Raw genomic sequence first — 72,089 nt, forward strand, 5'->3', positions numbered from 1 at the left:
CCTAAGGTTCAGTTTGTTGAGGTGAGGGAAATTCTGATGGCCTAGGAATAGGGAGAGTCGGGTCTCAGATACCCTGAGAGGGACTTCTCCGACACATTTTCCTTTGACGTTGCCCGGATTAGGTTCCCTGGGGACCCGGGGATTTTGCCCTAACTAGCCGATGGGTAGGCCGGACAGAGATGCCACCTCGGCTTTGCCACCAAGTTCAGGATCCATAGATTTAGATCCGGTCAAAGTTCAATAGGTAACAATTAATAAAAGTTGCCCATATTTAAACCCAAATACTTGTGTGTGGTCTCGTGATTTCAGGGGTTAGCAGGCAAAAGGTGTTAGCGTGCTGGTTGATATCCAAACAGGGGATGGGCTAGAGATGTAACTGCCTAGGTCCTTTCACCATTGGTTACTTCCTGGTGAATGTCAAGTGGTGCAACACCAGCTAGACAATGTAATTTTTCCAGTGGTATAGGATGCAGACAGCCTATGATAATGTGGCATGTCTCATTAAGAGCCACATCCACTGTTTTAGTATGGTGGATTTATTCCACACTGGGCATGCATACTCAGCAGCAGAGTAGCAAAGCACAAGGGCAGATGTCTTCACTGTGTCTGTTTGTGATCCCCAGGTTGTGTCAGTCAGCTTTCGTATATGTCAGAGAATGCATGTGCTGCAATGCTCTAGTGGGATTCCTTGCCAGGAAATCCTCAGAGTTCGAGATGCTTGTCTTTTGTTAAAATGAAAAGCAGCAATAATGATGATGATAATAATAATTGTTCTGTTGTGCGCTGGGCCTGTAACAGCTGTACTTTTCTATAGGATGTATACTTTAAGCCCAGCAGGAAGCCAGGGGGCCTCAAAGAGAGGTTCTCAGGGATTTTTTCTGAAGTGATGGTCTTTAGAGTCTTTAATGATACAACAAATCTTCAATGGGTCAAACAACACTTCAAGGCTTTCTTAGTCTAGTCCTCAATGGACTGGTACCTGACTTTGATTAACTGTACTTTATTTGTAAGAAAAACCCTTTTTAACCTCTCCTAGGCTGCTTGCTATCCAGACCTCGCTGATGTGGGACCCACTACTGACCCCAAATGCATCTGGGCATCGAGTAGACCTACCAGCCAAGGTCTGCAGATATTTCAGCTGGAGTTCCATGGATCTGTAATGCTGTTCTCCCTTCGAGAATTCTTAGAAGCTGCAGGGCTGTTTTCCCTCTGATGCTGTGAGGCTGAGAGGCTGTGAGCTCTCAGCCAGAGCCTTGGGACCTTTCCCCTGGAATTTCTGTTTCTGTAGCCCAAGATGTTAATTGAGATTTCCTGGACTTCAGTTTCCCTGGATGGTCTTGAGAAAGGAAGCTTTTCTACGGGATGAGCTGGTGGAGGAAACTTTCCATGTGTGGTTGCACAAACCATATGGGTAAATTGGTGCTTTTGTTGCTGCAGTAGGTTTGAGGTTAAGCTCTTTTCTGAACAAGATTGTTTCTGTCTATTGGATAAAATACTCCCAGTTCTCTTCAATATAGAGTTCCAGAGTACTGGTCTTTCCATCTGTCAATCTATCAATCTATCAATCTATATCTATCTATCTATGTATCTATCTATCTATCTATCTATCTATCTATCTATCATCTATCTATCTATCATCTATCTATCTATGTGCTTGTACAAAAAGTAAGACTCAACAATTATTCCTCTCTCCTTTCCACTTCCATGCATAGGCAATTGTATTGGAATTCTTCACGTATACAGTGGCCTTACAATTTTTAATACATTGGAAACCAATTTCCACAACTCCTGTCTTTGAACAAAATAATGTCTATGTCACCTTCCAGATTTCGGTTATATGATGCAATATTTTGTACAAAGAGTCATTTTGTTGTAAACATTTGCCAGGTTTTATCATTCTGTAAATAGCGGTTTACCAAAGTATCTGTTTCAAAAGGGCACTTTGTGTCCTTCAAGTTTATCTGCTTCTTTTTTAAGTGAATTATACTTGAGAGTTTTGTTCTATTTGTGTCTACTCTTCCTTAAGCTGTTTATGCTATGTGCTGAGGGTCATCAGGAGCAGTATTGTGTGTTTGCTGGATATTTAACAAAGCAATATTAATTTGTAGTTGTCAATCAGAGGCACCAGATGTGCTTAGATTCTTAAATTTATTGACAAGTGAAAGTAACTGACATTTAAATTGCTGGTGCTCTCAGATACAAAAAGTCAAAGCAAAAGCTAAAATGTGACATTTACTTCTAATCTCAAGCAAATGTGTACATGAAAAGGAGGGGATGATAATTTACTGCTGTCAAAAATGTATTAAATACTTTCACATGGTTGTTATTATATTCAAACAAATGTTAAAAGGCAGGTTAGATTTTCAGTAGATCACTTTAGAAAATATGTGTTTTCATGCACACAATTTGTGAGGTTTAATATATTATTAACTTTATCATGTATATGGAGCCTTCTGAGTGTGGTGTTTTCATAACATCATTTTCCTTCCACAAATAACCTCCTTTATGTAGGTCATGGCTATTTCTCTCAAAAAGTTGCATGCCTTGGGTTGAAGTCTGTTCTTTTTGAGTCAAGTCCAAACTGTATGTAATTTTCAAAGCCATGTATATCAGCATTTGAATTGCTATTTTTGTATAGAAAGCTTTCTTCCATAACTATGATTAAGGGAGAGAGGTGAAGGCTGTTAGAAAAGAGACGATTAACCCTTTACCTTTCTGTTCTATATTCCAAATAGCATCTGCAAGAGACTTTCTCTCCTTTTTTTTGGTTTGATGTTATTTCTCCCATTAAATACTTCATGGGAGACACGGAAGCCAATCAAGGAGAAATTTGGAATATAGGAATGGAAGGCAAGAAAATGGGTTAGGTTTGTGTTCTCCCTTCCAGATTTGTTCCCAAATAAAATATTATTATTAAATGTATTATTATTTGATAGGTAGGGACTACTGCATCCAATGGAAGATGCTAAGGGGTAATAGCTATCTGTCAGTCACATCTCCCCTGGTGGCACAATGGGTTAAACCCTTGTGCTGGTAGGACTGCTGACTGAAAGGTTGGCAGTTCAAACCCAGGAAGTGGGGTGAGCTCATATTTGTCATCTCCAGCTTCTCAGCCTCTCACTGGATAGTAAAGCATTAGGGTATTCCCTGGGCAATATCCTTGCAGACGGTAAATTCACACCAAAAACAGCTTGAAGTTTCTCACATTTATTTATTTGTTTGTTTTTTTATTTACAGTATTTATAGTCCACCCTTCTCACCCCACAGGGGACTCAGGATGGATTGCAATGTACACATATATGGCAAACATTCAATGCCATAGACACACGACACATATAGACAGACAGTCAGAGGATACTTAACATTCTAACTTTCCTGGCCACCGGGGGAGCTGTCGCTTCACTGTCCATCTGTGACACTGATGAAGTACTTTCCGCACTCTCCATGAACTTTTGCTGGAGATTTTTTTATGGCCTCATAAATTTGTTAAATTAGCCTCCCCACACATAGTTGGTACCTAAATTTCCTACTTGTCAGATGCAAGTGTCTTTTGGGTTGCAAAGGTAGACAGCAACCTACACAAAATTGGTCAGAAGCTTACTCCGACCCAGGCTGGCTTCAAACTCATGATCTTTCAGTCAGTAGTGATCTTAAGGCAGCTGACACCCAGCCAGCTGCGCCAAAGTCCCGTTGCTCCTGACACGAAAAAAGCCACTTCTCATGCACCCTTTGTTCGTCCTCTTGTGTATTACAAAGATATGCAGGACGGAAGGCTGTCCTTTACCCCTTAGCATGATCCTTTCAGATCCAATGGAAGACAACTTTTGCAAGGATTAATAAAAGTCTAGGTCAATTTGATACATCATATAGCTGTGCATCAGTTTTTTCCATCTCCGCTTAAGGCAGCAAAGTGCCTTGGACAGACACAACATACTTTCATATATTACTATTCTCTTTTAAAAGGGTCAGAAGGCAAGTAAAGCCCTAATTAATACATGACATGGAGTGGTCAGAGCAGTATATGGCAACCAAGAGATGTAGAGCTGATATAACAGAAATGTTTAAAAACCTATTTATACTAGTGAGATAAATTATTGTCTAGAGTGTGTTGATAAATTGTGGCCAATGGATTTCATATAGCTGAGTATTGTGGACTCTCCAGTTATTTCCCTATTACATCACTCAACTTCCAATTTTTAATTTCTCTCTTTAAAAAAACATATCGGTGCATATAAATATATATATATAAATGCCCCCCAACATTTAAGAGAATCCACAAGCATATAAAAATATATGAAAAAAAATCCCAATGTATCCCTACAAGCACCCCAGAACCCCATATCACCAAGTACTTCTTATTTTCTTCTTGAGTCCCTCTCAAAATGAGAACATCACTTACTATAAACATTTTGAGAGATATTATATAGGAAATAGAGGGCTTGATTTGTGGGATACAATTCAGTGGAAGTGTTGGGGTTCAGCCTGTGTGTGAACTTGAACCTGACTGATTGTATTTCCTGATGCCCATGTAGATGTCAATGTGAATTCTGGGGCCAATTTAGATGATGATGGTTTGAGTAGTGAAAATCCTACAGCCTTGGAAAGCAAAATTCAAGATTCCCATGAGAACATAAATTCTGAGCCGAGCGGAGATGGTTCACTCCCTCTTCTTCCCAGTCTTAGCTCTCCAGAGAATCAGACACCTGGCCTGCCTAATGAGGATAGGCTGGGGCAGATTTGGCAGAGTCGGGAAGAAGCACAATGTTTACGCAGGTCAGCCAGATTGAAAGAAATCCAAACAAAATCTTCAGGCATGTCTCGCAATAGATTTCTTGGCCTTAAATATGCCTGGTCTGAATACAGTTTCAGACCAGGTATCATTCCAGATTCATGTGTCAGCGTTTGCAGGTCTCCTGATTCAAGTGGCCTTGTTCCTCTGAGGTTTTGTAGTTGTGCTAAGTACGGTTAGTGGATTGCTAACAGGTTCCAAGGTTTAGCAGTTTTGCTGTGGGTTTCATGATCTTGTTTATGGACATTTCTTGTTGCTGATTTTTACTGTGACTAGTTACTTTTCCATTTTCCCTCTATTTTGTATTCATCTTTCATCAATATCAAATCAAATCAAAATATTTATTTGAAATAGTGTCACATTTCCGTACAAACCTGGCATGTTTGGTACATTAAAAATATAATTATAACTACTAAAAACACAATATGGGTGAGGGAGCAGAAGGGGAAACAGGGTAAAAACATACAATGCCCAGATCCAGATAAATAAAAAGGATTGTTTTTCCTGAAGCCAAGTGTGGTGGATTGTTGTCTGGGGGTCCAGTTTCCTGCTCTGGGTTGCAACAGGAAGACAGGGGGAATTGGTTCCTGGCTACTTCATAGTTGCCCACTACTGATCGGACTGGAGTTAGAAATTCAAAAGAATTAATGTTTCTCTATACCAAACAAAAACAAATAACCCAGTTTATATTTGCAATTTCCAAGATCCACACATTTCTTTATACATGCTATACAAAGAAGTTTAGATTAAAACAAAGAAACAAAGCAATTTCAAAAACTGATAAACTTGTTTGTTCCTAATGTGTAATCTGGTACTCCTTCTCCATTGTGATGGTATAGCAGCCTATAAATAAGATGGCATATGCACCACAGACTTTGAATATAAGACCAGATCATGATAGTCAATACTCCAGAACTCCTGGAAAAATGTAAGAAGTTTAAATATATGACATTTTTATCTAAAACTGTAGCAGTAACTCCTGTCCTTGAACTGTGCTTTTTCCAGTGAAGCATCCTTAGGAGCTCAAACACATCTCTCTGTGCATAATAATAAGATGTAAAAAAAATTCTGTTGCCATTCTGGTGTCAGATGAGGAGGAAAAAAACAAGAAAGTGAGGAGAGAACCATGATGATTTGTAATGAGCTGTCCATACAAGAAATTGAGTCTTTTTTCAGACATACCTCATTATAAGACGTAACCTTTGGTGGAAGACATGCCACTTATTTCATCTAATTTACAAAAATATAGACAATATTAGATTTCTCTGCTTCTAAGAGAAGAACATGTAAATTTATTTTCTGTTTTTCAAGCCAATATTTCAATTATGTCTGCTTACTAAAAGGACAAATAATCAAAAGTAAGGGAAGGAGGTCATCTTCATCAATACTATTTTGACAACAAGTCAAAACATAAAAAAGAACAACAAACTACATTGCTAAGTTCTGGCAACACAGGAAAAATCACTCTAGACTATGGACGTGAAAAAGAAATCCATAACTGCCTTTCTCTTTCTATCTTTTTTATATTGGATGCGTGGATTTGTTTTTTCCTTCTTGCAGGGAAAGTTATATATATATTCCCATTGTACAGATCTTGGCATCAGTTCCCCCCATGACAGGAGCATGTTTGCAAATATATTTTTTCAGTTCTGCACATTCTACATTCTTATTTTAAAATAAATGTGTATGAACCTCTGTGTATTATATTTCTCCAAAGTGACCTTGCAAATATGTGTATTGCTGAAACCAGGTGCAATGCCTCTTGGGAGGTACAAAATGGATGCGTTGAGAATTATGCTTTGAACAGAATTCTTTTCAATCCCTGTCCAAGTCTCACTGATGTAACTTAACATGAAAATCAGAGGGAATGTAAAAGTATATGCCTGTCCCTGGAGGGGGGAAAGAAAGGAGGCAGGATGAGTGAAAAATACACAGAGGAAAAGAGATATGACTGATTGATTCTTTAAAAACAGGGTTTTGTTTTTTACTTGCATCTCCCTCTGCGTTTCAAATGGAGCTCAGCAAAAGCCTGATCCCTCACAGTGTGGGATTGGTATCTAGGCATCGTTTGTCCCTAATATGAGGCTTTGAAATAGGTAATTGGAGTTCTCACCCTCTGCTTCAGAGGCAATCTGTTTTCCTGAGCTAAACTGTCCCAGCAGGGCCCATCACTCAAGCAGAGGAAGACACAGCAGGAGGATTCATGTGGATAGTCCAGAACCCCAAGAGACAAGAAAAAAAATAAGACGTTGAAGCAGTATTTGTTGAAGCTGGTTGGGATCTTTTGGAACATATCAGTCAGAACAATTGAACTGAGAACACTAATGGAGACATTGGTGAGACTAGAGGACAGGCTTGCTTTAAAGAGCTTTGAAAAAGGTTCCTCAAGACCAGTATATTGGCTAGCCAATTATGACCAACATGCTAGCATGGTCTCTATGGGTGTCCTTTTCTGGGGTCACAAAGTTGAGAAAAGCTTTGCTTGGTTGCCTTGAAAATCTCTAGTTTCTGGTCTCTGTTTCAACAAAGATTTTAAAAAACTCCAGAATGCAGTCCAGTACATTGTTTTATAAAAGAAAAGGAAATAAAAAGTTGAGAAATGTGGAGTTAATGTCTGGTCCATAGTATTTAAAAGAATGTGCACTTGATTTTCTTCTGACTGTTGATCCAGATGAGAGGTCTGGGAGAATTTAAGGAATGTAGTTTTAAGATTGATCCGTTTGGGAGTGCTTGCAATCAAAGTTCATGGGAAGGAGGGGCTGCCATAGGTGCACTTGAAATAATTTAAGTTTCTTAGATTTCTCTATTCAGGTCTAAGCCTTCCTTTGTTTTACTGATACAGTAATAATTTGTGGATCATGACTATGGCATTTAATTCTGAAAGTGTCCCCATTATTATTATTATTATTATTATTAGTATTATTTTGTGTCAGGAGCGACTTGAGAAATTGCAAGTCACTTCTGGTGTGAGAGAATTGGCCGTCTGCAAGAGCGTTGCCCAGGGGACGGCAGGATGATGTGATGTTTTTATCATCCTTGTGAGAGTCTTTTCTCATGTCCCCGCATGATGCTCATCCGCCTCTCCCCGGATTTGAACCTGCGACCTGTTGGTCTTCAGTCCTGCCGGCACAAGAGTTTAACCCACTGCGCCACCGGGGGCTCTTCCCTTTATTACCTTCATATAGCCTTTAGGTCCTGTAGAGAATCTAATCAGGTTGTATATTTGAACCATGGAGAATAAATAAATAAATAAAAACACAAAATCTTCTATTCCAACCACCTAATTGTCCTAGCATGGATATGATTATACACACATGCTGTATTCAAAAACTATGACAAAAACTACAGAACCACATGTGATTGCTGTGTTGTTTCCATTCCTCTTTGATAAACAATGATCTCCCTCATCAAACATATACACTTTTGTGAGACAAAAATAAAAACTCATACAAATTCAGCACTAGTTTAATAGTAGAAAGAAATCAGAAAGACTCCAGCTACATATGAAGTTCCCTTTTCTTTGACCAAGGAATAAGCACAGTATAAAGTTATAAAATGCTGAGCAGAAATAAGGAAGTGGAATCATATTCTTAAATTATTATAACATCATATAGTCATAGAATCATAGAATTAAAGAGTTGGAAGAGACCTCATGGGACATCCAGTCCAACCCCCTGCCAAGAAGCAGGAAAATTGCATTCAAAGCACCGCCAACGGCCACACAGCCTCTGTTTAAAAGCTCCCAAAGGAGGAACCTCGTAATGCTCTTTGGACCATCCTCCTGAAACCAGATGCCCTGATACATTTGTGAATTTCCTGTGGGTCCTCCATGGCAACAATCTTGGACAGCAATGGCTCCCAACATGACCCATTTAAGGTGGGATCAGTTGTCAAAAGGGATAAGTTATTCTTCCAATCTTATTTTCCATTCTCATAGCTATGATTCTATGCCTTGTTGTCACGTTGCCAGGGCTCTGCCTTATTCAGGTAGAGATGAACCAAACTCCCAGTTTGTGTTAAACAATTTAATTAAAACAGCACTTACTTTCTGGCTAACAGTCCAAAACATAAATCAGAAAGATTGCACTCAGCCACAGAATATAAAACAAAAACAGCAAATACTGTTGCAGGTTCAAGATAACTCCGTAGTCAAAAGGTCCAGCCAAGAGTTCAATAAACAAAGTCTAGGTATTAAGAGTAGTCAAAAGCCAGTAGTCAAAAGCCAGTCCAAAGATTCAAGTTTCCAAGACTCCAAAGGTACAGGAAACAGGTCAGGACACCAAAAATCCACAAACCTGGGGAAAAACCAGCAGCATCTACCACCAAGATAAAACAATACTTTTCTCCCAAAGATCAGTTCCAAGCCCACAAACACCCAGCTGCAACCTATCTCTTTTATACCTCCACCCTTAATGGCTTTCACCCATGAACTCTTACTTACAGATTACTCAACCCTTTAGAACGAAGACTTGCATTAACTCTTCCATCACCAACCATCATCAACTGCAGAGCATAATACATGACACTTGTTGACATGAAGCTTCCTATTCAAGGTCAAAATCACATATCAGAAAAATGTCAAGCTCTTTAATCTCAGGAGGCTGAAAGCCAAAAGTAAGGCCACAACAACCTCTGTTATAGAATTCCAATATGCTGATAATAATGTAGTCTGTGCTCATTCAGAGTTAGACCTACAAGCCACTTTAAACACCTTTGTAGAAGCATATGAAAAGCACAGTGTTCTACCAGCATACTCTTTCTGCAATGCCAGCATTAAAGCTTAAAAGTGCAGCACTAGAAAACATTGACTATTTCTGCTACCTAGGAACCCACCTCTCCATAAAAGTCAACATCAGTGAAATACACCATCTGAGCTCTGCAAACACAACATTTTTAATAAAGCAGAGAACTTTCAAGGATTTGGACACTGATAGAGATACCAAGATGCTTGTTTATAAAGCGATTGTCCTTCCAACTCTATTGTATGCCTGCAAAACATGGACCATCTACAAACATCATTCTCAAATGATTCTATCAGTATTACCTTCGAAAACTCCTACAAATCTCTTGAAGAAATAGATGGGCAAATGCCAGTTTTCTGGAAGAAGCAAAAACCACTAGCACTAAAACAATGATTCTCTGCTATCAACATGGCTGCAATTCCAGAATAGATCTTCGCAGTGACTTATGGACCCACCACCAAGTCTCTACCCTTGGAAATCAATCATACTTGGCCACAAGTGATAGCCTATGACTGTCTGGTAAAACATGATGATTACTCTTCATTTCTTTTAAGGATAGAGAATGAGGAAATCTGAAGCAGAACTCAAAAGCCCCTTCTATATTGCCATATAATCCAGATTATCAAAGAAGATAACCTACATTATCTGCTTTGAACTGGATTTTATGAGTCTATTAGGCTTGGGCGGTTTCGTTCGTTAATTTCATAATTCGTTATTAATTCGTATTTAAATTAGCTTACGATCCAATATTGAGCCATGCAGGAATAGTGTGAGGAGTAAATTAGATTCGAAACAATTTTTTCAATTTATTTCATAATTATTTTGTAATTATTTAGTAATTATTTTGTAATTATTTAGTAATTATTTAGTAATTATTTTCGTATGTCTGGTGCAAGTTTTATAGTTGTTTGTTTTATCACACCAACAGTCAACAACAGAGGGAGAGGGAACCTTCAGAAGTTCCCCCTGTCCCATTTGGAGGTTTTTTTTTAGCATATTGCGCAATCGCATCCGCCATTAACGAATCGATTCATAATTTTACGAAATTTCGTATATTTTGAAATTTTTAAAAGGAAAATTTCGGATTTATTAAAAAAAACGAAACGCAAGGGCCCCCTAAACACAAAACGAGTTTAGAACCAAATTTTTCCGTTGTTACCCAAGCCTAGAGTCTATACTTCCAGTTCAAAACAGATAATCTGGATTGTACATGGCAACGCAGAAGTGGCTTTAGAGTTCCAGAGCTTTAGCAGTGTAATGTGTTCCCACTTCTCTGCCGGAGCCCCCAGTGGCGCAGTGGGTTAAACCCCTGTGCCGGCAGGACTGAAGACCGACAGGTCGCAGGTTTGAATCTAGGGAGAGGCAGATGAGCTCCCTCTATCAGCTCCAGCTCCCCATGCGGGGAAAATTTGAAAAACCTCCCACAAGGATGATAAAAACATCAAATTATCCAGGCATCCCCTGGGCAACAACCTTGCAGATGGCCAATTCTCTCACATCAGAAGTGACTTGCAGTTTCTCAAGTTGCTCCAGACACGACAAAAAAAACAAAACAAAAACCAAAACACTGGCAATATGGAGCCTCCGGTGGTGCAGTTGGTTAAACCCCTGTGCCGGCAGGACTGAAGACCGACAGGTCGCAGGTTCGAATCTAGGGAGAGGCAGATGAGCTCCCTCTATCAGCTCCAGCTCCTCATGCGGGGAAAATTTGAAAAACCTCCCACAAGGATGATAAAAACATCAAATTATCCAGGCATCCCCTGGGCAACAACCTTGCAGATGGCCAATTCTCTCACATCAGAAGTGACTTGCAGTTTCTCAAGTTGCTCCAGACACGACAAAAAAACAAAAACAAAAACCAAAACACTGGCAATATGGAGCCTCCGGTGGTGCAGTTGGTTAAACCCCTGTGCCGGCAGGACTGAAGACCGACAGGTCGCAGGTTCGAATCTGGGGAGAGGCGGATGAGCTCCCTCTATCAGCTCCAGCTCCTCATGCGGGGACATGAGAGAAGCTTCCCACAAAGATGATAAAAACATCAAATCACCCAGGCGTCACCTGTGCAACGTCCTTGCAGACGGCCAATTCTCTCACGCCAGAAGCGACTTGCTCCTGACACGACAAAAAAAACAAAAACAAAAAACTTCTCTGCCATTGAATGTACTCTTATATTTCATTTTGTGTTGTGATTTAGTTCCATTTAATTCAGCCAGTTTCTCTGAGATTTTTTTTTTTAAAAAAATCAGTTAACTTCATGGAAAGTAATTATATTCTGCTCATTCTACACCAGCTGGTATTTACTTCATCCTCCATCAGGCATCAACAGAGCATAGTGCTGCAAGACAGAAATATTACTCTGGCAAGCATAAATATTTCATTTTTCACACCACAAATGCGTTGATGATTTATTAATTAGCCTAAAGGCCTGCTGCTTCTGCATAGCTGAGTAGAAATATAATTCAACTAGGATGGTTGAGAGAGCCTTTACCATGCCTGTCCACAGTGGGAAGAAAGGAATACTCTGACCAGAGGCATATCTTGAGGCTAAAAAATGTCTCCAGGAGGCCAGGAGTGAAATTGATCAAGATAAACCTTAGCCACTGCTATCTTTGAACCAGTCTCTGGAGATGTGGCTTGCAGGATTTCGAGCAGCAGGTGCTTTACTTTGTGGCCATTTTTGCCTTTGCCTTCTGTATTGTGTTCAAACTAATGTAATTTTCCTTGCAAGCAGACGCCATACATTTGGGGTATGTGTTCCAAACAATAATTAAGAGAACTGAGACTACATACAGAATGCCTAAAGGACTGTTCCTTCAGGCGGTTAAATACATTTGCGACTTCTTCAGAGAACCAAATCCATATATCTCCTCTTTTTTATTTATTTCTTTTTTTGGGGGAAATGGTTGATTTATCAAATACAGTCAAAACTAAGGTATAACAGAACTGGATTCAGGAAGATGAATTCAGGTTTTAATGAAGAACGGCTTAAGCCAATGACAGAGGACAGACAAGACAAATGCTTCGTGTGTAAACTTCTTTTCTTCTCCTCTCTTTCCTCTTTTCTTTCTTTGCAATCTTAAAAATGCAACATTTGCATTTTCATTCAGAATTTTTTGTTTTCTTTATTTCTATCCCGCCTTTCTCACTCCATAAGGTGGCTTACATATATAGGCAGCAATTCAATGCCATATGGACATACATATATATAAATAAAAATGTAATGTTCGTTTGTGGGATTAACAGAATTCAAAAACCAGTGGGTGAATTGGAACCAAATTTGGACAGCATACACCTAACAACCCAATGTATGTCCTTCACTCAAAAAAAATTGATTTTGTCATTTGGGAGTTGTAGTTCTTGGGATTTATAGTTCACCTACAATCAAAGAGCATTCTGAACTCCACCAAAGATGGAATTGAACCAAAGGTGACACACAGGACTCCCATGACCAACATAAAAGACTAGAAGGGTTTGGTGGCCATTGACCTTGAGTTGGGGGGTTGTAGTTCACCTACATCCAGAGACCACTGTGGACTCAAACAATGGTGGATCTGGACCAAACTTGGCACAAATATTCCATATGCCCAAATATGGAGTTTGGGGAAATAGACCTTGACATTTGGGAGTTGTAGTTACTGGGATTTATAGTTCACCTACAATCAAAGAGCATTCTGAACCCCACAAATGACAGAATTGGGGCAAATTTCCCACGCTGAACCCCATCACCAACAGAAAATACTTAAGGCCATCCAGTCTGACTCTCTTCACCAGGGCAAGAAAATCTAATCAAAGCCCTCCTGACAAAGAGCCATCCAGCCATAGATATAGATAGATATATATGATTCACACACTCAGAGATATAATATCATAGATTTGAAAGGGACCCCTAAAGAAGGACAATAATATATTGCATATTCCAGAGTAGGCAAACCAGACACTCTCCACATTAACACTGACAAAGAGAAAACAAGAAATACTGTTTACCCACAAGGATAAAGAAATTACATAGATTAGAAACCATTACTTTATTTTCCAGATCAACAGACTGGGCCACAGCAATGCGTGGCAGGGGACGGCTAGTAGTAAAATAAGCATATACATTAAAACACTCATTAAAAACATATCAACCCTTAAAACCAATTATTTAAAATCACATGATCCAATAGCATAGTCCACTGCCGTTCCAAATTGTCATTGCACTATTCCATATTCTCTTATTGCAGTTGTGGGTTACTAATCAAACACTTTGTCCCACATCCACATCTTTATCCTTTTCCTGAATGTCAGGATGGAGGGGACCAGTTCAACCCTGCCCTGAAATGTGTCAGGTTAAAAAATAAACCTGGTTTACTCATAACTTGGTTAACCAATTAAAATTCTTGAGTAAACCAGATTTTATTGGGGGGGGGGGGTTAGAACCTTAACCTCCTCCCCTCTGGCTACGCCCTGGAGAGGGCTAATCTAATTTGACTAGGGAGGGAGTTCCAACATGAAGAGGCCACCACTGAGAAGGCTCTGTCTCTTGTTCCCCCCAATCGCACCCATGAAGGAGGTGGGACCGAGAGTAGGGCCTCCTCAGAAGATCCTAACCTCTTAGCTGGTTCATAGAGAGAGAGATGTTCAGACAGGTAAAGTGATAAAGATAGGATGTTTAAGATAACTTCATATCTAAAGGTCTGAAAAAATTCTCGTATGATTATCTATTATCCCGAAATAATAGAAGTGGTCCTTGTACTGAAAATTACATTTCCCCTCCAACATCTCAAACACATTGCTAGGGAGGATGAGGTAAAAGAAGTTAGGATCAACAGCATTGATAAAAGTAGCCTGCTTATACCATCCAAGAACTGTTGCAAAACTAAATGCATCTTGCTGTAAGAGAGCAGACATTTGTAAAATATTTTGGAGAAATAAGTGTGTATAAAACAATGCAGATATTATTGAAAATGTTGTAGCCAATAGAAAAGATAAACACCAATAGTGATCCTTACAAAGGAATTGTCCTCCCTTTTTATACATTTTCAAATACAGGCAGACAAAGAAACATACTTGTACATATTTGGGTAATAATTATATCACTTTTTCATGTCATTCAAAGATCATTTTACCTTTTCTAACAAACACGGGGTATATATGTGTGTGTGTGTATGTCTATCGCAGCATTTCTCTATCTAAAAAGGCATGATTGTGATGACAACAGCAAGTTGCAGATTCTAGGATTCAGCTACAGAGTGCATTCAATCAAGGGGCCTGCCTTGACCTGTCAAGACAGAGAGAGGCCCACTTTCTGTCCATTAGCTCCTAGTACCATCTCACTCCTAATCTCTGAATGTTTAGATCAAGGGTCCTCATACTTTTTAAACAGAGGGCCAGGTCACATTCCCTCAAACTATTGGAGGGCCAGATTATAATTTGAAAAAAACCATGAACGAATTCCTATGGACACTACATATATCTTATCTGTAGTGCAAACAACACTTAATACAATACAATAATTAAAATGAACTATTTTAGCAAATATAAACTTATTAGTATTTCAATGGGAAGTGTGTGCCTGCTTTTGGCTGATGAGATAGGGTTGTTGTTGTTGTTGTTGTTGTTGTTGTTGTTGTGTGCTTTCAAGTCATTTCAGACTTAGAATGACCCTGAACGAGGGCCGGGTAAATGACCTTGGAGGGCCGTATCCGGCCCCCAGGCCTTAGTTTGAGGACCTCTGGTTTAGATTAACAGGGACTCACCTCCCTTTCACCTGTGTATTGGATACATTTTTGCACATTCCTGTACCTCCTAGTGCTGCCTCAGAGAATCTGATTCAGAGAGAGTCGGATGTTTCTATGTTTCAATTATGCTTGTACATGCATACAATATGTCTGAATATCTATATTTTCCAATACATTCATATCAAAAATACACTGCTTAAAATCATTTTAACTGATAAGATACTCCTACCAGTCACCTCATATATTTAAAGTAAGTGACATTTCTGAAAACTTATCTGCTGCCCAAAGATTAATTTGATCTTCACCAAATGGACATTGTGTTATTTACTTTACTTGGAGTATTTAATGTTCTATTTCCAGATGGCACATTTGATCTATTATGTGATCAATTGTTCTGGTACATATTTATATCTCATTTTATTGCTCTCAGAAATTTTCAAAGTTGATTACAAAGATTCATGAAATAAAAGGACTTTAAGAATAAGTAGAGGAGCATTACAAAAGGCTAAATTCCACCACAGCCTTAACTAGAAATTAAAAGAATAAATAGTTGTAAAAATAAAACATATGGGATAAAATTTTGAAGAGGGAAAAGAAAATAGTTACAACTATTTATAACAAATTATTAACATGCTTAACCAAAAAGGAACAGGTCAAATCATGCATCATCAAATGGGCAGAAAACCTGAGGAGACCAATTAAATTTAGAGTGGGAACAAATGTAGAACAAAAAGTTAAAATATACTTATGCCATGGATTTGAAGGAAAACTGGTTTAAAATGTTCCACAGGTGGGTACATCACTCCAAAAAAAAAAAAAATAAGCCAGATGTATAAAAACACATCTGATAAATGTTGGAAATGTTGCGACCAAATAGGTACATTCTATCACATGTGGTGCACATGTAAGGAAACATCTAAATACTGGTCTTTAATTCATGGGGACACACAAAAAAATCCTAAACAGAAAGTTTGAGAAGAAACCAGAGTATTATTTGTTAGGTTTTACTGACTTGGAACTACAACTTGATGAAAACGAAGATAAACTGTTAACATTTATTACAACAGCAGCTAGCAAAATTTTGGAAAAAAGAACAAATCCCCACTATTGATGAGTGGCTGGCAAGGTCAAAGAAATAAGAGACACGGACAAACTAACCTTTTTGTAAAAGAAAAATATTGGGAAATCTATAAAAAAGACAGACTGTGTCCTTTTTTATGACTATGAAAAAAATAGAAAAAAGAAAGAGATAAAGAAGATGTAAATAAGATAACGAAACAAAAGATAAGATCCTGAGATTGGAATGGAAGTCATTTTATTTTATTTTTGATTTTTGTATTTTTGTTTTTTGTAAATTTTTTGCATTTTTTCTTTTTTCTTTTCTCTCTCTTTGTTTTTTTATTGATTGTGTTTCCTACTTTCCTATCGTCTTCTTGAATATTTCCCCTCTTTCCATGTATTTATGTTTGATTAATAAAAATCTATTCAAAAATAGTTGTAAAAATAAGTTCCATTCTTTTCAAGGAGTCCAACCAACGTCAAACTAGGAATGAAAAGAACTCAGAATTCATTCTAATCTGTAGCAAGGATGGTTACAATAAATGAAGACATAGGTGAATCAACACAGATGTATTTTGAAGCCAGTTTGAGGTTGGAGTGTGTCCCTCAATGGATTGTCACCTTGTCGTGGTGAGGCGGCTTGCATGTTCCAATGAAACATCAGAGTCTGTACTCCCGGGAGAGCTGCAGGGGAGTTTCCATACTAAGCACAATCTGAAGACCTCAACTGCAGATCAGGTGGAAGATAACATGGTACATGTTACAACGGATGTGAAGGTGGAAAAAGGCTGCAACACATTGAGAAGCCACCATCATCGTGTTAACCATGCCACTAGTTGGGACCCTCACTCTGTGAAGACTGTGTGTTCGGCTGTGCATCAACCTCCACACACACAAAAAAATGCACACAGCCATCTTCCAAACAAAAAACAAAAAACAAACCTTGGAATGCCATCATACTCAAACAATGAGGAATCATCTAAGTAAGAATTTGTTGAGATTAATTTCAACAATTCAGCAGCAGATCAGTTGCACAACTTCAGCGCTTTCCAGTAGCTTCTTCCTGCACAGTATTTTCAGTCAACTGCTCCCACAAACTGTAGTCACTCTGGAACTCTTTTACAGACACTTGAGCACATACCCGGCCATTGTCAGTTTTACTATTGTTTTCCCCTAGTCTAGATGACATTACAAACTTACCACAGCACACAGTTATATCTTGTCTTAGCAGACAGGTTCTTTTAATCAATTACATAGAGCCTTGGATGAACAGCATCACAGCACAAGGAGAGAGTATACACTGTACATGACTTCCTTATATACAATTCATTTACACATAGCAATCTCTGATTGGTTCCCAACTCATTGACTTAACTCAGACCCATGATTGCATAATTTACAATCACCTGGACTAGGCCAGAACACATTCCTCAAATTAAGTTCTATATACAGTTAATGCATGACTCAGCATTTCCAATAGAAGCCTATTAGCCGTGCATGACTCAGCTATATTACATTACAATACATTGTAAAACCTGACAGAATTTGTAATACAGCATGTAGTAAGCCAGAAAGAACATATTCAAAAATTCACCAGAAAATCTAAATAAGGCAGAAAATGGTTGTAGGTTCATGTGCACAGAGACAGCCACCCAGAACCAATACATACAACAAATTGGGAAGCAAAAGGTCACAATGCTATGGATTCTTGGGATTTGTAGTTTGGTGAGACACCAGCACTCCTTGGCAGAGAAGGCTAAACGCCTTTTAAAACTATAAATCCATATCATTGAGCCATGGCAATTATAATATTTTTAGAAGTGGTCATGAAATTATTATGTATCTCCAACACACAACATTTTTCCCTTTCAAAGCATTCCCTTAATTCACTGATACTTCCCTGGTCATTACTAAATTCCACAAGATTATGTGTCAAAATGATCACATAGTTTGATTTTCTAAACCAAAGAGTCATTGTTATGCATGACCATGTACATTTGCCATGTGTTGTCAGTAGCAGGCTTATTGCTTTTCCTTGTTAATTACATTTGAAGTTGCTTAATTGATGGCAGGGGAGCATCGTGGATAAAATGATTGCTTCCTCACTGCAGCACACAGAGCACTTTTGCATCCAAAACTGGAGACAGAAATGTGAATACACGTCTTAACATATTAACAGCAAACACTATTTCAGTAGAAGGTGCCAGCTATGTTCCCTAGATCTGGCACCATCCAATTAACCTTTGGATATAAAAAGGAGAGTTTCAAGTCTCAAAACACTACAAGTTATTTCCAGCATTTTCTCCAATATTTGACATAGTTGCAGACAATGAAGTGATCAGATCCACCTCACACACCCCATGTTTGATTTATTTATTCAAAAGTAATGAATTTGATAGATTCACAAAGCAACAGATGTACGTATATACAAGGGTTGAATGAAAAGTAATGCCTCCACCTTCTTTACTTGGGTTTGGATGGGAATATTTTAATAAATCAAACACAGAAATGATCCTTAGAATGTGATCTTTAATTACCACTATTATCTTTTCCACATAATCATAGAATCATAGAATCATAGAATCATAGAATCATAGAATCATAGAATCATAGAATCATAGAATCAAAGAGTTGGAAGAGACCTCATGGGCCATCCAGTCCAACCCCCTGCCAAGAAGCAGGAATATTGCATTCAAATCACCCCTGACAAATGGCCATCCAGCCTCTGTTTAAAAGCTTCCAAAGAAGGAGCCTCCACCACATTCCGGGGCAGAGAGTTCCACTGCTGAATGGCTCTCACAGTCAGGAAGTTCTTCCTCATGTTCAGATGGAATCTCCTCTCTTGTAGTTTGAAGCCATTGTTCCGCGTCCTAGTCTCCAAGGAAGCAGAAAACAAGCTTGCTCCCTCCTCCCTGTGGCTTCCTCTCACATATTTATACATGGCTATCATATCTCCTCTCAGCCTTCTCTTCTTCAGGCTAAACATGCCCAGTTCCCTAAGCCGCTCCTCATAGGGCTTGTTCTCCAGACCCTTGATCATTTTAGTCGCCCTCCTCTGGACACATTCCAGCTTGTCAATATCTCTCTTGAATTGTGGCGCCCAGAATTGGACACAATATTCCAGGTGTGGTCTAACCAGAGCAGAATAGAGGGGTAGCATTACTTCCTTAGATCTAGACACTATGCCCCTCTTGATGCAGGCCAAAATCCCATTGGCTTTTTTTGCCGCCACGTCACATTGTTGGCTCATGTTTAACTTGTTGTCCACGAGGACTCCAAGATCTTTTTCACACGTACTGCTCTCGAGCCAGGCTTCACCCATTCTGTATCTTTGCATTTCGTTTTTTCTGCCAAAGTGGAGTATCTTGCATTTGTCACTGTTGAACTTCATTTTGTTAGTTTTGGCCCATCTCTCTAATCTGTCAAGATCGTTTTGAATTCTGCTCCTGTCCTCTGGACTATTGGCTATCCCTCCCAATTTGGTGTTGTCTGCAAACTTGATGATCATACCTTCTAGCCCTTCATCTAAGTCATTAATAAAGATGTTGAACAGGACCGGGCCCAGGACAGAACCCTGCGGCACTCCACTTGTCACTTCTTTCCAAGATGAAGAGGAAGCATTAGTGAGCACTCTCTGTGTTCGTCCACTTAACCAATTCCAGATCCACCTCACCGTAGTTTTGCCTAGCCCACATTGGACTAGTTTCCTTGCCAGAAGGTCATGGGGGACCTTGTCGAAGGCCTTACTGAAATCCAGGTACGCTACATCCACGGCATTCCCTGCATCTACCCAGCTTTTAGCTCTATCGAAGAAAGAGATCAGATTAGTCTGACATGACTTGTTTTTGATAAATCCATGTTGACTATTAGCGATGACTGCTTTTGTTTCTAAGTGTTTGCAGACCACTTCCTTAACAATCTTTTCCAGAATCTTGCCCGGTATCGACGTGAGGCTGACCGGACGGTAGTTGTTTGGGTCATCCTTTTTTCCCTTCTTGAAGATTGGGACCACATTGGCCCTCCTCCAATCTGCTGGAACTTCTCCCGTTCTCCAAGAACTCTCAAAGATGGTTGCCAATGGTTCCGAAATGACTTCCGCTAGTTCCTTCAATACTCTGGGGTGTAGTTGATCTGGCCCTGGGGACTTGAACTCATTAAGAGCGGCCAGGTATTCCTGAACGACTTCTTTCCCAATTTGGGGTTGGATGTCCTCCAAACCCTCATCCACTCCATCTTGCTGAGGTTGAAAACTCTCTTTTTGTGAGAAGACCGAGGCAAAGAAGGCATTAAGTAGTTCTGCCTTTTCCCTATCCCCTGTCATCATTGCCCCATCTTCTCCTCGAAGAGGTCCTATCGCCTCCTTGTTTTTCCTTTTTCTACTGACATAAGAATAGAAGCCCTTTTTATTGTTTTTAATGTCCCTGGCAAGTCTGAGCTCGTTTTTTGCTTTAGCCTTGCAGACCTTTTCCCTACAGGTGTTGGCTATTTGTTTGAATTCTTCTTTGGTGATTTCTCCCTTTTTCCACTTCTTGTGCATGTCTCTTTTGTGTCTTAGCACAGTTAGAAGTTCTTTGGACATCCATTCTGGCTTCTTTGCACTTGTCCTATTTTTTCTCTTTGTTGGCACAGTTTGCAATTGCGCCTTGAGTATTTCACTCTTGAGAAATTCCCATCCATCCGTAACTCCCTTGTCTTTTAGTATCTGTGTCCACGGAATGCTGCTCAGCGTTTCCTTCATTTTTTGGAAATCAGCTCTCCTAAAGTCCAAAAAGCGGGTTTGACTTGTCTTAGTTTCGGCCTTCCTTTGTACCTCAAATTGCAGGAGCACATGGTCACTTGCCCCTAAGGATCCTACCACTTCGACCGCATCGATCAGGTCCTCCGCATTTGTTAAGATGAGATCAAGAGTAGTCAATCCCCTTGTTGCTTCTTCTACCTTCTGGACTATGAAATTGTCTGCAAGGCAAGCGAGAAATTTGTTGGACCTTGTACTCTTGGCCGAGTTTGTTTTCCAGCAAATATCGGGATAGTTGAAATCACCCATGACTACTACATCTCTTCTCTGTGCCTGTTTGGTCAACTGTTGGCAGAAGACTTCATCAAGTTCTTCCTCCTGGCTTGGGGGTCTGTAGTAGATGCCTACAACGACATCTTTTTGAGTCCCAGTTCCCTTGATTCTTATCCAGATGATTTCAAGCTGGTTTCCCAGATTGCTGTCTTGAATTTCTTCTGCAGCATAAGAGTTTTTGACATATAAGGCTACTCCGCCTCCTCTCCCCTTTGTTCGGTTTCTGTGAAAGAGGTTATACCCCTCGATATCTACATTCCAGCGATAGGAGTCATCCCACCAGGTTTCAGTGATCCCTATGATATCATATTTGTGGTGTTGTGCTAAAAGTTGGAGTTTGTCTTGTTTATTTCCCATGCTCTGTGCATTAGTGTAAAGACATGTGAGCCCCTGAGATCTTCCCCTGAGCTGTTTAATTGGGATTATTGTGCTTTGGGTACTTGGTCCTTGTTGTGTTTGTGCAGCCCTCCGTTTAGCCTTCTGGCGATTCCCAGATATTGTGGGTAAAGTAGTGTTCGCAAGGCTGTTGTCCCCCTCCCCCGGTGGACCTAGTTTAAAGTGCGTCTAATGAGGTTTGCGAGTCTGTGAGCAAAAAGGTGTTTTCCTACTTGTGTGAGATGCACCCCATCCCTTGCCAGTAGGCCATCCTCCTGGAAAAGCAGGCCATGGTCGAGGAAGCCAAAGCGTTCCTCCTGACACCATTTTCTAAGCCAGTCATTGACCTGTACTATTTTTCTGGCTCTTGTGGGTCCGTGTCTTACAACAGGGAGGAGGGATGAAAAGACCACCTGTACATTACATTCTTTTAGCTTTGCTCCTAGAGCTCGAAAATCATTTGTGATCTTTTGAAACGTATGCCTTGCAGTATCATTGGTTCCTACATGAATCAACATGAGGGGAGGACGGTGATAGGGCTTGAGGAGCCTGGTGAGCCTCTGAGTGATATGGTGTATTTTTGCCCCCGGTAGGCAGCATATTTCTCGAGCCATCCCATCTGGTCTGGAAATGACAGCTTCCGTTCCTCTAAGGAGGGAGTCGCCTACTACCAAGACCTGTTTACTTTTGGGAATGACAGGGCCCCTTTTGTGCATTGTAGTGTGTAGGTCTCCAGAAAAGTGATCCTGTTGGTGTGAATTGTGTAGGTGAAAAGTGTTGTCCTCCTCCTCGACATCCCCGGTGCATTCGTCAAGGACAATCCATTGAGATTCGTCCAAGAGCCTATGGTTCTCCTGTATGTGTTCCTGTTGCACCTGGTCTACGGTTGGGGATGGTACACCTGCACGATTGCGCAAGTGTGAATGTTGTGAAGTGTTGTCCCAGTCAGGGCTATCCCCTGCACACTGATCAAGGATGAGCCACTGATCAGTATCTAAGCCATTCTGGTCTTCCCCAATATGTTGTGTTTCTTGGTCAGGTGATAGTTGTGTGAGAATTTGGAATCTGTTGTGTAACTGCAGCTGAGCGGAAGTATTCTGAGGAGGCTTCCGGGTCCTATGTGTCCTTCTAAGGGTGACATTTCTCCAAGCCTGAGGGTTGTCCACAACTGAGGTGCTGTTCTGTTGAGCCTCCCCGTAATGTTGGTGTGATATGGGCTGCGTGTCTAGGACAGTGTGGTGTGTGGTGTCTAAGAACAGCTCAAGTTCCTGAATGTCCTTAAGGGTGTTAATACGGTCCTCGAGTTGTCGGATCCTGTGTTCCATGCGAGTGATTTGTTTACACTTGGGGCAGATGTAATTGAGTAATTGTAGTGTGAAAAAGCTGAACATGCCACAGCTTGTGCATGAGACGGGAAGTTTTCGTGTTTGTTCCATCTAGAGGTTGCTAATGACCCCCTCTTGGTGTGTGTTTGATGTTGTTGTCTGTATGCAGGGGTGAAAGTATAGGTTACTGAGTGTACGAACAAACACTGGTTTATATAGGATAACCAGGAAGCCCCTCCTCTCAAACAAAGCACCAGACAATTGGATGCGTTTTTGCCAATGATGAACAAGTTTTCTGAAGCTGTCATGGAAGAAGTCGACACTCTTTTTTTTTGCAACCTGAGTCTCACAATTCTCTCAATGTCTTCATGAGAATCATAATGATGTCACCACAGATCTTCTATTGGGAACAGATGGAAGTCAGACAGTGCTAAATCTGGACTGTATGGAGGATGTCTTACAGTGGTGAGAGCAATCTATTCATTTATTTACCACATTATTACCACTCCTGGGATTTGTGAATCAAGAACATATAGACTACCAAAATGTTGAGATTAATTTCACAATTCAGCAGCAGATCAGTTGCACAACTTCAGCGCTTTCCAGTAGCTTCTTCCTGCACAGTATTTTCAGTCAACTGCTCTCACAAACTATAGTCATTCTGGAACTCTTTTACAGACACTTGAGCACATGCCCGGCCATTGTCAGTTTTACTATTGTTTCCCCCTCCAATCTAGATGACACTACAAACTTACCACAACACATGGTTATATCTTGTCTTAGCAGACAGGTTCTTTTAATCAATTACATAGAGCCTTCAACAAACAGCATCACAGCACAAGGAGAGAAATATACATTGTACATGACTTCCTTATATACAATTCTATACAATTACACATAGCAATCTCTGATTGGTTCCCAACTCATTAACTTAACTCAGACCCAGGATTACATCATTCACAATCACCTGGACTAAGCCAGAACACATTCCCCAAATGATTCCCTATATACAGTTAATGCATGACTCAGCATTTCCAATAGAAGTCTATTAGCAGTGCATGACTCAGCTATATTACATTACAATACATTGTAAAACCTGCCACCTTCCCTTTGTCTCAAAATTGTTGGGAGTACACTTTTTGTTTTGAAGAAGTTATTTTTTCAACTGTTAAAACAGTTCAGGGAGACCCTCCTCCCATGTCTCCCAAAATAAATCCACCCATGGTATTTATTTTGGGGGTGGAAAGGCATAATTTCATACAGCTCCATGTGATTTGGAATTAGTGGAATTCTTGAGTTTTAAAGGTTTCTGAAGCAGCTGCTCTAAGGAAGAGATGAAACAGAAGGGCCATTCTCTCCCCTCTGTTGTTTAACATCTATATGCGACCATTTGCTCAGCTGGTCCGAGGTTTTGGGCTGGAGTGTTATCAGTACACTGATAACACTCAGCTGGTGCTGAAGATGGAAGGCCGACCGGACTCTGTACCCGATTATTTCCATCAGTGCCTCAAGGCCGTTACTGGATGGCTGCGTGCCAGCAGGTTGAGGGTGAATCCAGCAGACAGAGATCCTATGGCTGGGTTGACCGGGCAGTGGGGATATCCAGCTGCCTACCCTGGATGGCGAGGCGCTACGCCCGTCTTCATTGGTAAAGAGTCTGGGAGTCCTTTTGGACCCTCTGCTGACGACAGAGGCCCAGGTCTCCGCTGTTAGCAGAACCGCTTTTTTTCATCTGTGGCAGGCTAGATGGCTGGCCCCCTACCTGTCCAGGGACAACCTAGCTACGGTGATCCAGGCTACGAACATCTCAAGACTGGAGTACTGTAATGCCCTCTACATTGGCCTTCCTGTCGGTGATCTGGAAGCTCGAGTTGGTACAAAATGCAGCTGCTCGGCTTCTTGCGGGAATTCTGTTGAGATGCCACATAACACCAATCTTACTACAGCTGCATTGGTTACCAATTGACCACTGGATCACTTCCGAAGTGATGGTACTCACCTTTAAGGCCTTGCATGGTCTGGGGCCGATGTACCTGAGGGACCGCCTCACCCCCTACCAACCCCAGAGATCCCTCCATTCTGAGGACCAAGACCTATTGGAAATTCCCAGTGTCAAGACCTTGCATCTAACAGCAACCAGACACAGAGCCTTTACAGCAGTGACACCATCACTCTGGAATACTCTGCCACCTGAAGTCCGTGCCTTGTGGGACTTATTAGCTTTCCGCAGGGCATGCAAGACATACCTGTTTCGACAGGCCTTTGATTGTTGATTTGCTGTTTTTAAATTGTTTTAAATTGTGTTAGATTTTAGTCATTCTTGTAAGCCGCTCCGAGCCCCAGGGGAGTGGCAGTATATAAGTTCGAATAATAAATAAATAAATAAATAAATAAATAAATAAATAAATAAAATACCCTCTTCTATGAATAGGTGCCCCCTTGTTGTTCTTTTGGACAGGACCTGCATTTTCAATTCAGCTGTTACCTTGGTGGTATGGAGAGTAAATGTGGCTGAAGATATTGATTCCATGTTAAAACAGCCTTGGACAATACATCAATTAAATGGAAGTGAATGAGTGCCTGCCTCCAAGTCACCTGTTGAATTATGGTAAGAATTTCATAAGATTTTCTTAGGCAGCAAATGACCAGAGGTGGATTTGTCAGATCCTTCCTCTGAAATAATGCCTACAGCCTGGTATTTATTGGACTCTCTCATTCAAGTACTAACCAGCACTGACCTTCCTTAATTTTCAAGACCAGATGATATCTCAATGCCGCTAGTATATTTAAGCCTTTTAAAACCTAAATTTAACTAAGGGCCCTTCCACACAGCCATATAACCCAGAATATAGGAGCCCCCAGTGGCGCAATGGGTTAAATCCTCTGCCGGTACGATAGCTGACCAAAAAGTTGGTGGTGCGAATCCAGAGGAAAGGGTGAGCTCCCATCTGTCAGCCCAAGCTTCTAATGCAGGGACATGAGAGAAGCCTCCCACAGGATGGTAAAACATCTGGGCATCCGCTGGGCAAAGTCCTTGCAGACGACCATTCTCTCTCACCAAAAGCGTCTTGCAGTTTCTAAAGTTGCTCCTGACATGGAAAAAAAACCAAAAACAGAATATCAAGGCAGAAAATTCTACAATATCTGCTTTGAACAGAGTCCACACTGCCATATATTCCAGTTCAAGTCTGATAATGTGGGATTTTATTCAGCTGTTTGGAAGGGGACTAAGATACCAAGAACAAACACTGAAACCAGTGGGACTTAATTCGGAGAGGAGGGAAACCATTCAGGATATGTCTGTGGGAAGGCTTGCTGCAATTAATCGTTATAAAGCATAAAATGGATAGTTCCTTTTGACAATTCAGTATTGTTAAAGCAGGGCAGAGTTGTACACACATAAAGATAATTAAAAGCAATATTGGATGCTTTGAAATATGATCCTCTCCACCATCTATCTCAAGGTTAATTGGTTAGTGCTGTTCTTAACTCTGATAATTTTCTCCCACATCAATGTTGGCTGTTATTTTAATTGTGAGCCACTATAATGTAAATCATCAAGTGTGTCTCTATATGTAGGAAACCTACTGAGATGGCAAGGCAGTAATAAATATCACTTACAGTCACTTTTGATGCTATTCAGCTCTGTATCTTGTAATTTTAATTAGCTGCAGTGATTCTAGAAGATAATCGGGTATCAGAACCATATTGATCCCAAATTCAAAGAGTTGCTTTGTCAGCAATCAGCAAGAGATACAGCTGGAGAAGATCAAAAACTGAGGTGACACCAGATGTGGGACTTTGTGCTGAAGCAACGGAATAAAATTTCAGAGGATCCCTGTGGTCAAGGGAGTTGGAAAATTGCTGGTGTACACCAAATTCCTAATGGCCACTGCACTTAGTGGCTTTATAGCTATCTAATAGCCATTTTGTTTTTATTTTCCTTTTAGAGAGTTGAGTGATCCATAACTTCTTCCCTCCATCACTTTGTTAACAATATAGCTCCTTCTCATGAGTCTGCTTTTCTAAATGTAGAAAACATTACCAGGGGTGAGAAAATGAAATGATAAATTTAAGTCATTGTTAACAAACAGCCTATCTACACTGTCACGTAATGTTTGACAGTAATCAAATTAGCCTGGGGCATTCAAACAATGGTTTGGGCTGTATTGTCGAAGGCTTTCATGGCCGGAATCACTGGATTGTTGTAGGTTTTTTTGGGCTGTATGGCTATGTTCTAGAGGCATTCTCTCCTGACATTTCACCTACATCTGTGGCAAGCATCCTCAGAGGTAGTGAGATCTGTTGGAACTAGGAAAAAGAGTTTATATATCTGTGGAATGACTGGGGTGAGACAAAGGACTCTTGTCTGCTGGAGCTAGGTGTGAATGTTTCAACTGACAACCTCTGGTTTGGGCTAATGCAGGGTTAACTTGGGGCCAACCATTTAATCCAGTTTACTCCCATGTTAAAAAAAAATACCTGCAAAGATCCAGATCTTCACGAGGATAAAGTTCTTTGCAGGTACAAAGATGTATGACCGCATCTCTGTATACGAACCCACACGATCTCTTTGATCATCTGGAGAGGCCCTGCTCTCGATCCCACCAGCATCGCAGGTGTGGTTGGTGGGGACAAGAGAGAGGGCCTTTTCGGTGGTGGCCCCTCAACTCTGGAACTCACTCCCTAAGGACATTAGGCAGGCCCCAACCCTGGTAGTCTTTAGGGGGAGCTTGACGACGTGGTTGTTCCAGTGTGCCTTCCCAGAATAATGATCCCATAGCACCTTGTCCTCCGAAGCACTTTACATTTTAGGTCTGCTGTATGTTTTCCACAAACACCTCTACCACCTTTTCACCCATGCTCCAGCATTATTTTCAATTTTAATTTTATATTTGACCTTCCCACAGTTTTAATTGTGTGTTGTCTTATTGTTAACGTTGTATATAGTTTGTCTGTGTTTTTTAATAATACAGACACTGAAGACAGATACTTGGAATCACCATCTGCAATCCCCAGTGCCCATCTCCACAGGCATCCCGCACATCCCTGGCTCAAGCAGGCCTGTGAAATGGGATGGCAGTGCCACCGTTCCCTCCCTGCTCCCCATTTTGCCCCCAAATGGAAAGAACATGTTTACCATGTGGGACCCTTTTCTGTAGGTCCATGACACTAAGGGCACTTCCAGACAGCCCCACAATCCATGCCAAAGCAGGTTTCTTTGGTGCGGATTCCCATCCCCACTCTACTCAAAACATCCAGGTTTTCCTGGGGGTGGGGTGGCTTCATGCCATCCTAATTAAAATTGGGATGGCATGCAGTCACCCTGAAGCCCCCCAAAATTACACCTAAAATAAAATAAAACTTACCTGGCCTCCATAATGTTTCTCCTCATGCTCTTCTGCTATGAAGAGATGATGCAACAGGAGCTGTGGGGGGGGGGGAGCAAGGAGGCACATCATTTCCTTGTACCAGGAGGGTGTGGGGAGAAACGTTATGGTGGCCAAATAGTTTTATTTTATTTTTAGGGGTAATTTTGGGACTTGGAGGTAGGGGATTGGTGCCATCCTGCACCTTGGGCTCCAGGAGCCCAAAAGGTGTGAGATGGCAATGAGAACTCACCCCTGGGTAGTCCCAGGACTACCTGCTATTGAATCCCCACAGGCCCAAGACCCCATTAAACCCAGGTATTTCAGGAAGGCCCAGATCTAATTAATTTGGAACAAACCAGGATAACCCTGTTTTTCTGTTTTACTGGAGGTGTTGTTTGGATGCCTCCAGTAAAACTGAGAGAGGCCCCAAAAAAAGAAGTGGCAGAGGTTTTATTGCCTTGCTATAGTTTACACATCTGCTCATGTATGGGATAAGAAAAAAGCTTTAAAAACGATTGTAGGAGAAAATGACGCAGGCAAATTCTTATTATGGAGGCCAGGTAAGTTTTATTTTATTTTAGGTGTAATTTTGGGGTGCTTCAGGGTGACTGCAAGACATCCATCCTGTAAAAAGAATGTCAGGTACTAGCTAATTCAAATGACAAGCAATGGCATTTCAATTAAATATTAGAAAAATATTTCCTTTCCCTCTTGCCCACTTTTTTTCTCACCCCTTTTCCTACCTTTCTATCCCAACGCAATTGTTCCACCACTTTTTTATGTAACCCATATATCCACAATAAAAACATTTAAATATATAAAAAGAAAATATTTCCTTATGGCAAAAGCGGTTTGATAACTCAAAGTATTACCTGGTAAGAAGTGGATTATCTTAGAATTTTTAGTAGAGATTGATCATCTTTCAGGAATAGTGTCATAGTTGATTTCCTGTATTGGTATTTGGAAGGATTAGATAAACCTACAACTTGTATGGATGGATGGATGGATGGATGGATGGATGGATGGCAAGATGGATGGATGGCATCCTTGAAGTGACTGGACTGACCTTGAAGGAGCTGGGGGTGGTAATGGCCAACAGGGAGTTCTGGCATGGGCTGGTCCATGAGGTCACAAAGAGTTGGAGATGGCTGAACGAATGAACAACAACACAACTTGTATGCTTTTACTCTGCATATTTTTAAAAGCACTTTTTGTTGGTGTGTGTGCTTTCCTATTGGCACAAGTCACCACATTTTTACGGATAAAGCCAGTCACTTGTCTATAACAATATTACTGAATCTACCGATGAATCGTGAGTCAACACTTTTGTAAATTCTACTGTTTCTGTGAATTTTCTCTAAATTGGAATAGCAATTGGATCTAAGCCATGTTTAGCAAAGCACTATGCAATGCTAACATGAGATATCATCATCCTATTTTACCTCCTTAAGATATTTCCTCTATCAGAACCTAAGTTGAATCAAGTTATTGATTTTGTCTCTCTCTGTGCGTGTGAGTGCACACACATGTGTGTGCATGCAGGTTCATACAAAGCAATAACAATTTGGAGGAAAATATTCCCTCTAGTGATCATTTAATGACATCTTCTAAATTGCTCTATTATAGTTACTTGAAGAGCCCCTAAAGTGTTTGAATAACTCTACAGTGCTTTCATTTGGCCATCTGGAATGCACAGTATGGGAAGGAATCCCTGAGCTGAAGATTCATAGGGATAATATCACTGCTGCATTTTGAAGGTCTGGCAAGTAAATAAACATTCTTGTGGAAAGATCACAGCAGGGTGTCACGATCTTCTGGCTCTGTACAATGGCTTTAGAAGCCCCCTGGATAAATATATTGTGACCCCACACACTGATGAAGGGCAAACGTATTGTGTATTTCAACACTTAGTTCTGTCTCCCTGCTTCCCGCTCACAAATTCTTCGCACATACTCTGCTCCTGAATTGTATTCCTGATTTTGCTCTCATACGATCTTGTGAAAATTGTGACAAAATGAATTAAACTGGGGTTACCTTGCTTAAATTAGTTCCTCTAAACCACTAACACAATTGACGTAGTGTTCTGAGGAAAAAGGACAACATGAAGGCCAGACTGGTTACAAGTGGGAGGTAGAGGAGTTTATTTTAATGGTAGAGAGGAACACAATACCTCCTCTTCCCTTTGGTTTTTTTTATTTCTTTGTTTCTATCACTTTTTAGCTGTGAAGTTGAATTTCTTACTTTCACCACTTGCCATGCTTTTTAGAGCTGGGAAATATACCTTTTTTAGAGTAATGCCAACTGAGCAGGAAACCCAGATGCTAGTAATGGAGCCAGTCCTATCATTAGGCTGAGTGAAAGGGAGAAGGCAAATAAAGGATTTTTCCTCAGGTGCCAAAATACCTTAATACTTTAATTAATTAATTAATTTACAGTATTTCCATACAGCTTTTCTCACCCCTAGGGGGACTCAAAGCAGTTTACACATAACTGACAAAACTTCAATGCCAAACATTGGACACTGACGTGATGCCAAACCATAACAACCACAATAACAAAACCACAATTAAACATAACTCATAATTAGACAGTACATAAGTAATCATTAAAACAATAAATAATAAAAACAGTCTCGCCAGTCGTATTGTCATTCTAGTCCATGTCCTTTAAACTCTACAAACATCTACTGTCCGAAGGCCTGATCCCAAAGCCATGATTTTAATTTCTTTCTAAAAACCAGGAGGGAGGGAGCAGATCTTACCTCATTTGGGAGTGTGTTCCATAGGCGAGGGGCCACAGCCGAGAAGGCCCTGTCTCTCATCCCCGCCAGACGCATTTGTGCAATTGACGGGAGCGAGACCAGGGTCTCCCTTGATGATCTTAGATTACGAGACGGGATGTAGGGGTGGATGCGTTCGGACAAGTAAGCTGGGCCAGAACTGTATAGAGCTTTATAGGTCAAAACCAGCACGGAGATGGACTGGCAGCCAGTGGAAATCATATTTTGTCTCACTGTGGGTAGCAAAATGTCTTGTGCTATTTCCACACTGTTACTTTACCTTTAAGTACCTAAAATAGTGCTAATGGGAGAAGCCCCCCAAAAGTAAGACCATTATCAATGTCCTCACAAGCAAAATATTTCTTTTTTATTTTAAAAGTACTTGTGCTACTAAGTAGAGGTGTGCAATTTGGCTAAACACCATACCATTTTTGGTGTCCAGATTCCGGTGGCCCCACAATCCATTTTTTGTGAGCCTCCTGAATTCTGGCAGGCAAAATCTGTTTTTCAATCCCGCAGCTGAAAGATTCGAGAAGGTCTGACACATTGGCAGCAATGGGGGAACTTGCCGGGTTCCCCTTTTTGTCATTTTCTCCTCATATCCTTCAACTAGACCTGGGTTTAACTATCTCTTCACACGGGGCTAACATCAGCAGCCACTGCCACTGAAAAAATTCCAGTGGTGGTCGATGGGAGGCTCCCCATCTTTCCATAAGGAAAAAATGGATTGGGCTGGGTTGAAGGACCTTATCATAAAGGGCCATGGATTCAGCCTGCATCATGCTATGGGGAAAGCATTGCCACTCGGCTTCACCTCATTGCAAAGAAGGCAATACAGGAAGGGCCCTGTGTTGCTGCAGTGCACTGCTTTCTTTCCCTTTTTGGCATAGATCCTGGCCAGAAGTGTCTGTACATCATGTGATTGTCTACATGCTGAAAAGTGAGGAGAAGCAGCATACGGTGGGCAAATTGGCCCACCTGCTGAGGCTGAAAGAGACTTCCCCCTGGGATTAATATCATTGACCAGAATTTCTGAGACACCATAGAGGACTAACAAATACATGTTACAGATATACTTGCACAAGTCAAAAGAATGAATAGATTATAGCTGTCCAAGGAAAAAGTCCACTCATCCATGTGATGAGGTTGGGAGGAAGCCAGGATGGTGTGGGGCAAAGGATGACAGGTCCCCACACCCCCCAGGCCGGTGCCACTGACATCACCACAATCCACTGCAATCTGTGGTCGTTCCAGTGGTGTGTGTAAGGAGATCCTAGAACACTGGGGGGGGGGGGGGGCTCTTGACAGGGTAGAAACAGCAATGCTGATCCAGAGTGAGGTCCTTTATATCAGAATTGTCAGGGGCTACATACCACATCATTTAGCTAGTTCAAAAGCTCTGAGTTGCTGGATGATGGCTGCACAGACAAATGACACAGGAACCAGTTCTCAATTTGCCATTCGTTATGCCCACAAGGCATAGAAATTGTACTGTTTCTCGCATCACACCTGGATTGAAGATATCCAGATTTTTTTTGCCGTGTCAGGAGCGACTTGAGAAACTGCAAGTCACTTCTGGTGTGAGAGAATTGGCCGTCTCCAAGGACGTTGCCCAGGGGACGCCTAGATGATTTGATGTTTTTATCTTCCTTATAGGAGGCTTCTCTCATGTCCCCGCATGAGGAGCTGGAGCTGATAGTGGGAGCTCATCCGCCTCTCCCCGGATTTGAACCTGCGACCTGTCGGTCTTCAGTCCTGCCAGCATAGGGGTTTAACCCACTGCACCACCGGGTGCTCCATATCCAAATTGATGAAGTCACATAAGAAAGGGGAGGGGGCAGGAGGAATCATTCCATCATTTCCCCCCTCCCTTCTCTGATCCCCTCACGAGTTATCCTTCCTCTAGTTGCTGAACAATGAACAGTGCCAATTTTGAGCCTTGTGGGCACCACAAATTGCAGATCAAGGGACAAGGTAGTGGCCACTTTGTTCCTTTACATTTTGCTTGTGAGTTTATGTCATGACAAACCGCCAAATGGTATGTCTGTTTAGCTGTACAAGAATTTGGTTGCTGCCTCAGTTCTAGGAACCCAATAATATGAATTAATTAATATCAAGAATGTCTCAAACCTTTCCCAATAAGCAGATAATAACATTTTTTTCCATTTAATTCTTGCAGTAGTGATTGAATGTAATTAAGTATGTGTCATGAGGGTCTTCTCTTTTCATTGGGAAAACGATAAGAAAAATCAGTTTTCTCTACACTATATATTGAAGAAAAGGTAGGATGCTTGGAGATTCTAGGCTTTTTTTAATGACACATAAGGGAGGACATGATTTGTTGTTCCTGTTGCTGCAATATGCCTTCAAGTTGATATTGACTTATGTAAACCTTATCACAGGGTTTTCATGTCAGGATTGATTCTCATTGCCAACCTCTCAGGATAAGAGTATTTGTTTTGTCTATGTTTGCCCAATAGATTTCTATAGCTGAAAGGAAATTCAAACCCTGATCGCTCATGTTGCACTACACTGATTCTAAGGACATGATACAATATATAATTGAATATCACTCCCCCATAATATTAAAATGTACAGTCTACCAAAGAAACTGTCAATATGTTCATGACACCAAGGATTTTATCACATGAAGGAAGCAAAGTTGCATTGAAATTGGTGACAATACCTATTGCACAATGCTGTGTACAACTCCTTACTGGTCTGCTTTCTCAGCATTATAAACTCCACAATCTTGTCACCTATCAGGTGTGATGGGACCATTCTACTTCTGTTCTAGCATGATGACATTGAAGTGACATTGAGGGTAGGAATTTCCTCCTTTCCAACGCTTCCAACATGATTCCCAATTTTGGGACAAAGATGAGATGATGATGATCATGATTATGATGAGAATGATACATTAAGAAGAGAATTAAAATGGAAAGGCACAAATAAAATTGAAATAAATTTTCAGTTTTATTTGTGCCTTTCTCTCCATGCATGCATGCTACTGCCAAATATTTATTTTTCTGGGGAAATGTAAGATCAATGGTTTTCTTTTCCATCTGTAACTACAACACTATGGAAGAAGACATCAAGATATGAACAATTTTATTCTTCCTTGTGCACATATCTGGCTTTTTTTAAAGAATTCATATTCACTTCATTCTTTTAGTCACTATGCAAGTCTGCTGAAAACCAAATTCCCCTTCTCTCCCTTCCTCCACTCCCACCTTCATTGCAGTTGGTGTAGTTTGGGGCTATTAACTTTATTGAAGAGATGCCCCAGCTGTTTAAAATAAAACCAGAATGACTTTTTCCCTTCTCTGCTTTGCTCTGACAGCAATATGAACTGTTCCAGGTGCTTTTTCCTTTGCTCACAGAAAGTGAGAGAAGCTAATGAGTCTCAGGAAATTTAGCCTGATAATTTTTCCTGTGTTTCAAAAGAACAAAATTGAAGATTGAGCAGACTCCAACAAGCAAAAGCTTTGGGGAGTCACCTGTTCCACACAGAAACTTGTCTCCAGCACTCTCACATTTTAAGATGACGTTTCATATTTTATGCAGAAATCAAATAGAAATCAATTCGTCTTGTATTCCCTATTCCCTATTTAGCAAGAAGGTGAAAAGGTGCATTACAAGAGAGCTGGTAATTCAGGATGAATAATACTGCCAACAAATATCCAGCTTCCCTCCTTCTATGGGATAATGGTTTGGGGCTATCTATCATACTCTGTCTCTGCTCCCATAATATAACTATGACCCCTTTCACACCGCTGTATAAATGAAATCCCATAGTATCTGCTTTGAACTGGGTTATATGGCAGTGTGAACCCAGTTCAAAGTAGATATTGTAGATTATCTGCCTTGATATTCTGGTTTATATGGAAGAGGAAAATTATGCAAAGTAAGGATTTGCAGTATAGTTGATTTTGTCCAGGGGTGCTCTTGAGGTGCTCTTGGGGGAAAATAGACCTTGACATATGCGAGTTGTAGTTACTGGGATGTTAGGAGGGCTGGGTAACCACAGAAAAATTTGTTTCTAAACTCGATTCGTTTTTAGGGGTTTTTTGCGTTTCGTTTTTTAAAAGAATTCCGAATTTTTTCTTTAAAAAAGTTCGAAATATACGAAATTTCGTAAATTACGAAACAATTATGAAACAATTACGAATCGATTCGTTAATGGCGGACGCGATTGCGCAATATGCAAAAAAACCCCTCCAAATGGGACAGGGGGAACTTCCGAAGCTTCCCTCTCCCTCTCTTGTTGACTGTTGGTGTGATAATTTATTTTTTATCACTGATAAAACAAACAACAACCCTAAAACTTGCACTAGACATACGGAAACAATTGCGAAACAATTACAAAACAATTTTGAAACAATTTTGAAACAATTTCGAAACAATTATGAAACAATTACAAAATAAATTGAAAAATTTGTTTCGATTTTTAATTGCTCCTGCATGGCTCAATATCGGATCGTAAGCTAATTTAAATATGAATTAATAACGAATTACGAAATTAACGAATGAAACCGCCCAGCCCTAATGTATAGTTCACCTACAATCAAAGAGCATTCTGAACTCCACCAATGATGGAATTGAACCAAATATGGCACACAGAACTCCCACGACGAACAGAAAATATATATCAGTGATTGGTTGGGGGGGGGGGGGGAATACTGTTTGCTTACCGTTGAAAATTACCTAGGGCCGCCTCTGGCCATGGTGCACTGTCTTAAGAAGGATCTTTAAGTGGGATGTGCTGTGCTTTTACCATTTTCACTGTTTTATTTAAATCATCTTTATTGTTACAGTTTTTCTTATTTTGTATACAATACAGAGGAGGCGGGGATGAGAAAGAACAATCCACAATTGAGTATGTTGTGTGTTGGGGAATGGGATGGGGGATAGGGTAGGGAGGTGGAGGGGTAGGAGTTGTCATATGGTGTTCTGTACAAATGTTGACTTCCTGTATAGTCCACAGGGTAAAATAAAAAACAAAGATCTTGCTACTTATATTTTTGTTACAATTTAGAATCACCTTCACTTATACTCGATCTGTATAGATTACTTTTTTAAAGATATTTCCTTAGCGGTTGCCAATCAATCATTCTCTTCTTATTCTGATCGTAAGCTATATTCACCAACTTATCCAAGTCCATATATTCCCTTATCTCAAAGATCTAGGAATCAAATGATGGGAGTCCTTTGGATTTCCACTTTCTAGCCAGTACAGTTCTTACTGCAGCAGACAAATAATATAATAGTTTATCATTATTTTTCCCTGGATCAAAGTCCAGTAGGTGTAGTAAATAGTACTCCGGTTTCATATCGAAATTAATCTGCAATAATTCACTGTTTTTGATCAGTTTTAAATTTGTGTTTTAAAAATTGATACTATTAATTTTTTAAAAAAAAAAACCTTCTTATATCACATTTAGATATATGTCCTTTGCTTTAATTTGTTGTAAGCCATTTTTTGTGAGAAACGTGGGGTGTTAAATAATTAAATAGTATTTCCCCCTCCCCCAAATAAAGCATGTTTACCATGTTGGTGCATATAAGTTTATTAGTTAGATGCACTTATATGAACCAACATGATAAACATGCTTTATTTATTAGTTAGTTTATTAGTTAGATGCATGCAGGAAATGGGGCCACAAAGTGGAATCCTCGATGTGCGAGTGTGGAGAAGAGCAAACCACTGACCACCTGCTGCGATGCAACCTGAGCCCTGCTACATGCACAATGGAGAACCTTCTTGCAGCAACACCAGAGGCACTCCAAGTGGCCAGATACTGGTCAAAGGACATTTAATCAACTACCAAACTCACAAATTTTGTATTTTGTCTGTTTGTTTGCTTTGTTCTGTTAGAAATGTAATATAATTGACTGGTTGCCCTGACATGACAAATAAATAAAAATTAGATGCAAAAAAAAAAAAAAATTAAGGGTAAGGGGAATCTCTGGGGAGACTCTGGGGAGGGTGGGTGGGGTTGGGGTGGATATGAGTTTTAAAAGCCATTTTAATGTATTTGCTTTATTTTAATTCTGTTTTTACCACATTTATTATTTATGTTTTTATGTTTTATATTGCTTTATTAAAACTGTTTAGTGTGGATAGATGTTAGATGCCTTGAGTCCCCGTGGGAAGAATGGTGGGATATAAATAAAGATGATTTATTTATTTATCGTGTCATCAGCAACCATTGTATTACAATTCTAACAGAGCAAAACAAACACAGAGATTAAAAAGAAAAAGAAAAAAAAAAAACCACACAGATTTTGTAAATTTGGTATTTGGTTAAATGTCCTTTGACCAGTATCTGGCCACTTGGAGTGCATCTGGGGTTGCCGTAAGAAGGTCCTCCATCGTGCATGTGGCAGGGCTCAGGGTGCATTGCAGCAGGTGGTCAGTGGTTTGTTCTTCTCCGCACTCGCATGCCGAGGATTCCGCCCTGTAGCCCCATTTCTTCAGATTGGCTCTGCATCTTGTGCTGCCAGAGCGCAATCTGTTCAGCGCCTTCCAAGTCGCCCAGTCTTCTGAGTGCCCAGGAGGGAGTCTCTCATCTGGTATCACCCATGAATTGAGGTGCTGGGTTTGGGCCTGCCACTTTTGGACTCTCGCTTGCTGGGGTGTTCCAGCGAGTGTCTCTGTAGATCTAAGAAAACTATGTTTTGATTTAAGTCGTTGACGTGCTGGCTGATACCCAAACAGGGGATGAGCTGGAGATGTCTCTGCCTTGGTCCTTTCACTATTGGCTGCTACTTCCCGGCGGATGTCAGGTGGTGCAATACCGGCTAAGCAGTGTAATTTCTCCAGTGGTGTGGGGCGCAGACACCCCGTGATAATGCGGCATGTCTCATTAAGAGCCACATCCACTGTTTTAGTGTGATGAGATGTGTTCCACACTGGGCATGCATACTCAGCAGCAGAGTAGCATAGCGCAAGGGCAGATGTCTTCACTGTGTCTGGTTGTGATCCCCAGGTTGTGCCAGTCAGCTTTCATATGATGTTGTTTCTAGCGCCCACTTTTTGTTTGATGTTCAGGCAGTGCTTCTTGTAGGTCAGAGCGCGGTCCAAAGTGACTCCCAGGTATTTGGGTGCGCTGCAATGCTCCAGTGGGATTCCTTCCCAGGTAATCCTCAGAGCTCGGGATGCTTGTCTGTTCTTAAGGTGAAAGGCGCATGTCTGTGTTTTAGATGGATTAGGGATCAGCTGGTTTTCCCTGTAATAGGCAGTAAGAGCACCTAGAGCTTTGGAGAGCTTCTGTTCTACCATCTCAAAGCTCCCTGCTTGAGCAGTAATGGCACGATCATCAGCATAGATGAAACTCTCTGTCCCTTCTGGCAGTGGCTGGTCATTTGTGTAGATATTGAACATCGTAGACGGCCGATTCTCTCAACCCAGAAGCAACTAGAGACGACTTGAAGCATGCAAACAAGGAAATAAAGATGATGATAACAACAACAATAATATTTTTTAAAAGGGTGGCATCCTGTTAGCAATACATGCAAGTGTCTAACTTACCCCTGCATGTTTTTTGTGGTATTGTTGTAGTGTTTTTTTTGTGTGTGTCAGGAGTGACTTACGAAACTGCAATGCAATGCAACTCAACACAATTAAAATGCATTACATGAGTCAACACTGGGCATATTTTGTCTGTTTGTACGTTGGTAGGTAGATTGTAATTTGTCTAAATAAAAATTAAATTTAAAATATTTTCACAAATGTTGATTGATGTGATTAACAGAAGGTGAGCTTTTGAAAGCAACTCCAATCTTATCTGTGATGGCATTAGATAGATTACATGTATCAAACAAATGTCAATACTTATTAAATCCCTTCTGTAAACAGTTACTTAAACATGATCTGGTATATTGTTGGAACTTACTGTACTTAAATTGTGTGTGTATTTGTATGTAAATGGCCACAGGTCAAAAACATTTTCTAATTTGATCAATTTAATGCTTTCTAGCTATCTGTGACCCTTCCACATATCTCACAGAATGTGTGTGTTTGTGTGGTGTGTGCATATGAGAGAGAGGGGGGGGGGAGAGATTTTGACAATTTGATCTTTGCATGCAATTATGAATAATTACTTCCCGCTATAAGAAAAACCAAATATTTCTCTGCAAGATATTATTGCATATTTGAACATCCCAAAGTATTGCAGAGGAATTATTGCATGGAGAAATGCCTCCATTTTTGCTTAGAACCCCGATTTCTCTTTAGAAAAATTGGAATTTGGAAATAATTTCTCCACAACACTTCAGAGAGTGCTTGAATACTGGGGGGAAATCACAAAACACTTACTGCTATATTCTACTCCCCCCCCCCCCCCGCACCTTTAAACACACACACACACACGTATATATTCCCCTCTCCAACCTTCCCTTTAACTTGTGCCACTTTCACCAGGACAAGCCAACCCATCTTGTTTCACAAGTCCAAAATGTCATTGTTTCTGTTCCCTCATTAAAGATGTATTGAATACATTTTCCAAAAATCTGTTTGTTTTGATATTCCCCTTTTAACTTTAATATTACAAGTCAACTTGTCCTCAATATCTATGTTCAAAATTTTTCTGTATTTCTCTGCTATATTCTTCTTGAAACGGTCCCCACCCAGTCCCATTGCCCCCACCAAAAAGAGATTGCTGCTTGTGTTTACAAAACAAATGGTTGGAATACTAATGATGAAAAATAAGCCAGAATCACCAGATCTTTGCCAAATTTAGCAGAAAGATTCAACAGTTTGTGTTTCATTTCGGTAAGACTTTGGAGAGGGGTCCTTTCCATTTCGTATTTGTCTTTTTGGATGCTGAATTGCTAAAATTATCTGAATTCCTAATCGATTTCCAGAATTCGGCATACCTTACTGCATTCGTAACCCTGCAAAGACACTGAATGGGCTTAGTTTCCATAAATTCATCTTCAACTCAAAGCTTTCTCTTAGTTGCACATTTTTAGTTCTACACTAGTAAACTCACAACATGACATAGTTTAGCTTTCTCAGTTGAAACCAAATTTAATGCTAGTTGGAGGATTCTGGTGGCGTTTCATCAAGCAACATCTATGCATCATTAACACTTAAATGATAGATCGCAGTAAAGGATCTCCCAGAGGCCACCCAATTGCACTGGCCTTGAACTCTACGTTTTGTCCTCCATTTACCGTATTTTGTTTTAAGTGCAAATTATTGTCTGGGAAATCAGCTCCGGGGAGTCTTGTTTTTCCTATATAATAATAATCTCTGGGATTTGGGTAATCACTTCTATGCTCCCAGCTTTTCTTTTCTTATCAGATGGATTTTCACTCAATTTCTCACAGAATGCAGGAATGGATTGATGCTTACAAATAGCTCTGATGGGAGCCTTTTGAATGTAGTGGTTGACCACATCAGGACTTTAATCTTACAATTGTAATTCCTTTGATATACATATAGTGGCATGAATTTGAGTAATACTCTTTAGCATTTCGTCCCTTCAATGTATTGTCCTTTATTATTCTTGAAATTTAAAGATAATAAGGACACAGGCAGGCTATGCTCCTTCTTGGCAAAATCTAGGAAGTCATCATCAAGGCAGATGTCACTATGACGACACTGGGGAAATCTCAAAAAATATTGGTGGCTGAGCTATAGAGAGATATTGTCACAATAGGATGCCAAAGCCATCTTACAACTGCAAAAGGCTGGAAAGATCTGTTCTCTGTTACCAATTCCCTATTTCTGTATGCTTCAGCTTTTGTGAGGTCTAGGCAACCGAAGGGTTATTGTGGACTCATTCTTTGAAGGGCTTATTCTCTGGCTGTAAAGGTGTAGGAGAATGTCAACTCTTTGGGAAGTGAGCTGAACCTCTTGTCTTAGTCTTCAAAATTCAGCACAATCTATGGTTAGGAGCCATGACACTCATGTATAGTAATCAGTTCAAGGATTTCATTTTTCATGCAACTGCAATCATCATGATTGAGACTTGCCCTGAATAAATGATGATGGCATTATGTCTGGAAAGCAACTTTGCCATGTGTAGAAGATAATTTTAAAATTTGAACTGCTAAAATATTCAGTGAAAATCCTGGTATATGGTCAGCACTGTTCTTTCTTTTCCCGAGGAGAGAAATACAAGGCTGCTAGTGGACTTGCAACATACCATATTTCATCAGATAATAGTCACACTTATTCCATCAAAAGGGGTGTGTAGCTATTACAGGAGGAAAAACATTTGCCTTTAATAATCTACTTGCTGGATTTTTTAAAAACATAGAATACAAATAAATAAATGCCTTACTTCCCGGACAGGAGGAGGAGGGATTATCCAGCCTTAAACAAACAGATCAATTTCTGGGTTTTGTTTTTGTTTTTTAAATACTGCAGAGCCGTTATGGGCTGATTCTCCCTTTCTTCTTTCTTTCTCTAAAGAGAAGGCAGTTTAAAAACTGTAATCCACAATATCTCCTTTGAAATGGTTTATCTGAGTCCACACTGCCAAATAACCCAGTTATAGCACTGAAACTCCACTCTTCCCTTCTTCTTTTGAAGCAAGGCAGTTTATAAAACTTGAAATGCAAGTCTCTGGAGCTCAGATCTTCTCTTTTCTTCAGAGAACTCCATGTCAGTTTATAAAAACTGCCTTAAGGCCTCAGAGGAAGGAGGGATGAGAAATGAATGGAGCTCCAGAAACCTCAATTTTGCAGTTTTTAAACTGCCTTGCCTCCAGAGAAAGAAAGAAAGAAAGAAAGAAAGAAAGAAAGAAGGAAGGAAGGAAGGAAGGAAGGAAGGAAGGGAAAATCAGTCCCAAATGATTTTCTCTGCCACTATTATGAGAGAAAAATAAAAATACAATTTTGGCACCCCAAAACTTATGTGATAGTGTGTAACGATGCCACCAATTTGTTACGACGCCACTAATTTATAAAGAGTTTGTAAAGGAGCCACCATTTTGTAAGGGTTTATTAATTTGATAGCGTAGCTAATAGCTAGTGATGTTTACTTGGTCTTTCTTTAATGTGTAGCGTGACTTAACTTGGAAAGGAATTGTAACAGAGACCGGGCTTTAAAAAAAAACTGTAACAAGTTTATTGAAATGTAGAAGGAGCTTGATGGTTTCAACATTTCTTACTCTTAGAGGCACATATCTTCATAGGTTACATTTATAACATTTCTTAAACAACTCTGGAAAGGACTCTTCCTTCTACTAAACAGGTTTCAAACTTATTTTTATTCAAACTGTGTTTCTTTCCGTAATAGATTATTTCAGTTACAAGCTTATTCTTTCTTTGTGGTATTTCTGTTGCAATAGGGATTCTAACTGGGTTTCTCTCACCCCCTTCTCTCATACACTATCTATTAATATAAATAAGTCAACTCGACTTATTTAAAATACTCAGGCTAAAAGCCAAAACCTTCCTGATTCTCACTACTACAGACCCATTTGCTACCCACCTTCGATGGTGCTGCCCTTTCTCCTTCACCTACCCTTAAGAGCTTGGGTGTTGTTTTGGATTCACAGCTGACAATGGAAGCTCAGGTCACTGCTGCTAGCAAACAGGCCTTTTTCCATCTACAACAAGCGAGGCAATTGGCACCCTACCTATCTGATGAGGCTCTGCCAACAGTCATCCATGCCACGGTCACGTCTAGGCCGGACTATTGCAACTCCCTGTATGTTGGCCTTCCGATGTCTACAACCCGAAAGCTTCGTATTGTTCAGCCAGGCTACTCACAAGAACACCCATGAAATGCCATATAACGCCAGTGCTGCAACATTTACATTGGCTTCCATTTGAGTACCGTGGCCTGTATAAGATGTTAGTTCTGACCTTTAAAATTCTTTACGGCCAGGGTCCATCATATCTTAGGGACTGCCTCTCCTCCCATCATCGGTGGTCGCAACAATCAGCCCAACGCGACTTACTCTATATACCGGGTCCTAGAGAAGTGCACTTGGAAAGTACCAGACGCAGGGCTTTTTCTATTTCTGCCCCTGCCTTATAGAATTCCTTGCCGCCCTATATGAGAACCATTCATGAGTTAGGGCCTTTTACCCTAGCACTCAAGACCTGGCTTTTTACTAGAACTTTTGATCTTTTTTAATTTTATCAATATCGGTATGTATGTATTTTTATCCTTTACAATTTTAGCTTGTAAATCACGTAGAGCATCTTGGATGGAGGGCGATTAATAAGTAATTAAATGATGATGATGATGATGATGATGATGATGATGATGATAATGAATCAGTCACTCCTACAGCTCATAACTATAAACTAACCCACTGGTTCTCAACACACTCTAGAACCAGCTTCTCCTGTAGTTCGCTGACTACAGACTGTTTTAAAATGGCTGCCCTGCCAAGTGGCAGTTGGCCCTGCCCTTGTTTCCATGGTAACCCAGTTCAACATGAGCTGAGCTGGCTACAATCCCCCTTAGTTATGCAACTTTAAATACTTACTCTTTAAAACATCTATCTATAATTATACATAACTGCAAGTTAAAAATTTACACTTCACCACATAGTGATTATTATGTGATTAAATATGGTAACTTTACAGTGAGTGTACCATCCAGACCTACAAGAAGTGTCTGGATCATGCTGCAAGTGGTCTGGAACAGGATCTCCAGAATCCTTTTTTTACCAGACCTTTAAGGTAGGGGGAACAAACAGTCCCCCCTTTCCACTGTCCTTGGCTTTCTACTGTTATCCTCAATGGTATTAATGAATGTGAGATCTCTATAGACACAAACACATATTCACACATACACAGAGTACATGTACACATATACAGAAGTACAATATAGGGGGATTCTAAGGAATGGTAAGGGAGAAAGATCCTTCCTTTCTCCCTAAAATATCTTTGCATATTCTTGGGCATGTATTTAAACAGCATGTTATGCATTCTCTCAACACTTTATCCCTTTCAAGATATACAATATACTCTGATTTTAGCAGAGCAGCGTTCTTGTTTATTTATATCTGGAGAATCCACAAGCAGGCCCAGAACTATCTTTAAGGCCAGTTCCTTTATAGAGTGTGTATGGCAAAGACCCTGGAAGAATAATTTAGAAATAAAACTGATCTGGGAATCACCAGGATATGAAAAACACTCTTTAGTTTTCAAGTTTGTTTCCTTTTCTGACAGCATTGTGATTCATGTGCCATGGCTTCAAAAGAGAAAAGAAAATATGTACAGCAGGTGTCCCTATAAAAATGGGAAGCAAGGGGATTTTTTCAGTTATATTATTTCCACTTCTTCAAAATAATCTCTAAAATTGATATACTAAAAATGTAGCAGTATATAGTTGGTCCTTGATGCTGCTAATGATAAAAATGATAAATATATAGTACCATCAAGGTATGTTGTTGTTCATTCGTTCAGTCGTCTCTGACTCTTCGTGACCTCACGGACCAGCCCACACCAGAGCTCCCTGTTGGCCGTCACCACCCCCAGCTCCTTCAAGGTCAGTCCAGTCACTTCAAGGATGCCATCCATCTATCTTGCCCTTGGTCGACCCCTCTTCCTTTTACCTTCCACTTTCCCCAGCATAATTGTCTTCTCTAGGCTTTGCTTTTATACCATCAAGGTATACAACACTTTAAAAATGATGGAATAACAAAAGGAATCCCTGACTATTACCATATCTACACTTCCCAACTTAAAACTGCAGCAGCTTCAAAACACATGCTGCCAATGCATGCCGCAGCATGGGTTGAAGAGTTTAAGGTGCATTTAAAAAGTCACAGAAAAGCCCAAGTGGAGCCCTTTAATGTACTACAGCTAATCCCAATATATCACAGTTCTCAGAGTGAAATTAGCTCTGCAGAATTCAGAGAGCATTATGCTGAAACACTTTGTAGAATTCAGAATGAGAGGGTGAGGTGTCTGCCAAAAATGACCTAAGAATTTGGTTGCCTAGCAGAGAACTAATCTTGTGATCAGTTAGGCTAGTTAACCCCTAACTTCCTGCAGGGCTAACAGGTTATCTATAATTCTATCTTCTGTCACAGACTCCCTGATGGAGAACCGCCCCCCCCCCCCAAAAAAAAACAACAACAACACCCCCTCAAGTTGTTTGTTTGTCGTGTCAGGACAACCAGTCAATTGTATTACATTTCTAACAGAACAAAACAAACAAACAGACAAAATACAAAATTTGCAAGTTTGGTAGTTGATTAAATGTCCTTTGACCAGTATCTGGCCACTTGGAGTGCTTCCGGTGTTGCTGCAAGAAGGTCCTCCATTGTGCACGTGGCAGGGCTCAGGGTGCATTGCAGCAGGTGGTCAGTGGTTTGCGCTTCTCCACACTCGCATGTCATGGATTCCACTTTGTAGCCCCATTTCTTGAGGTTGGCTCTGCATCTCGTGGTGCCAGAGAGCAGTCTGTTCAATGCCTTCCAAGTCACCCAGTCTTCTGTGTGCCCAGGGGAGAGTTTCTCATTTGGTATCAGCCATTGGTTGAGGTTCTGGGTTTGAGCCTGCCACTTTTGGACTCTCGCTTGCTGAGGTGTTCCAGCGAGTGTCTCTGTAGATCTTAGAAAACTATTTCTAGATTTAAGTCATTGGCGTGCTGGCTAATACCCAAACAGGGGATGAGCTGGAGATGTCTCTGCCTTGGTCCTTTCACTATTACACGATTACCCGCAAGGTTAAGTAAAGGAAGTGGTAGTAGCAGTAGCCGAACCTTTCAAGAAACATGGACTGAAAAAAAAAAGAAAAAATGGCAGATCATTTTGCGTTCTATATTACAATTATACATTTTTGTTATTTAAACTATAAATATCACAAGATTATGGTTTTTTTCTCAAAGTTATGCTCAGTTTTTTGGTGAATTTTGATACACCAAGCTCAAAAGGTTGCCCACCTATCACTGGTGTAGACCCATATAATGGAAGTTGGACTGCACTGAACAGCATTGTATGGGTCTACACAGACACTATCAAGCAGGCAATCCAGCCTTTGACACAGTAGCAGACCAGGACTGTGGCTGTCTACACTTTAGAATTAATGCAGTTTGCCACCACTTTAACTGAAATGGCTCAATGTTATGGACCATAGGTATTGTACTTTTGCAAGGCACCAGCACTCTTTGGAGAAAGCTAAAGACTTTATGAAGCTACAGCTCCAATATTGTGGCACAGCTGGCTGAGTGTCAGCTGCATTATGATCACTCTGACCAAAAGGTCATGAGTTCGAAGCCAGCCTGGGTTGGAGTGTGTTTCCAACCAATTATGTGTAGCCTGTTGTCAACCTTTGCAACCCGAAAGACAGTTGCATCTGTCAAGTAGGAATATAAGGTACCACCTTAAAGTGTGGGGAGGCTAAATTAACTGATTTATGAGGCCATAAAGAAGACTCCAGCAAAGCATTCCAGCGGGGAAGCATGCGGGGAATGCGGAAGTGCTTCATCAGCGTCGCAGATGGACGATGTGTATGTCTGTATATGTTTGTAAGTCAAAAATTGGCATTGAATGTTTGCCATATATGTGTACACTGTAATCCGCCCTGAGTCCCCTGTGGGGTGAGAAGGGTGGAATATAAAAGCTGTAAAAAAATAAAAAAATAAATTAATATTTACATAGCGTTGAGCTATGGCATTTAATGCAGTGTCAAATTACATTAATTCTACCCCTAGATAGAATGGAAAATGTATGGCTAAGTGAGGATGTGTATAAATAAATGTGTTATTTTAATTCCAGGTATTCCAGTGTTTTTCTGTGGGCCCATGGGAAATTTGGGTTTTGAGGAGTGATATGCAGGAGGAGATAATGGTAGCATTGCCAAGAGAAAGAGAGAGAGAGAACAGAGAGCAGCTCTACAAGGTAGAAGAGTGGGAGAGGACCATGGAGAGTTCTTAACTGGATATATAAATTGCTTAAAAGAAACTCATACATTATTTTGTTACTAATTTTCTTTTGCTTCTGTTGCATCTACTTGGATTGCATAGTTTGAAGTCCCATGATGCAGGTGTGTGCCAGGGTCTGTTCTATTTATAGGAGGAAACAGGAGTGTTTTCCCCTCTTCTGCAGCCAGTCAGAAAGAGAAAAGGGAAGGAGTCTGTTGCTTTTGTGTGGAAATAGATTTGGAAAGTGTTCCACTAGTGATAAAATGGACCCTGTCAGCTGCCAAGAGTCATATTTCTGTTTCATATTCTCACTTTACAAACAAGGATGCTTTTAACCACCAAGATGAGTAGGTTTGTTCCTTTCTACAGCTACCTCCACTGTTTTCTTCTTCTTCTAGAGCCAGGGCCTTCCATCACTTTTGGAAATATCTTAGGGGAAAAGCTACATTTAACATGACAAAATGTTTTCTACAAGACACCTAGAGGGAACCATCCCACCGTTCGAGAGGTCATATGTCATGTTGTATGAATAACAAAAAATGACTCACTTTGAATAATTAACTTGTAAATCTGTTTTGTGGATGGCAAAGAAAGTTCTTTTCTTCTCCCACTTAACATGTTTCTAAACCAACTCAATTCACTGGGGAGGGCTGACAATTCTAGCCTGTCCTCCCCCACCAAGTGTGGTTTATACATCTGAGCATATATGCTTGATTTTTCCTCATTCAATTAGTGAACAGTGGGTACCCCAGATTGGAAAACAGTAGTCTCGGGGAGGGATGCAAGCCCCTCATTCTTCTATTCTTGCATGTAGGATGAATATTTTATGTAGTTGTCTCCCTGCTGTAGGAGAAAACAAACATGTCATCACAATATTTTCAGTCAGAAAAAGCAGGAGGAAGGAAGACAGCAGGGCACGAGAACCAGCTTATGAGAAGGTTGGTGGGTAGATGGCCCAAGGTAAGAAGGTAGAAAACAAGGGAGGGAAGAGGATGCAGTGAATTTGAAATATTTGGGAGAGGCACAGTGATGTCATTCAAAATGATTAACAATTGGTTCTACCTATATATATGGCCTAAATGTGTAGATGTTGACAAAAATGTTGAATTGTCATATAATTCATCATTGGAGAAATATATGTAGATGCCTGCAATAGAGGAAATGGATGGAAAAAGGAGGGAGAGGAGAGATCAGACCAAGCACTTTCTGAATAGCCCCCCCCCCTTCCTTCCTTTTATTCTCTCTCTCCCTCTCCCTCCTTCCTACCTACCTTTCCTTCCCTGGTAGGAATTGCTGACAAAACACTACTTTACTCCCTTTTCTTTCTTTCTTTCTTTCTTTCTTTCTTTCTTTCTTTCTTTCTTTCTTTCTCTCTTTCTCTCTTTCTCTCTTTCTCTCTTTCTCTCTTTCTCTCTTTCTCTCTTTCTCTCTTTCTTTCTTGGTGGTGCATCCTTCTTCGGGATAGTCAAGTCTGATTGGGAAAGCTATGGGTTCATTTTTGCTGCTGCAGCAGTTGCCAAAGAGGATTTCTGGGAATGAGTTAAACCATGTGTTGATTGGAGTAGAGAGGGCAGACCTAGTGAAGCTTTTCATTACCTTTACTAATATTGCATTTGACGAATTCAATGTATATGAAGAACCGGTTCAGATGGGCCAGTGCAACCCAACTGAATGACACCACTGGTTGGTAGGAGAAGAAAAATGAAGATAAGATAAAAATAGAGAAAGATGGAGATGAACAAAGAAGGTAGCAGGAAGAAAGGGAGAATTTTTCCTATCTAAGATGTCCCAGCAGGAGAATGAGATCAGGCTTCTGAGAGTCTCAGGCCCACACAGCTGAATAAAATCCCACTGGTATATATGGCAGTGTGGACTCAGATAACCCAGTTCAAAGTAGATATTGTGGGATTTTTTGCCTTGACATTCTGAGTTAAATGGTCGTGTGGAAGGGCCCTCAGAACGTGTTTCTCCTAAATCCAGATTACCCACAGCCAGGAAGCTAAAATCAATACATAAAAGACCAGGAAGGAACAGGGCACTGGTGCTAGGACAATCATATGCGGAAAAGAAAACTAGATCCCAGCCTGCTCTTGATTCTATGCCCCTAGTACCCAGGGAAGGACAGCACCAGGCATGTAGCCGGGAGGGGGGGGGGGCTTGAGGGGCTTGACCCTCCCCCCCAAAAAAGATTCTCATGGTGGTTCGCAAAAAGACCTTACTGGTGCATTATTTAAACTGTTATATTTATTCCTATCATGATCTGATCACCATACTCAATATATCCCATATGCATGGGGGTATTGGGGTAATGATACAAAAGATTTGCTAGGCTAGACCCTCTTTCACTCAGACTCACCCCCCCCCCCGAAACTCAGCCCCCAGAACCTCCTCCCCCCCTGAAAAAAATTCACACACACCCCCGAAATGAAATCCTGGCTACGGGCCTGGACAGCACTCATGTTTGTCCTACTGGTTTATTTTAATTCCTGATGGAGCTTTCTACCTGTTGAAAGCTCAAACTTCTAATCTGAGCCGATATAGAAGCTTTAGCTATGGATCTTGTGTATAGTAGCATATTTCCTCATGCATCCATCATCTGATATTTCATTAATCATTAATAAATGTATATACCATTCCTTAACAGTTGAAGCATTCCAAGTCAAGTCAGTTTCAGCACCCTTCAGTATGTATACCGCTAATCTATGGCACCTACTACACTGCCATATAAAATGCAGAGACTAGGACGCGGAACAATGGCTTCAAACTACAAGAATGGAGATTCCATCTGAACATGAGGAAGAACTTCCTGACTGTGAGAGCCATTCAGCAGCGGAACTCTCTGCCCCGGAGTGTGGTGGAGGCTCCTTCTTTGGAGGCTTTTAAACAGGGGCTGGATGGCCATCTGTCAGGGGTGATTTGAATGCAATATTCCTGCTTCTTGGCAGGGGGTTGGACTGGATGGCCCATGAGGTCTCTACCAACTCTTTGATTCTATGATTCTATGATTTTGGCACTGTCTGGAAGCACCCAAAAAGGTCATCTGAATGACAGTTGCCAGTTAGGTTCTAGCTCATTGAAGTAATGTTCGCCAGAACACTGAATTGTCCGGGGCAGATTGTATGGGAGAAGGCAATCCTGTAGGTTACTTGGACTCAAACCATGTAGGGATTTAAAAGTCAAAACGAACACTTTGCCCTTTGCCCAGAAACAAATTGGCGGCGAGTGGAGTAACTTTAGTCTATATGCTCTCTCATAGATTTCACATGACACATCTGGTTGCCATATTTTAGTTAGGGTTTCTAAACTTGTGCAGTACATTGGAGCAGTCCAGCCTTGAGGTAATCAGTACAAGCACTCATATTTAGGTCTTCCAATTCAAGGAAGGGGCATAGCTGGTGTGTCAGCCGAAGCTGATGATAATATGTAACATATGAAAAAATATATGCAAATGTGTGTGGTTTTGTCTTGTCCCTGTCCAGTGCTAGTTTGCAACACCTATTTTTCATTGAAAAAATTGAACCACAAGGAGGGGGGGGGGCATCTCTGTCTCTCTTAAATCCAAAGCATTGCTTTCCCAGGCAACCACAATGAAATGGATTTTAACAATCCAATGTATTACGAAAACAAACAGTTTTCTTCTATGCAAACTTCAATGAAAATCAACATACAAAAAACCCTGGTGTTCTTTTTGTCTCTGATTCAAAATTAATAGAACAAAATATAATTTCCAACTTAATCTCTTATAATTATTTTGCCCTCAGATGTTAATTAATTTTGATACAGCCTACACCTCAGTGAAGTAAATGGCAAATGTCCAATTGACTTTAATGAATCAGGACAACATCTATTTGTGGAGCAGGGGAGGAAAATAAAACAATTGGCTTCTCCCTGAATGATACATTTAAGAAAGAAAATCTGTCGTATTTCTGTTCATGAAATATCAAAAGAGATTTTGTTGAAGTTGACAGTTTCTGTAGAAGCAGCACATTTAGAGAAAGTTCAAGTGGAATTTGGAAAATCTCAAGTGAAATCAGAGATTTTAGTCTTCCTACATTTAACTCACAGGGTTTTGGAAGATAAGCAGAGTCAGCCCTGTTTGAGTATATAAATGAGAGACCACAATGACTACCAGGCTATTTTTTTGGAAGAAGGAACTGGCAATGAGCATTCATTGCCTTTGAAAACCCCTTTGGAATTCATGGGTTTGCCTTAATTTGACAACTTGAGTGAACAAAACATACCGAATGCTTCCTGTGTTGCCTTCAAAACAATGGCAGGGGCGGGGAGGGGGGGGGGGGGGAAGCCAGATGATTTGCCATGATGCATCATGGATTTGCCATGATGCGTAGCAAATCCATTGGCCTTTGTGATGAGGTCCACCAACAAGATGGGTGGGGAGAGACCTGCCTCCCCCCCCCCCAGATTTCCAAGATGGTAAAGGGGAAGAAAGATCTCATAAACTCCCAAGAAGACAGATACCTCCCACCCAAGATTACCAAGGGGAGACGCCCCCCCCCAATTCCCAAGGTGGGAAGGAAGGGGAAAAACAGATTCCCATGCTGGGAAAGAAAGACCTCATGTATCCCAAGATGGTTAATAAAGGGGGGGGGGGGAATCCCAGACTCCCAGGATGAAAAGAAAACAAAACACCCACTCCCAAGAAGGAAAGGAAAGAAAAGAAAATGCTCCCAGACTCCCAAGATGGAAGAGAAGGGAAAACACTCCAGACTCCCAAGATTATAAGGAAAGGAAAGGAAAATTGTGTAGACTCCCTAGATGGAAACACATCCCCAAGATGAAAAAGGAAGGAAAGACCCAGACACACTCACAAGAGGGGAGGATGTTTCCTCCCTCTGTCTCACAGGCCTCAAGGCTAGAGTCCCCAATGTAGCCCTCCCTTCTTCCTTGCTTACCTCTTGTTTTCTTCAAGGCAGTTTCTCAAACTGTGCTCCTCCAAATGTTTTGGACTCATCCACAATCTATTTCAAATCATATAATGTGGATTATCTACTTTGATAATCTGGATTATGTGGCGGAGTAGAAAGGGCCTCTGTGGTCTCATGCTGAAAAGGAAGGTTAAACATTGTTGTTCATTCGTTCAGTTGTTTCCAACTCTTTGTGACCTCATGGACCAGCCCACGCCAGAGCTCCCTGTCGGCCGTCACCACGCCCAGCTCCTTCGAGGTCAATCCAGTCACTTCAAGGATCCCATCCATCCATCTTTCCCTTGGTCGGCTCCTCTTCCTTTTTCCTTCCATATTCCCCAGCATAATTGTCTTCTCTAAGATTCCCTTTCTTCTCATGAAGTGGCCAAAGTATTTCATCCTTCCCTCCAATGAGCAGTTGGGCTTTATTTCCTGGAGGATGGACTGGTTGGATCTTCTCGTGGTCCAAGGTACTCTCAAAATTTTCCTCCAGCACCACATTTCAAAAGCATCTATCTTCCTTCACTCAGCCTTCCCTATGGTCCAGCTCTCACATCCATAGGTGACTATGGGGAATACCATTGCTTTAACTATGTGGGTCTTCGTTGCAAGTGTGATGGTTAAACATATTGCAAAATAAATAAATAAATAAGGTTGATGTTCCTGGAATTCTGTAGTGATTTAAAGCATCGCTTCTTCTTTTCACACTCAGAAAATTAGTCACTGAGGCCCCTTCTACACTGCCATAAAATCCGGATTATCAAAGCGGATCACATGATCTGCTTTGAAGTGGATTATATGAGTTCACAATGCCATATAATCTACTTCAAAGCAGATAATATGCATTTTATTTGGCAGTGTAAAAGGGGCATGAATCTTTAGTTTAGAGTCCTCTTGATTCCGTTGACTGCTAATAAAACTCTGATTTTGTCTGTACTCTCTCCAGGATTATTCTCCACTTTGTTTATCATCTCACAGGTCTAGGTCTGCACATACAGCAAAGTAGAAGCTCTATAGACAGAGCCCGACATAATGTAATTTTATTAATTTTTGTTTGTTTTACATGGCGTGCCAAGAAGCAAGGAGGCTTGACGGCAGATTGATGACTCAGCCTCCAGCACTCCTGCTCATTCCTTTTGTATTCACATGTGACTTTGACACTGATCTTGAGTGACCTGGCCCATTATAGGACTTGCATGCTGCATACCTGGGACAAAGTCACAATAAGCAGTTTTAACATCCCTGGGCACAGATATTTCTGAACTCAGCTGTTACAGATGGCTGATTCAATATCAGCCTCTCCATCACTATTTGCCTCTTACAGCCACCTCACACATGACATTTTTGGTATGCATACTGGAGGCTTTTTGATTTTTGTTTTGTTTTTTTTTGTTTTTAAAAAAGAATTGAATGTTACCCTAGAAAATATGTGCTCTAGAGTCTATGCTTAGTACAGTAACAGGAATATGAAGATGGAAAGAATGTTGTTTGTGGTTTCTTTGCTCTTTTTCTTTTATCCAGGCACATTTCTGGTGTCAAAATTCATCTCAACAGTCAGAAGAAAAACAAATAAAAACAGTCCTTTTAAACTTTTGTAGTTGACAATCAATTAGTAAAGTTAAATTGAGGTCTCTTCTAGACTGCTGTACAAAATCCAGATTATCTGCTTTGATTATATGGCAGTGTAGACTCATATAATGGGTGGTCCATGCCTTAGTCACCTCTAGATTGGACTACTGTAATGCGCTCTATGTGGCGCTGCCCTTGAAAACGGCTCAGAAATTTCAGCTAGTCCAGCGGGTGGCGGCCAGAATGTTAACTGGTGCTCCTTACAGAGAGAGGTCAACCCTCCTGTTCAAGGAGCTCCATTGGCTGCCGTTCATTTTCTGGTCCCAATTCAAGGTGCAGGTGCTCACCTACAAAACCCTAAATGGTTTGGGACCTGCCTACCTGCGTGACCGCATCTCCGTTTATGAACCCACATGCTCCCTCCGATTATCTGGAGAGGCCCTGTTCACAATCCCACCTGCGTCGCAGGCGTGTTTGGTGGGGACGAGGGACAGGGCCTTTTCTGTGGTAGCCCCCCGACTCTGGAACTCTCTCCCCAAGGACATCAGACAAGCCCCAATGTTGGCTGTCTTTAGGAAGAGCCTGAAGACCTGGCTGTTCCAGTTTGCCTTTCCAGAATAGGAAACTCCTGGCTTCAAGTCCCAAATGCACCTTGCTAGAGATTCAGGATTATCTGCACATTGCACCTACCTCCAAATACCTCTACATATTACCTGTCGAGTTCAGCACTTTTAAAATTTTGTCCATTACATTTGACACGGCCTTTGGTTTTAATTGCGTCACTGTGTCATTGTTTTACTGTTTTATTGTTTTGCTTGATGTTTTATTATTTGCTTATGAGTTTATTGTGTATTGTATGTTGTTGTTTGTTGGTGGCCTTGGCCTTTGTAAGCCACATTGAGTTCTTCAGGAGATTTGTGGGGTATAAATAAAGATAATAATAATAATAATAATAATAATAATAATAATAATAATAATCCAGTCCAAAGCAGATAATGTTGATTGTCTGTTTTGATAATCAGGTTTATATGGCAGTGTAGAAAGGGCCTGAATGAACCTGTCAGTTCTTCCTGCAAATATTTCCGACACCTTTAAAATATGATATAGACAATATCAAATATGAGTGAACATTTTGGTTGGTTCAGGGCTTTTTTAAACCAAGGATTTCCCCAAAATGGAAATCTACATACCATAATTTCCTCAGAAACAACATGAAGGGGTTTTTTTTGAGTGGGGGATCCCTGAATGTTAGAAGATTGATACATTCCTCATGCAAACAATGTTCTTTTGAGTGTTTGATTCTTAAATATATTTCTTTGAATCTCTCTGTGTTAAAACCTGTTTGGGTCATTAATTAGAATTTCCATTTATTTCTTTTGCCACACTCCTCATCTCCAAAGCAGTATATGAATAGCATAGTATTTTCTATATTCAGAATAGCTTTATCTTTGGAACTTGATCTGACCAGAAATGGGTCACATCTCCCCTTGGCAGTTAGTCTACTGTAAAACTGATTCAGAGCAATATGTATTGGATATCGACTGCTGTTGCTGCACATCATGAAGATTGCCAGTGGTTTGGTTTTGTGTGTGTGTGTGCGTGTCAGGAGCGACTTGAGAAACTTGAGAGAATTGGCTGTCTGCAAAAATGTTGCCCAGGGGACACCCAGATGTTTTTGATGTTTTATCATCCTTGTGGAAGGCTTCTCTCGTGGAGGGCTGGAGCTGATAGAGGGAGCTCATCCGCACTCTCCCCAGATTCGAACCTGCCGGTCTTCAGTCCTGCTGGCACAGGGATTTAAGCAACTGCACCACCGGGGGCTCCATATTGCCAGTGTTTTTTTTGTTTTGTTTTGTTTTTTTGTCGTGTCAGGAGAGACTTGAGAAACTGCAAGTCGCTTCTGATGTGAGAGAATTGGCCGTCTTCAAGGACGTTGCCCAGGGGATTCCTGGATAATTTGATGTTTTTATCATCCTTGTGGGAGGCTTCTCTCATGTCCCCGCATGAGGAGCTGGAGCTGATAGAGGGAGCTCATCCACCTCTCCCTGGATTCGAACCTGCGACCTGTCAGTCTTCAGTCCTGCCGGCACAGGGGTTTAACCCTCTGCACCATCAGGGGCTCCGGGTGCCAGTGGTGCATTGCTGTGAATAAAGGTTATTTTTTCCAGTGTAGACAAGTTTATGGGGCTTTATTGCATCCTTTGATCTAGACACTATGTGCCTTTTGATGCAACCCAAAATCCAATTGGCTTTTTAAGCTGCTACATCACATTGTTTGCTCATGTTCAACTTGTAGTCTTCTAAGACTCCAAGATCTGTTTCACATGGCTTGATGTTGACCCAGTTGTCACTTATCCTGTATCTATGGATTTCAATTAGGACGAATATTTTAAAATGATGACTGACCTGTACTTTATGCTGTTTCTACCCATGTGGTCTGTTTGTGGAGCAGGATAGTATTCTTCTGCCTAATAAAGCTACGTCCCGCCTCGGAGTTTGAGATCATCTGGGGAGGCCCTGCTCTCGACCCCACCACTGTCACAAGTGAGGCTGGTGGGAACGAGGAGCAGGACTTTCTCAGTGGTGGCCCCTCACCTGTGGAACTCACTCCTGGGGGAAATCAGAGCATCATCATCCCTCCTCTCCTTCAGGAGGAGGGTAAAGACATGGTTATGGGACCAGGCCTTTGGGCAACCAGGCAACTAAATAAGACAATCAGACGAGTAAGACCAGCAGGATTGACGAAGTGGAATCAAAAATCCACTTCGTGGAATCTATGGTTTTCCCTAAAGCACTAGGAGAGATCTAGCTACATCTCTGATGTGAGGTGAAGGAAATATACACATGTGTGAGCTCAATTCTGCTCATAAAATTTGGAGAGAATTTGACATAGGTTGTTTTTGCTTGCCCCCAAACTTATACCAAGATTTCTAGTGCTGCCCAGCTCCATCAGGATACAAAGGTTGAAAAATTCAAGATAGCTTGTGCCGCCCAAGGGGGTTCCTAGGCTGTGGCAGACCTCACATGGAGTATTTCCAAGCATGGCAGCCCTGGATTGCATTGCATGAAGTTCTTTCAGTGTCTGTTCTTCTGTTCACTTGGAACCTAGGTTTCTCCATCTGGGATTTTACTTAGAGCAAAACAGTGCTCCCTTCCCAAGAGCACAGCTGGATTGGAGCCAACGTGCACATGCATGACACCATATTCTCAGGATAACACTAGATATAAAATTTTCCTCATTTTGCTGATAAATCCACTATCCTGACAGATGAGCTTATTTAAAATGAAGCAAATAAACAGACTTCTTGAGCATCTGCTCTGAGTTTTAGAGCTGGGCAAAGTGTATCTTTAGATTACCGTATAGTTTTCAGAGCACCAAATGTCCTCTGCTCTGACAGGAGGCAGCCTGCAAACAACTGGATCTCTTGAAAAATGCATAGCTTTCTCAATTTTGCTGTTGTTCTTTTCCCATGATGTATAATTATTTAAACATCTGGTTCTTTTCAGAACGAAATACAAAGTAGACTATGTTTGCTAGCACTATTGAACAGCATGAGAAGATGTAGAAGAGAAAAGGAGAGGGGAACTAAAGCAAAAGATGTTGAGGGACCATGCATTCTCTTGCTAGCCTCCTAAATATTGTTCACTTTTCTGGTTCTCAACCAAATATTTCAAAGAAATCACATAAAATAACAGGTAGAAACTATCTTCCCTACTTTCTGTACTTTTGAGATAGCTCAGTGATGTCTTCTAAAACCAAAATATTCATCTATAAGTAGCATGTAATAAAACAGAAGTCAAAATTGTCTTGGTGGAATATTCTAGCATGTAGCATGAGTACATTTTTCAACATTAAGCAAGAAAGTAGACTCTTTGGCAATGTTTTTTTTTATCTCCAATCTCTGCAATGGCTCTCAGATAGCACTGGATGCAGCTTAGCACCCTCGACCCATATGGTCATTGACTGGCTGGCTGGATCTACACTGGGAGAGTTCCATTATGCTATCTACTGGCTGACAACTATGACCATCTCTGACTTCTACATAAACTTGCTGGTTGAGCTCTGTGGCTCTAGTAGCCTTAAATAGGATCTTAAACACAGCATTTAAAAACAAATAAAGACAAAGAGTGGGGCAGATAATTTCATCCTCACTGTGGTAACTTTCATTGACTCTTTTAGCAATCACCTTTAAAAAAAATTCTGGTGAGATGAGAGATAGAATATAGACTTTCTGTATATATTTCAGATTTCAATATTAATGGCAAAAAATACATAGTATGATTTTACATAGGATTTGTGCTACATTAGAACAGTAAAGACAAATATCACTTAAGTAAAATAAATATTAAATATTAAATAAGCAGAAAAATAAAATAAGGTGTAAACACTAAACTAATCGGGGAATCTGCTATTGCAACACACCCAATGAAGTGGTTTAAAACCAGTATAAAAAAAGATTAGGACTAAGTACATTCAACGGAATCCAACTGAAATTTACTTTATTTTTAAAAAATGACCCTCCAAAATGCACTGGATGTTATATGTGCTGATGCAGATATCTAAATGTACACACAATCAGATTTTGTATTATCAAGTCCTCATCCTACTATAAATTCAAACTCTGTTTAATTTAATAAACATCAAAACAAAGGAATGGTTGCAGAGAGTTATCATGGAAATTGCTTTCCAATTGTGCTTCCATGTAGTCACCTCTGTGTCCTTGACTCCATTGTTCTTAAAAAGCATTTAGCCATTTACACCAATTTCTTCCACATTTTACGGACTGTGTAGAAGTGTCCATAGTTATGTTTAATACTCCTAGGGATCTCCCAAGAAGAATAGCTCATTTAGAATCCAAAACCTATAAGTGATGAATGGGAGGCCTTAATCCATATGAAGAACAATTTTACTTTGGACACATGTAAACTAATCACTTAGGTCAGTTTGGAACCATCTTCCATTGCCAGTTGAATTGTGCACAGTGTTTTGGAAGTATAAAGGTGGGAGGAAGAGTGAGAAAGAGAGAAAGAGATAGTTATCAATAATGTAAGCAATTATCCCCCTGCCACCCGACCATGTTCATGGGGTTGTTTTTTGTCAGTCCCATCCCACCCTTGAATTTTGAATGTTAAATTCACTCCAAGGCAGGCAAGTGTGTACAATATGTTTTGAATTCCTCAGAGCTCATTTCAATGTGCTTTACATTTGATGCTCACTGACACACATTAAGAGGTCAGCTGCATTAAATGGTCAGTGTATATGCGCCCTTTGTTTTATGACAGTAAAAAGCAGAGGTCATTCTAAGATGGTAAGCCTTAACTTTATATTTTCTGAGCCACATAACAAATTCAACCCTCCTACATGTGTGTTTTCTCGAAATATGAGGAACCAGGAATGAAAAGACAGCATTCTCTTTAGCTTTGCCCTTTAGTCTTCTATACATAAAGACTGCTTGATTTATTGATCTACATGGACCATACAATTCAGCTTGTGAATGCAGATTATCTGATTTAAACTGGGTTATATGAGTCTATACTGCCATAGTTTAAAGCAGATAACCTGCATTCAGAAACTGGATTGCATGGCAGTGTAGGACGGGGCCTCAGTAAATTACACAGTTCCACTGAGACCACTGTTTTTACTAGGAATATAGTTCTCCACTAAGTTTCTCCTTGAAGCAATTAGTAATTTCAGCTCTCCTCCCCACCCCCGCCCAGCAAGACAGTGCTCAAAATCATACTATGTTCAAAGGCTATTCCAATTATTGTATTTTCTGCACAGAAAGCAGCATTTTATGCATGAAAAAAACCCCAATATTCCAACAAAGTAATAACTATAGCATAGAAAATGCTTGGCTTAAAAAAATATAATTCTGTTTTTATGCAAATTAACCATGTCCAAATTTTATCCAGAATAAAAACTCAATTAGAGCACATGCAATATTATTTTAAATGCAGAAAAATTTGTTACCTGTGCAAAAAATATCCCCCCCCCCCCCAAAAAAAAAAAAAACAACTTGTAAAATTTTGGCAGAATAAATCCTTAATTGTAAAGATTCTCATCAGGTCAGAATTCTTCCTGATTGGAAAATATTCTCAAAAGTCCAAAAAAATTCTTGTCAATGGTTTCTCAAACATGATTTCCAACCATTTTTCTAAATATTTTTAAATATTATATTTATTGTTACTTTGTGTCAGGAATAAGGCTCAATTTGTCTTGCCATCTAATCAACCTGGACCACTGTTGCCATCATCTCTTGTGGTAGCAAAAATTCAGTCTCATGTATTCTGATACAGTTCTACTGTAAGTGCTCAGATTTAATTGCTTGATGCTTTTGCTTTGGTAACATCCCCAATATGGGGGGATGTTACTAAAGACTAGTGCCTGCCAGTGCTAAACGATGTAGTTTGCTAATGTAGTTACAGCAGTGGCACCATCGCTCTGGAATACTCTGCCACCTGAAGTCTGTGCCTTGCGGGACTTATCAGCTTTCCGCAGGTCTTGTAAGACATACCTGTTTCGATAGGCCTTTGATTTTTGATATTGCTGTTTTTAAATTGTTTTAAATTGTTTTTAAATTGTGTTAGATTTTAGCCGTTCTTCTAAGCCGCTCCGAGCCTCAGGGGAGTGGCGGCATATAAGTTTGAATAATAAATAAATAAAATAAAATAAATAATCCAGTGGTAGGGAGCTGCTCTAAAGGGCTTTTTCTTCAATGCATCCAAGCATAGGCACCACAATTAGCAACTGCAGTGAGAATTTGGTGCAAAAGACATTACTTGATGACTCAAAGAAAATATATATGAAGGGAACCACCAGTGAATGAATTGTTTATTGTACTAGCCATAGGCCATGACATCAGTAATACACTAACTTTATAAACACTTTCCAATATAAACCTTAAAATGTAACAAGAATTAAAACTAAAACAAGTTCTTTAAAATTATGAAAGCGGAAACATGTCAATAACAGTGTCTGCTTTGTGTCATTCCAAACCGTTTCCATTTCTGACCACCAGTATGGATTTTGCTACTTTGGCTCTGATCTTTTGGGCTGCGATTGCGAATGTGGCAACCTTTAGTGTTATATTTTTAGAATGATCTGCTAGCAAGTAGCAGATCACCGCAGATTGTTGCCATGATGCCCTTTCTTCCAAGAGTGATCCTAGGAGATTTTTCCTAGGGTCATTGTACAAGGGGCAATGTAGCAAATAGTGTGTTAGGTCTTCTATTTCCTCTGTGCCACAAAAGGGAACCACCAGTGGTTGAAGAGAGAATGTTTAGTTCCCAAAACTAAACATTCTCCATTTTCTCTCCCTTTCTTATGCATGGCATACCTTAAATACTTTTCAGTGTACTAAATGTAGAGGTTGGGAATTGTGTAGCTTTCCAGATTCTGTTGGATTGGATCTCCCAGTATTCCTAACCACCAGCTATGGGGGCATGTCTACAGTGATTACTTAATATGAAGGACCCACAGATCTGTTCTGAGGTGGCTGAATGCCACATCAAGTTCATCCATGGTAACATGGAGCAATTCTATCTTAATGTGTCATTGACTGACATTAACCAAAATCATGGAATACAGCCAATTCTGGCCCAAAATTTAGAGGAACACTTGACTTAGGCCCCATGTAAATAGATGGGCTCATTCTAAGACTGAATTGGCCACAACTGTTTACACTGCTATTCCATTTTTCCCAGGATCAGAATGGCACTTGCCATCCCCTCCCATTCTATGCATTATGGTGGTTTCTGGGAGTGACATGTTTCCTGCTAGTTGGTTATCAACTGTAGTAATGTTGACTTGGGAAATATTAAACACAGGCAAGGGAGGGGAGAGGAAGGCATGATTCATTCCCCTTTCCCCCAATTGCCCTGTTACCCTGGCTGACATTACTGCAGATGATGGCTGACTGGCAGAACCCATGTCATACTGAAAGTCTACTGCAAAATAGAGAATTGGAGGTGATAGTAAGGATAGCCATGCAGGACCAGCACTACTGGGCATTTGGGGAGCCCTCCTATCTCCATAGTAGCCTGGGTGGTGGTGGTTGTGTAAACCATCCTGAGATTAATTTGGGATATGCCATGATGGTTTAGCCTCCAGATAACAGGACAGTGTAGATCTGCCCTATCTTAGCTTGGATTATTGGGAAGTGCAATTCAACAACAGACACAGAATTCCTACCCTTGATTTGATATATTTGACCCACATCTAACATATATTCTATTACTCTTATTGTAGGCTTGCACTTCGTTTCCAATGTACAGCAATCCTAAGATGACCCTGTCATAATTTTTTGGCATGATTTGCTCAAAGAAGATTTACCTTTACCTTCCTCTAAGGCCAAAAGTATGTGGCCTTCCCATGGTCACCTATGGGTTTACATGGTTGAATGAGGAAAACCTGCCATGATTTTAATTATAATTACAATTATTATTATCATTTCCATCTTCGACCTAAAGGTGAAGCACAGTAGCTAATGAAGAATGGGAGCAATCAGTTAAGTAAGTACCAGTATGGGAAATTAATTGGTGAGATTGATTGAATGGGAAGTATTTTGGAGTGAACTGCATGGGATATTAATTTGGAGATAGGTACAAATTGATTGAAGAATTTAATTGGCAAGAGCTAGACCAGTAATTAATGGGATAGTAAATATATTGGTGGGAAATTGATTTAAATGGTAAATGAAAAGGATGCCCTCCCATGAATTAAAATTCTAATAATAAGAAGGTCCTCTTGGTGGTAAGAACTGATTGACACTGAAATAGAAACTCTTTTAAGGTAATGGGCACTCTTTGGAAATTTTAAAGCAGATGTTAATTGGACATCACTGAGGATTGGTTCAGCAATGAATTTCTTGGATTGCATGTCCTTCAAGAGCATTTCTAATTTCAATTATATAGAGTTTTGTTAGTGGTTGTGCACCTTCAAGTCATTTCCAAATAATGGTGACCAGAGGCGGCCCTAGGTAATTTTCAATGTTAAGCAAACTGTATTTGCCCCCCCCCCCCAAGCAATCACTGATATATATTTTCTGTTCGTTGTGGGAGTTCTGTGTGTCATATTTGGTTCAATTCCATCATTGGTGGAGTTCAGAATGCTCTTTGATTGTAAGCGAACTATACATCCCAGTAACTACAACTTGCATATGTCAAGGTCAATTTTCCCCCAAGAGCACCTCAAGAGCGCCCCTGGGCAAAATCAACTATACTGCAAAGGCTTACTTTTGTGTAATGGGTTGAGCCGCCCCGGATGGTGACCCTAAGTTGAACCTATCAAAGAAGGTTTTTCTTATATGAGAGTGCGTGACTCACCCAAGATTACCCAGTAGATTTCCATCACTGAGCAGGGAATTGAATCTTGGTCTCCACAGTCATATGGCATCATACTGGCTCTTTGGTACCTGTAAATTCGGACAATCTCTCCCCCTTCTTGTAATACACTTCTTTGTTTCAATATGATGTACACATAGCCAACCCTTAGTAGAGTATTCATCATCTCCCTGGAGATAGAAACCAGTCAGTATCTTTTAAGACGGATGGAGATGGCCAGTCATTTAGAGCAGGGCAAATAATGTCATATTCTTGATATAATAGCTGCACTTCTTAGGAAAAGAAGTCCATTGTAAATTAGGATCCCAGGTGATATGAGAGAAAACTGGAAAAAATGTTGATAATAGCTTGTGAAATGGAGTTTCTATGTCAAAGTTTAATTTGTTGGAACCACACTATTTCTTCCTAGCTTAACAATCTAATGTCGTATGTGTTTTTAGTTGTTTGTTTATTTGATTTCTTTCCCCAACTTTTTCTCAGGCTGGGATTTGTGTTGTACAACAAAGAACTTTTGGTGAGGATGAAAAGAATCTGGAATTTACAACCATATGTCTATCCAGAACTGTAACTCTCAAATATGGTTTATTCTCAGAAAAATCTTGGAAATGTTACTTTGGGGAGTTACAAGTCTCAGAATCTCCCAGACAGCTTGGGCAATGGCCATGCTGTCTAGGAGGTTATGGAAGAGAGGGTTCAATAAGTAACATTCTCAAGCTCTGGTTGGGGAAATGAATGTATAGCCTATGCAAAGTTACTTGAAAATAAGCATCACTGAACATAGAAGATGACAGTTGTCCCTGGTTTTCATGTGACATTTGATGAAGTAGGGTAGATGCAGTTATGCTTTAGATAACTTCAAATGTGCAGAGCCTGGTTTCAAATCTATACATATAATAAAAGTCAAAGTTTGTATGCGGCGGACGTGTGGCGGTGCGAGCGGAGGAGTATGTGCCAGTTTTCTGATTGGCTGCCGCTGTGGCACTATTTGCATATGGTCCCTGATTGTCCAGCTTCAAGAGGAGCCCCTGGTGGAGAAAAGGGTTCATGACAGAAACAGAGACATGAGAGAAGGAAATTTGCAAATGGTCTCTGATTGGCCAGCCACAATTCCAAGATTCCGAGATTACAAAGAGAGGAAAGGAAAAGGCCAGGGGCTGAGTCAGAAAATAACCAATACAGACCAAAATTGGCACACAGAGCCTGCAAGACCCACTCGACATCCTACTGCAGTTTGGAGGAGGATGAACCATGGATGATGGGACTTGCAGTACCATCACTCACATTCTGAGATCGCTGTTAACCTCATCCAATGACTGATCAGGACCAAACTTGGCACATAGCCCTCTCATGACCCACTTTACATCCTGGTGTGGTTTGGCCAGGGATGGACCATGGATTATGGGACTTGCAGTACGTTTGCTCAATTCTTGAGACCACTGCAACCCTCATCCAATTACCGATAAAAACCAAACTTGGCACACTGAGTCTCCATGATGCACTCTACATCCTGGTGCAGTTTGGAGGAGGATGCACCATGGACGATAGGACTTGCAATACCTGCACTACTTTCCTAAGACCATTACAACTGCCAACAATGATGGATCAGGACCACAATTCCCACAGAGAGCATGCATGACCCACTCTACATCCTGGTGTGGTTTGGAAGAATTTGGCAATGGATGATGGGACTTGCAGTCACTTCACTCACTTCCTGAGACCACTGAGACCTTCCCCAATGACTGATCAAGACCAAACTTGGCACACAGAGTCCCCGTGACCCACTCTACATCCTGGTGCAGTTTTGGAGGAGGGTTGACCATGGATGATGGGACTTTCAGTACCTTTACTCACTTACTGAAACCACTGCAACCCTGAACCAATTACTGATCAAGACCAAACTTAGCACACAGAACCCCCATGACCAACTCTACATGCTGCTGCAGATTGAAGGAGGATGGATTTTGGATAATGGGACTTGCAGTACCTTCACTCACTTACTGAAACTACTATGACCCTCATCCAATGATTGATAAAGACCAAACTTGGCACACAGAGCCCCCATGACCCACTCTATATCCTGCTGCTGTTTGGAGGAGGGTGGGCCATGGATGATGGGATTTCAAGTACCTTCACTCACTTCCTGAAAACAATGCAACCATCATCCAATGACCAATAATGACCAAACTTGGTATACAGAACCGCCATTACCCACTTTCTCTAATAACCCGGGCAGCGCTGGGTCCCCAAGCTAGTAAGTTATAAAAAATTCCCAATAAGGGAATCAGATTAAGCCACACATCAGTCCAAATACAATTAGCCCCTGAATCCCATACTTTCTTCAGAACTGTGAAAGTGAAAGGGAAGCTTGATACCAAATTTGGAGGAACTTTCCATGAGACTGTGGTTGTCACCAGATAATATCAAGGCTAATAGTTCGGCAGAGATTTTAATAAAGGATAAGAAGCCTATTTAAATAAGAATGCCATCTGATTAGCACAGAAGTCAGTCTCTCCTTTGTTCTTAGTCTGATAAAACCCTTATCCATTTGCAAATCTCTACCAAGCTTGTGTGTCTTTATAATGCCTTGGAGCCAAGAACTCCTGATGCTGAACATGTGTTGCATAAAAAATGATCCAATTAAAATGAGGGTTCTTTTTTCTTACTATTAAAGTATTGCTTCCTTTATTGTGTGCAGCATTAAATAAAGATCATTATGCTGGGCCACCTTTTTCTTCTCCACCCTCTAAATTAGAAGTCTTTTTTCCTTAATTTGTTAGTAAAATCATTGATTTTAAATCACCAGTAATATCAAGGAATAAGGAGTTATTTTTTTCCATTACAGAGGTTCTGACATTGCGTTCATCATTTGTTTCAACAACATGCTATGAAACCACAAAATAAAGATCCAATCTTAGTGAAAAGGCATCAGTAGAATTTGCTCCATTTCCATTGCAAATTGTTCCAATGCTTAATTATTCTCATTTGAAGAAGCATGCATTCAGGTGCAGGGGAGGGGGGGTATCTTTATATAGACACACACAATTTCTTTTATAGAGTAAAGGAAGATTTATAGAATAAGGGCTGTACTACAAAACGACTTGCCTTTCTTAAAATTTATTTTTATTGAAAAAGAGTTTGACAACATAGACAGATCAGCAGACAAGACAAACAAACATACATACAAGTTAAAAGAACTGCTACCATTGTTGGCCAAATACTTCCCTCTGTATATACTAAATTATTACATACTTTTGTTGTTTATTCGTTCAGTCGTCTCCGACTCTTCGTGACCTCATGGACCAGCCCACGCCAGAGCTCCCTGTCGGACGTTACCACCCCCAGCTCCCTCAAGGTCAGTCCAGTCACTTCAAGGATGCCATCCATTCATCTTGCCCTTGGTCGGCCCCTCTTCCTTTTGCCTTCCACTTTCCCTTACTTACATACTTATCCATACCTAATTTCGTAAACCGTATTCGCCAATACCTACATACCTACCTACCTACCTAACCCAAGCTCAAAGACAAAATGTTGCCTCTGCCCACCCCCTCCTCCCACCCTATGACACATTACAATACATACATATACATATAGATTCCCCTTGATTTCCAGGATCTTCAAGCGAACAAATGTTTAATTTAGTTCCCAGCTTATCTTAACTTAGTGGTTGGTCAATAACCTATTTTGTCATCACTTTCGGGATTCTTCTTTCCTTCCTGTTTTAACAATACTTAAAGTTATTTTTCTTTAAAAAATTAATGAACTTGTTCCAATCAGTGCTATCTACTATTGTTCTATTTTTCCTTATTTTCTGTGTTAACAAGTCTATATTCATAATATCCATAGCCTTATTGATACACGAATTGAAGGTTGCTGTCTCCTTGTTCTTTCATACATAGGCAATACTTATCCTCGCTGCCATAGTCAGATAGAAAAAGATCTTATCATCGTTTTTATTCAGCTTAAGGTTAGTCATTCCTAGCAAGAAATCTTCTGGTCTAAATTCATAATTAATTTGAAAATTAATATTTGAAAAATCTCTCCCATTTTTCTATACACCTCACAGAACTTTTTAACTTTTGTAGGTATGGATGCGATAATGATGTGGATAGGAAAAGAGCTTGTTTTGTTGTTCACATTTGGAATTTATATTTTACAATAAGTTTTTATGAATGAATGGGAAATCAAAAGGTAACTTATTAAAAATACTGCAGCTTGATATAGAGGCATGGTGATGGGGCATGGAACAAGATCTTTAACTAATTACCCCTTCAGAATCTGTTTTGAAGCTTTGTATCCATCTATAAGAATTGTGCAGCAAGAGAAAGACAGATAAATCAGAGAACTGTGAAGCCCTAGGCAGGCAGTAGAAATTGCAGAGCAGTGACCTCCATGCCCTAAAAATACCCTATTGCTAAGCAATAGTGGCAATGAAGAAGAACTTTTCACTGCCTGGGGTGGTGTAAAAACTGTATTTAAGTGAACTGAAAAATGAAAAACAATATTAAGGAGGTACCTTTTTGCATGAAGGAATTCCTGTCATCTCATAGACAACTTCATCAGTAGGGAATATAGACCAGACTTCTGGCAGGCAGCTTTGGCATGAGGTCATAATAGCCTATTGGTCCTTCAGTCAAGTGACATGGCTATTTGGTCATAATGGGAATGTTTCTTGTTGCTCGGGCAAGCAACATCATGCAATCACCATGGTTTTTCCTTCACTTATAGGCAAACAGCATTAGAGTGAGGTCACAATGGCATATCTCTGGCTGTTATCACATCATGTTATTATATTACCTTAACCATATTTTTGCCTCTATCTTATTGTGTGATGCCATTGGTCTTCAGACATTGTTGTTTCTAGTTTGTTGAGATTGTGCCCCACCTATACTGGAAATAATCTGTTAATTACTTGGCCTGGGTAACAACGGAAAGATTTGTTTCTAAAATCGATTCTTTTTTGGGTTTTTTTGCGTTTCGATATTTAAAAGAATTCCGAAATTTTCCTTAAAAAAAGTTTGATATTTACGAAATTTCGTAAATGGTAAAAAAATTACAAAACAATAACGAAACAATAACGAATCGATTCGTTGATGGCGGCCGCGATCGCGCAATACGCAAAAAAAACTTCTGAAGCTTCCCTCTCCCTCTGTTGTTGACTGTTGGTGTGATATTATAATTTTTTTTCACTAATTAAACAAAAAACAACTATAAAACTTGCCCCAGACATGCGGAAATAATAACGAAACGACCTCAAACCAATAACGAAACGAATACATAACAAAACACGAAGCATTTACGAAACGAATTGAAAAATTCGTTTCGTTTTTAAGTTGCTCCAGAATGGTTCGTTATCGCTTCGTTAACAAAAAAAATAACGAATTTTTTAACGAATTACGAATTAACGAAACGAAACCGCCCAGCCCTATTAATTACACCTTTTTCCCCACAACAATTCAATAATAATTTCAGGTTCAATGGTCTCATGGTGTTGTCTTCTGTGAATGATCGATTAGTGGACAAAGTGTGCATGTGACCAGATTATACCTTCATCAAAGATACCCAAGGAAATCTCTGGCAGACAAACCCGACCTTTTCCAGATGGGAATTATTTGTTAATATGTTCAATATCTTCTTAATACTATTTTCTGGTTGTTTTGTCTGCTCTTATATCATAATATTATAAGATATCCTACCAGCCTACTGTTTGTCTTTTAATTCAGATCAAATTTGTTAAATTTTGTACTTACTAGGCAATATCCGATACATGGCTGCTTCCAGAAAATCCTGCAAATCTCTTGGGAAGACAGGCGGACAAACGTCAGCGTGCTGGAAGAAGCAAAGACCACCAGCATTGAAGCAATGGTCATCCGCCACTAACTCTGCTGGACCGACCACGTTGTCTGGATGCCTAACCACCGTCTCCCAAAGCAGTTGCTGTACTCTGAACTCAAGAATGGAAAACGGAATGTTGGTGGACAGGAAAAGAAATTTAAAGATGGGGTCAAAGCCAACCTTAAAAACTCTGGCATAGACACTGAGAACTTGGGAGCCCTGGCCATTGACTGCTCCAGCTGGAGGTCAGCTGTGACCAGCAGTGCTGCAGAATTTGAAGAGGCATGAATGGAGGGCGAAAGGGAGAAGCATGCCAAGAGGAAGGCGCATCAAGCCAACCCCGACTGAGACCGCCTTCCACCTGGAAACCAATGCCCTCACTGCAGAAGAAGATGCAGAGCAAGAATAGGGCTCCACAGCCACATACGGACCCACAAGAATATTGGAAGAAAATCCTCCTCGGAAAACGAGGGATCACCTAAGTAAGTAATCCGATACATGGGCATAGCGTGCAGCAAAAATTTAAGAATTGAAACTTACCCCATACATTTTTGTTTTAGTTTTGTAAATCTCAGAAGGCTCCCAAAGTCAGTTTCCTTTTCTGTGTAAGGAAGCAAAACAAAGCCAAAAAGGCTGCCTTAGTGCCAGGGCTGTAGGAGGGGGCAGGTAAGGTTGCTACCCCCCCCCCCCACCAGAAAGGGTTCTAACACTTACTCAAGAATTTTAACTGGTTAACCAAGTTATGAGTAAACCAAGTTTCTTTTTTCCGGACACATTTCAGGACAGGGTTAAACTTTTAAATCCCAACCCCCCTCTGGCTATGTCTCTGCTTAGTGCCTTCTCTTGCTTTTTCTCTAAATTAATGGATTCTCAACATTAGGAGCAGCCAAAAAAAGGGAGCAGTGTTTGCTGGGATTAATCAGGATTGTCTTTGGCAAATTGGAACAGACGGTTTGAACATTATGCAAAAACTTTAGATGAATGTGTGCATTTTTTTAAAAAAAAACACATGCCTGCACTCACAATAGAACAATACAAAATATTGTAGCACATGGCCATTGCTATATATATATATATATATATATATATATATATATATATATATAGGACCAAAGTATGAAATAAGGAACAAGTATTGAAACATATTTGCCAGGAACAAATAACCTCAGGTATATATTTGGGAAAGGGAACAGTTTCTAGAGATAAGCAGCAGGTGGTCTGCCTACTCAGATCAAATTAGCTGAAAATGAAGGAAAATAAGTTTCTGGGACTTATAAAATTTTTACAGGCATATACAGAGGTAATATAAGCCAGGGCTTCTTTGTATTCTCCATCTGTTAAAAAACAAAGAAGACTTTGGATAGTGCTTTACAAACAGTGCTTGGGACAACCTTAGATATGCATCCTGGCTCTTTCTGAAGAGCTTGAAAGCTTTCACAATATTTTGTGTCCTTTGTAGGGCCAATAAAGAGGAGAGTTGGCCATTCCCCCTTCCTGCAAAGCCGGTTGGATGATTGTGACCAACTGAACCAAAAATGAATCACTTCCCTTCCCTTTTCTATTTTTTTGTCTAATTGAGGAAAGGATATGTGGGTTGTTCAAGCCCTGTAGGGGAAAAAATACTGTGTGAGGTAGTATTAGAATACTGGGCTCGGAAATGAGCTATGAAACACAATGTGATTGTGAGTTAATCACTTGTTCCCAACCTGACTTACTTCACAAGGTTGTTATGAGGATAAAGTGGGGTCTGCATGCTATTGTATTGGAGGAAATTTAGAATATAAATTAAATGAATGAATATATAAATAAATACCCTATATCTTAATATGTAAGTCTCAAAAAATAGTCAAAAAATCAATACAAAATCCTGTATCAAATTATCCACAGGTCAGCCTATTTTAATGCATATAAAAAAGGAACCATCCCCTTCTCATGAGTAGAGCAGGAAAAGACAAGAGCTTAATCCGTCCTAGGATAATTTAAAAGAAGCACCAACTCTTTCTACCTCTCCACTGTGGTGCTGCTTCTGGATAGGGACATGGTGGTGGTAGTGTTCAGGACCAGCTGGCCCCCTGAGACTGGATTAGTGTTTTCTCCTCTTTGCAGAATGACTCTCAATTTATCAATGGGTTATATCAAAATCCATAATTCAATAAGTGCAGTCACAGCAGGATTCTGTTTACCCAAATGTCTTTTGTCTTCACGTTCATCTCTTTGCAGTATTAGTATACCCAGTTTTTTGTCATGTCAGGAGCGACTTGAGAAACTATAAGTCACTTCTGGTGTGAGAGAATTGGTCATCTGCAAGGACGTTGCCCAGGGGATGACCAGATGTTATTTTTTGCCATCCTTGTGGGAGGCTTCTTTCATGTCCCTGCATGGGGAGCTGGAGCGGACAGAGGGAGCTCATTCTATTCTCCTGGACTTGAACTGTTGTAGTACAGCGTGATAGTAACGTTACTACTACTGGTAGAAGGGAGAAGAGGGCTGTGCAGGTGTTGGAGGAGGAGCATCAGCGAAAGCGGATTAGAGATATATTCATGGCCCCAACTGATTCCGAATCCTTCGAGAGTTTCTCAGACTGCAAAATGGGGGAAGGAGAGGAAAGCAGGGGAGTCAAGCAGGCTACTCGCGAACAAGAATCTGATGAGGAGATTCAAAGGAAGCGTATCCGTGATATACTTAGAGCTCCAACAGAGGATGAAGACTTTATGGGTTTTGAAAGGAGTGATGGGACTGAGAGTGACATGGGGGAGGAGGATGATCTAGACTGGACCCGTGTACAGGAGAATAGGGATATCTGTACTCAGCCTACCTCCAGTGATAACTTTGAGGGGTTAACAGAAGAGTGGCAATCTGGGAACACTTGGCAAGATCTAAGTCTTGACAGACGCTGGCAACGGTGGAGAGATGGGAGGCTGGGTTCAGCTGCAGGGAATGGGGCAGCTGAGAGTGATGATGAAAGAGTGGGGAGCAGCTCATCTTCTGATGAGGAGCTTTAGGATATAAGTTGGTTGGGTTTCAATGGGTCTTTGCAGAAGGCAAAGTGTCTTTTTGCGTATGAATCTTTGTTCCTGCCATTACTCTCGAGTTTGGGTCCTTGGACTACATATCTCCGTGTTTCCGTGATTCCTTCTTGAAACTCCGTAAGTGATGACTTCTACTCTCCCGTTTTGACTCTGGTCCGTGTTTGACGACTATGCTTTTTGGACTATCTCATCTTGTTTTGAACGTGCTCGGACTATGGACTGCCTTTGGACACTGTTTTTGCTCGTCCCCACTTGTTTTTGTATGTTCTTTGGACACTGTGAATTTCATGCGGATTGCTGCATATTTTTGTTATAC

Source organism: Anolis sagrei, chromosome 3, assembly GCF_037176765.1.
Source record: "Anolis sagrei isolate rAnoSag1 chromosome 3, rAnoSag1.mat, whole genome shotgun sequence".
NCBI lineage: Eukaryota > Metazoa > Chordata > Lepidosauria > Squamata > Dactyloidae > Anolis > Anolis sagrei.